The 72089-nt window shown below is 46.3% G+C and overlaps 1 protein-coding gene across 6 annotated transcripts; it reads right to left on the bottom strand.

Annotated features, from left to right (window-relative positions):
- Positions 1-18854: 18854 nt before the first annotated feature.
- cstf1 (cleavage stimulation factor, 3' pre-RNA, subunit 1) lies at positions 18855-69832 on the bottom strand. 6 transcript variants are annotated; one of them, XM_072514597.1, is made up of 6 exons: positions 69283-69832; positions 63953-64152; positions 42807-43084; positions 40548-40745; positions 38813-39203; positions 18855-21126 (listed from the first exon to the last, which is right to left on the bottom strand). In XM_072514597.1, the coding sequence occupies exons 2-6, from the start codon at positions 64119-64121 to the stop codon at positions 20867-20869; spliced, it is 1296 nt and encodes a 431-aa protein (XP_072370698.1). In that variant the 5' UTR covers positions 64122-64152; positions 69283-69832; the 3' UTR covers positions 18855-20866. The 6 variants fall into 6 exon arrangements, with proteins under 6 accessions (XP_072370698.1, XP_072370695.1, XP_072370699.1 ...); XM_072514594.1 differs by having other exon boundaries at positions 69372-69832; XM_072514598.1 differs by having other exon boundaries at positions 69400-69832.
- Between the last annotated feature and the right edge of the window lie 2257 nt (positions 69833-72089).

Raw genomic sequence — 72089 nt, 5'->3', positions numbered from 1 at the left:
CTAATAGGGATTCAACTACGTAGTAAAGGGAGTACCATGTTATGAGCTTATCACACCATGATGGTGTGGTGTTGCCTGTTACTGGGCTCTGGGTGCTATGGGGAAGTGAATCATTAACGGCCGGGGGGGATTGGGGTCAGGGGGTTCGCGTTCGCGCGCAACCGAATACACATTATAATGGTGGTGATCAACACGGAAGATGTCCTCATTGTTCTTCTTCTTTCTCTTCTCTTCTTTTCTTTCCTTGGGGCTTCTGGAGTTCTGTGGGATCAAGCATAGTTTCTGTTACTATCTTTGTTAATATCTCGTCTGTTAGTATGTCTGTCCTTTAGTGCCAATTTCCCTTTACAATTTGTCACCATGTGGGACTCCATTATTTTTTTTTAAAAACCGAATATTCAGGACAAGACACACTTAAAAATACTGAACCAGTGCGAGCCGTCTTGCAGGCTGTGCGATTTACCATCCAAATGTTTGAGGATGTAATTAGCATAGGGATGGCAACCTAAGGGTTGCCCGAAAACAAAACAAAACTTTTTGAACCAAGAGTGCCGTAATGAGGTGCGTATGGGCCGCGACGGGTAAGATTTGGATGGAATCCCCGGGTAGGATAGTGACCGATGCAGCGTGTGCTCTACCCGAGAGTAGCTGACCGGGGGGGCGGGGGTCCTCAGGCAGGGCAGAAACCAATGCCGTTTCTCCACTGCCTGAGCAACCAACAAGAACGGGCAAGAAATGTAGTCATCGTGAAAGGGTTGCCGTATAGGTTCCACCTTCGAACCGTGCATAAGAGCAGTTATGAACGGGGGCTGGCAAGCTCTCAGCGATTTCTGCCGATAAGCGGCTGGCAAGTTTTCATAGGTTTCTGCAGACAAATATGGCGTGGGGCCGTGGAAGAAAAAGAAATTCCGATCTTACATACAACACATAACAATAACAGTAACAAACAAACATTGAACAACATGCTGCAGGTTCCATCAGAAAGGACACCGTTTCTCCCAAGCAGTTCCTTTTTAAAACATCATCTGGACACCTCAGTTATCAGTTGCGAACAGGGTCGCAAAGGGGTTCTCGTTTTGGGAGTCAGACTCAAAGTCGTCCTCTTCTCCCGGATGCCATACTCTCGAATGTATAAGGGCTGATAGGGCTGCATGGTGCGATTTGGGGTCCATCTCGTCATTCTGGACGAGCCTGTATGAATTATCGCGGTGCCAAAAGGTGGTGTCTAGTTCTGTGGGGACGGAATCATCATCGTAGGGTGGTGGTCTTTGGTGGGGTTTGTTGAGGAATGTGATGAGGAAGGGATCACTCGAATAGTGGTCAGATTCGCTGGGTGTGGGTCCTGTTGCCTGGGGATAGTAGGGAGGCGTGCTGTGGCTATCATCTGTGTCACAGTCACTGTCGACGCTGCTGTCTGTGGGCTTTCCGGGGTGGAGTCTAGAGGTCGGGGTGGAGTCGAGGGCGAGTCCGTGGATGTGGTGGCCGTGTTGGGGGAGGGTAGGGATACGTTGGCTGTGGGCGGGGTGTGGCCTGCTGCGTCGAGCATGACGTGGTGTGCCGGGTTGGACTGTGGGCCATATGCCTTAAGCTGGTTAATATGGAACCACGCAGTCTTTCCGTTGGGGTACTTAATTTTATAGACTGAGGGGCTTACTTTGTCCGCAATGGAGTACAGACCCGAATACTTCGGTGACAGGAATGTGCTGGGGTTGTAAATTGAGAGCATGACCTGCTGTCCTACCGCAAACTCAGTCGCATGCACTGTCTTGTCGAAACAGGCCTTGCTCTGTTTCTTCCTTGTGCCTAATCTTACTGCGGCTGCTAGCTGAGCCGTTTTCACATTTTCAACTAACTGTTTGACTGTATTCTCGTGTGTGAGGGCCGTCACTTCGGGGCTGGTCAAGTCCAATCCTAATAAAAATTCTGTGCCTTTCATGGGGCGTCCGGTCATGAGAGTGTGTGGGGTGCAACCTGTGGAAGTTGAGACTGTATTTCTCAAAAACATCAGTGCAAAAGGGAGGACTGAATCCCAAGTGGTGTTTTGTTGGACCATTTTTCTGAGGGTGGCTTTTAGGGTCAGATTCATGCGCTCCACGATACCACTTGACTGGGGGTGGTATGCGATTTGGCATTTTTGGGTAATGCCAAATATCGTGAGGACGTTCTTCATGACACGTCCCGTAAAATGGAACCTTGGTCGGATTCAATGCTGCGGGGGAGTCCCCATCTCGTAAAGATGTGGTGGGTTAAGATCTTGGCTGTGGTCTTTGCCGTGTTCGTTCTGGATGGGAATGCCTCTACCCATTTTGTAAAAGTGTCTATAACGACTAATACGTACTTGTAACCATTCCTGCAGGGGGGCAATTGTCCTATAAAATCGATCTGGAGGTTAGTCCAGGGGCCATTAACGGGGCAGGTGTGACTAAGCTGAGCCTTCTTTGCGTACCTGTCCGGATTGTTCTGGACACAGATAAGGCAATTCTCAACGTAGTGCGTTACGTCTTCTTTTAAACTTGGCCACCAACAGAGCTGCCTGAGGTGGGCTGTAGTGGGAACAATTCCCTGATGTCCATGCCGGTCATGGAACAAACAAATAAGTTGATTCCTGTCCTGTTCAGGAACCACATAAAGGGTGTCTTTTAACACCACACCGTCATGTGTTGTCAGTGCATTTTTAAATCTAACGTAAGGTGCTGGAAATTGTCCTTTCAAAATCTCCCTGAGATTGCTATCCTGCTTCTGGGCCTGCACTAAATCCTCGATATTAGTCTGCGAGACCTGAACTGCATTCACTGGTGCTTTCAGGGGTGTCCAAAAATATCCATGCCTGGAACCTGCCTTTGCCAGTGCGTCGGGCTTTACATTTCCAGGGGGGGAGGAACGGTGGTGACTGCGAACATTAACAACACCAAAGGTCCTGTCCTGTGCTTTCTCTAAAATGTGGCGGGAGCAATGGGGCTGAAGGGAGGGGTTTTCCGTCTGCGGAAACAAATCCTCTTGCTTTCCACAGGGTAGGAATTCTGTAAGGCTGTTGCAGACATAGAGGCTGTCCGAGTATATGTCTGCTGGGCTGGGGAAGGAATCTGGGTGATCCACAATGTACGCAACGGCTGCTAGTTCTGCAGCCTACGCGCCTAAGTGGCCTGGTAGCTTTAAGGAGATCTCTTCTAGGGTGGGTCCCTGTGCGTCCTCGACATATATGCCGCATCCTGTAATGCGCTTCCCTTCTAATACTGTGGAAGAACCATCCACATATATCCTTAAAGGTGCGCACGTGTCTGTGTGCTGGGGGCTCTGGGGTGAACTAACTATCTTTCTGGGGGGTGTTTTCGCGATAAAGAGGCCTGTGTTGTGGTGCGGTGAGATGATTTCACATTCGTGGGGGGTGCCTGGGTACTGAAGGTTATCAGCTAAGAAAGTGTGGGTCTTGGTCCGCTTAACAGTGATGTCCCATCCCTGCAAAAGAAGGGTCCATCTAGCTGCTCTAATTTGGCTAACTGTACCGTCCTTAAGTCGTCCGTCAAGTAAAAGTTGGGGGGGGGGGGGGGGTGTTCTGTGAGGATTGTGATGGGGTTTAGTCCGGTTATGTAGGAAAAATACTGAACTGCCCAGAAAACTGCGAGCAGGTGCCTTTCAAAGGCCGCAAATCCCTGCTCCACAGGATCTAAGGGCATGGATGCGTAAGCCACGGTTCTTAACTGTTCGTGCCGTTCCTGGAGGAGCACGGCCAAAAGGGTGTGGTCGGTGCTCGCTATCTCTATAGCGTAGGAGGAAAGCGGGTCTGGAACTTGTAGTGCAGGGGCTGCAATGAGGGCTCTTTTCAAAGCATCCACAGTATCCATATGCTGTGGAAGCCATTCCCAAGGGGCTCCTTTCTTTAGGAGTTCCGAGAGGGGTGCTGCCTTGCTGGCGAAACCGTCAATATGGTTTCGGCAGTAGCCAACCAGCCCAACCAGCTGTTCCTCGGGTTTCCTAACTGCGGGTTTGATTTGGACAGATTGCTCCCAGGCGCGGGACAATCTCTTTAAAACACATTTCTCATTATGCGCTTCTTCTGAGGGGTCATAGTTGGTACAGGCTTTTTGTCCTGCTTCTGTGGCATGGGAGATAAGGGTGTGGCTCCATTTGGCCATACCTTCTTGGGACAAATGGGCGCGGTCTAAATTACTGAAAACGGCTGTAAAATGAATCCACAGGAGTCCAGCAAACGCTGTGGGGTGTTCTGTCTTTTTCTGCCTGCACATATTCAGGCATTCTACTGGGTCACCTCTGTTGTAGCCGATCGCATCTAGGACTGCTACGTGCATCTCTGCAAGGGTGTCCCCTCCTACATTCTGTGGGTCGGGAAGGGCTGCTACGACTGAAGGGTCTACACTCAAAACTGTGAGCTTCACGTGCTCACGCTCATCCAGGCCGTACATGGTCGCCTGCTGCTTTACTCTAGCAAAGAAGTGGTGGGGGTCTGAGGTGGGAGGAACGGTGTGATTTTCTTGCACGCGTCCCGTAATTGGGTCACGGTTAAGGGGGTGGTGTAAAGGAATTCCGTGTCTCCTTCCGATGTGACTGTGCGGTGGGTGGTTACTGGATTAATTGGTGCCGGAACTATCTGCGATGTGGGGGGTTGGGGCGCTTTTCTCTTCTGGGGCTTTCCTTGCGCACATGTTCCCTGAACATATCTATGCGCGGTCTCATTTAATTCTTCCCAATCCGGGCTGTCTTCTGTATCTAACTGGAATCCAAAGGTGCTGTGGAATCCATTCTGAACTGAAAGCAAAGACTGCAGTTCTGCAATCTGCTTCCGGCACTTTGCATGATCTAGTGAGCTTTGTCTGTGCTCCATGTGGTAGCATGGAGTGCTCGTAATGCTGCTTTCAGGTCGCTACACTGCCTTTGCAATGCCTCTACCTGTTTCTGTTTCCTCTCTTACCAGGACTGCACGTTGCGTGTCCTGATAGGCCTTTTCGTACTGTGTCTGGAAGCTGCTTAGGTGCGCCAGACAAGACTGGTGTGCCCACTTGGCATCGTCCACCTCTCCGTCCTTTGCTACTAACTTCCTTCTCAACTCTATGTTCTCTTTCTCAACCTCACTTACATCGACCTTGCTCATTCGATGTACTCCTTCTATCTCTTTACGGAGCGTCCGAACGACCTCCTCTGTGCCTCGCAATTGTGCCAGACAGGACACGATTGCCATCAGCTTGCGAGATTTTCCCAAGCTTTTCTTATGAATCTCTGACAGGTTCTCCCACCAAGTATGTCCTATACTCCCGGGTCCTGTTTCCTCATTGTCACAGAATTCACTCCAAAGGGGCCATCCTTTCCCTTTGAGATATTCCCTGGTCTCTTCTTCCCAAACGGGACACTGACCTACTCTACTGCTGGTCACTGCGACCTCAAATTCTTCAGGGTTCATGAGGCGTTGCATTGCCTGCATTGCCATCTTTCCTCTCTAAATACGCTCTTAAAATTTGGAACGAGGGGTACTAAGGCGGTGCTGTAATTACGGGTACGGCTTTCGCTATTTTCCGGAATATAAACTCCCGACAGTTTTTCGCAACAAAAATCTATCAGTTTTACCTTATCGCCCTGTTAGTTACGCATGCATTAACACACTTCCGAATTATGAGGATTGATCAGAACTGCTTGAACACTTGTAGTTTTTCTGTTCCTAATTGGATTTCTAATTCAAATTTTTGGGTTCGCCCGGAGTGGTTAAGCCACTTCTAGATCGGGTCCCGTCAGGATGTCGCCAGTAATATGTTGCTAACTTTTGGTTGGCTCAATTGGCTCTGTTTTGTAACCTTTGCTCTAGAGTCACCAGGTATCTTTATGATACCACCACGAGGTTCAATTTCAAGTATTGATCAATAACTCAACACACCAATTAGTAAGGTTCACATCAAAACACATTTATTATATACAGTAAGTCACTACTTATGCATAAACTCTACTTTCTAGGCTATTCCTATCACTAAAAGGCCTATACTTAGCTTCGGAATTGGCCCACCAGGTCAGGGGAACAAATGGCCTTTCGTTCAGGTCCTGAGTCTTCAGGATTCAAAAGCTGGTATGGACTTGTAGCTAGGAGCGCCTATCTCGTAGCGAGCATTGACTGGAGACTTACTTGATTGGTGCGGCAGCTGGGCAGTTCACTCTCAGGGGTTGATTCGCGTTGTTGAGTGACCCTGCCAAGAAGACAGATTTGAACTTGGGGGCTTTACTTTATAGTCCCCAGGGGCTTCCCGTCCTTCGGGGCGGACCCCATACCTGGTTCCAAACTATTGGACTGCGTTCCGATCACTTGGAATGATTTCTCCAATACTGGAGTTGTTCCCCGATCGCTGGGCGGTCCCTAAATGTCCGTTGGCCTTCCTTTGTCTTGGCTCCTGCTGGCGCCGAGGAATCTGGCTTGGCCTTATTCACCTTAAGTGTTTCAATTGTGCCCAGGGATCGCTCATTAATATGCAGATGGCTGCTGGTTTCAGTGCTGTCTGGTTTTTGCAAGTTCCAATACACAGGATTTCTGCACTTGCTCGTTTTGTGCCTGTGTTGGCTCAATTTCCCTTTAGTCTTTGCGGTTCTCCATTTTAAGTTGGGAAGTGGCCAACCCAGGTGGCTACACAAGGATCCAGAACACCCTACACATCATGATACCAGGAGTTGAGGGACATTAGAACTTCTTAGACCTACCTGCAAGTGATCTGCCTTCCACCAGCATATCGTCATCCTGCAAAATGGACAGCGTCCGCCCGCCGCCGCCGCTCCGCATCACCAGTAACCTGGGGGCCAACTGGAAGATATTCAAACAACGCTTCCAGCTCTACCTGGAAGCTACAGACCGGGAAGATGCCTCGGAGACCAAGAAGATCGGTCTCTTCCTATCCACGATCGGGGAACATGCCATCAACATTTTCAATTCTCTCACCTTTGCTGATGATGAAGATAAATCAAAATTCAAGACGGTCCTCCTCAAGTTTGACAGTCACTGCAACATAGAGGTGAATGAAAGTTTCGAGCGCTATGTATTCCAACAGCGTTTACAGGATAAGGATGAACCTTTCCAGTCCTTTCTCACCCACCTCCGCATCCTTGCGCAGTCCTGCAATTACGGGCCCACCTCCGACTCCATGATACGCGACCAGATCGTTTTCGGTGTTCAGTCGGACCCCCTACGCCAGCAGTTCCTCAAGGTACAACAGCTCACCCTCGCGACTTCCTTCGAGACCTGCGTGCTACACGAACACGCCACTAGTCGGTATCCCCACATCCAAGCGGCTGAAACGGCGCGGCAAGGTCCCACGAGGCAGAACGGGTCCAAGCAATCAAGCAAATCCAGGGCCTCAACCTGGATGAGGGCGGCCATTTTGCACGCTTTTCGCGGACTCCCGCGTTTGTGCACACCGAACGAGGGGACGGCGACGTTGACGAACGTACTGCGCAGGCGCGCAACACGTACGGCCACACCGCGCATGCGTGGTGGCGCAGCGAACGTACTGACGCTACAATGTGCGGCAACTGTGGCTCCGCCCACTTAAAGCGGTAATGCCCTGCCAAATCCCGACAATGCCTGAGATGTGGCAAACTTGGACACTATGCTGCTTTATGCAGATCAGCTCGGCCTGCCAATTCGTATCGCTCCAGCCAGACTCGCAGGAATGTCCGGGCCATTCAACCCACGGTCACCGAGTCCGATGCGGACCTACTACCCGATATTGACACCGAGGACCCGAAGACACCTTTTCGAATCGGTATCGTTACAAAAAACAGGGTGTCCCCGAAGCCAAGAATCCAGCCTCTATCGGTATACAACATCGATCCAGACGATGAGTGGTGTGCCACCCTTACGGTCAACCAGTCCCAAATACGATTCCGCCTGGAAACTGGTGCCTCCGCCAATCTCATTGCGCGGCATGACCTCCAAAGCCTTTGTGTCAAACCAGCCATCCTCCCATCAGCCTGCCAGCTATTAGATTAGAGTGGCAATGCCATTGCTGCCAGCGGCTCGTGTCAGCTCGAAGTGACGCACAAGTCACGCAAAGCCATCCTTCCCTTTGAAATTGTGGGCTCCTCGAAAGCCTCCCTGCTTGGCGTGCAGGCATGCAAGCTGTTGAACCTAGTTCAGAGAGTTCACTCTCTCTCTCCTGCTGACGCGTCAGGACACCGACTTCAGGGCACAGCTTGACGCCATTATCAACCAGTACCACAAAGTCTTCGAGGGCATGGGCACGCTCCCATACACCTACAAGATTTTATTAAAACCGAATGCCACGCCTGTGGTGTACGCACCTCGCAGGGTCCCAGCACCCCTTAAGGACCACCTCAAGCAGCAGCTGCAGGACCTCCAGAACCAAGGAGTGATTTCCAATATCACGGAACCAACCGACTGGGTCAGTTCCATGGTATGTGTGAAAAAGCCTTCCAGCGAATTGAGAATTTGCATTGATCCCAAGGATCTAAATCGCAATATCATGAGGGAGCATTATCCAATTCCCAAGCGCGAAGAGCTCACATGTGAGATGGCTCGCGCCAAGCTCGTCGCCAAACTCGACGCCTCAAAAGGTTTCTGGCAAATCCAGCTCGATAAATCCAGCAAACTTTTCACATTTAATACCCCCTTTGGCATATATTGTGACAACAGGATGCCATTCGGGATCATATCTGCATCAGAAGTGTTCCATAGGATTATGGAACAAATGATAGAAGGCATTGAAGGTGTTCGTGTCTATGTCAATGACATAATCATTTGGTCCACCAAATGTTAGTCACCTCCAGCGCGTATTCAGATGTATACATGAGCATGGCCTCCGCCTCAACAGGGCCAAATGCTCTTTTGGTCAGACGGAACTCAAGTTCCCCGGGCACCACATCTCCCAATTGGGTGTGCAGTCGTGTGCGGACAAGGTAGCTGCCATCACAGCTATGAAAACACCAGAGGACAAGAAGGCGGTCTTCCAATTTCTGGGCATGGTCAATTTTTTAGGGAAATTTATCCCTAACCTTGCCTCTCATACCACGGCTTTCAGGAACCTGATCAGGAAGACGACAGACTTCCAATAGCTCCCTGCCCACGAGCGCGAATGGAGAGAACTCAACGTAAAACTGACCACGGCCCCGGTCTTAGCTTTCATTGATCCAGCAAAGGAGACCAAAATTTCGACCGATGCCAGTCAATCCGGCATTGGGGCAGTGCTCCTTCAACGTGATGAGGCCTCATCATGGAGCCCTGTTGCATATGCGTCACGTGCGATGATCCCCACGGAGTAGCGCTACGCGCAGATAGAAAAGGAGTGCCTGGGCCTTCTGACCGGTGTGGTTAAGTTTCACGATTATGTCTACGGACTTCCTCAATTCACCGTCGAGACCGACCGTCACCCGCTGGTCAATATAATACAGAAAGACTTGAACGACATGATGCCTCGCCTCCAGCGTATTCTTCTCAAGCTCCGACGATATGACTTCCAGCTGGTATATACCACAGGCAAAGACCTCATCATTGCTGACGCTCTCTCCAGGGCAGTCAACACTCCACGTGACCCAGCGGGATTTGTCTGCCAGGTTGACGCCCATGTGGCATTCGCGGCCTCCAATCTACCTGCCACGGATGAATGCCTCGTCTAAATTTGCTGCGAGACGGCGGCTGACCCCTTGCTACAGCGTGTCCTGCGCCACCTAACGGACGGGTGGCTCAAGCAGCAATGCCCTCATTTCTATAATATCAGAGATGATCTGGCGGTAGTAGACGGGGTTCTTATAAAACTGGACCGCATTGTCATCCCGCATAGCATGCGCCAAATTGTCCTGGAACAACTACACGAGGGCCACCTTGGCGTGGAAAAGTGCCACTGACGTGCCCGAGAGGCAGTGTACTGGCCCGGCCTTAATGAGGACATAGCCAACAGTGCTCAACTGCCCCACTTGTCAGTGCTTCCAGCCGGCCCAACCAACTGAGACCCTGCAGCCCCATGAGTTGGTCACGTCAACTCATGGACCAAGATGGGCATCGACCTGTTCCACGCGCTGGGTAGAGACTATGTCCTGATCGTGGACTACTCTTCGTCTCGTTCCACGCTCGCCACGTGATCCTCCACTGTCCCCTCGCCCTCCTGCTGACCCTGCCACGGACTATGCAGAGCTCCCTGTCACTCTGCCTCCTCCTGACTCTGACGCAGTCCAGCCCGCTCCTGAACCGGCAGCTCTCGACCCACCCTTGAGGCGGTCAACCAGAATTCGTCACCCACCTCAGAGACTTAATTTATGAAATTTGCGGACTTATAGACTCTCTAAATTATTTTGTTGCTTTGTTTGATTGTTTCCCTGGTTTGTACATAGCGTTGATCTCGTTATTCTTGTTGCATACATCTTCTCTGCACCAGGCACCTTCCCATGTAAATAGCTTAGTTCTCATGTACGTAGTCCTGCAAATATGTCTTCGCACCCCACATGTAGTTAGGAACATTCTCACCATACACTATTTATTGCCGCACATATACATTCTTTTATAAAAGGGGAGATGTCATGATATACATCAGTATATCATGGTGCAGATACACACACACTGATGGGCACACAGCAAGACCAATCAACACACACAACACCGCAGCCGATCACCAGTTAGAGCACACTCACTATAAAGACAGGGGGCATCAGAGTTCCCGCTCATTCGGGATGCAGCCTCCTACAAGGACAGAGCTTACAGCACAGGCCCTCACCATGTGTTGAGTGCATAGACTGGTTCGGACAGGCATAGGTCTTTAGTTTAATCTAACATCGTGTTAACCCACAGTGAAAGTATGTTCAACAGTTTCTAACTTAATAAAATAGTGTTGCACTATTTTAAGTGTTGGTGGCCTGTCTGTGTTCCACAGATCCAGAACACCCAACACATCATGGTTTAACACAGTGGGCTTGTAAAGCAGGCCAAGGCCAGCAGCGCGGGTTCAATTCCCGTACCAGCCTCCCCGAACAGGTGCCGGAATGTGACGACTAGGGGCTTGTCACAGTAACTTCATTTGAAGCCTACTTGTGACAATAAGCGATTTTCATTTCATTTCTATCACTAAGCTAGTTCCACTTGCCCACATTTGGCCCATATCCCTCTTTACCCACCCTGCCCATGTAACTATTGAACAGTTTTTTTTAAAGGAAAAAATTGTACCCGCCTCTACCACTACCTCTGGATGCTCACCACCCTCTGTGTGAAGAACCTTCCCCTCTGGTCTCTTTTGTATCTCTCCTCTCTCATCTTAAACCTATGCCCTCTAGTTCTAGACTCCTCTATCTTTGGGAAAAGATGTTGACTATCTACCTTATCTATGCCCTTCATTATTTTATAAACCTCTATAAGATCATCACTAAGCCTCCTACGCTCCAGGGAAAAAAGTTCCAGCCTATCCAGCCTCTCCTTATAGCTCAGACCATCAAGTCCTGGTAGCATCCTCGTAAATCTCTTCTGCACTCTTTCTATTTCACAATATCCTTCCTATAATAGGGTGACCAGAACTGAACACAGTATTCCATGTGCGGTCTGACTAATGTCTTGTACAACTTCAACAAGATATCCCAACTCCTGTATTCAATATTCTGACCAATAAAACCTAGCATGCTGAATGCCTTCTTCACCACCCTGTCCACCTGTGACTCCACCTTCAAGGAGCTATGAACCTGCACCCCTCGATCTCTTTGATCTGTAACTCTCTCCTACCATTAACTGAGTAGGTCCTGTCCTGATTTGATCTACCAAAATGCATCACCTCACATTTATCCAAATTAAACTCCATGTCCCATTCATCAGCCCACTGGCCCAATTGGTCAAGATCCTGTTGCAATCTTCTATAACCTTCTTCGCTATCCACTATGCCACCAATCTTGGTGTCATCTGCAAACTTACTAATCATGCCTCCTACATTCTGATCCAAATCGTTAATATATATATAACAAACAACAGTGGACCCAGCACCGATCCCGGAGGCACACCGCTGGTCTAAGGCCTCCAGTTTGAAAAACAACCCTCCACAGCCACCCATTGGCTTCAGTCACCAAGCCAATTTTGTATCCAATTGGCTACCTCACCCTGGATTCCGTGAGATTTAACCTTTTGCAACAAACTACCATGGGGTACCTTGTCAAAGACCTTGCTGAAGTCCATGTAGGCAACGTCGACTGCACAGCCTTCATCTACCTTCTTGGTTACCCCTTCATAAAACTCAATCAAATTGATGAGATATGACTTTCCCCTTACAAAGCCATGCTGACTTTCCCTAATTAGCCCTCGCCTGTCGAAATGCCTGTAGATCCTGTCCCTCAGAATACCTTCTAAAAATATACCCACTACAGAAGCAAGGCTAACCGGTCTGCAGTTCCCAGGCTTATCCCTACAGCTCTTCTTATACAAGGGCACAACATTTGCTACCCTCCAATCCTCAGGCACCTCTCCTGTCAGATTCAAATATCTCAGCTAAGGGGCCAGCAATGTCCTCCCTAGCCTCCCACAACGTCCTGGGATACATTTAATCAGTTCCCGGAGATTTATCTATCTTGATGCGCTTTAATACCTCCAGCACCTCCTTCGCTGCAATATGCACACTCCTCAAGACATCACTTTCCCTAACATTCGTGCCTTTCTCAACAGTAAATACGGATGAGAAATATTCATTTAGGACCTCTCTCATCCCTGTGAATCTGCACATAACTGACCTTGTTTATCCTTAAGAGGCCCTATCCTCTCCCCTAGTCACCCTTTTACCCTTTATGCATCTGTAAAAGCTCTTTGGCCTTATCTGCCAAGACAATCTCAAGTCCTTTTTGCCCTCCTGATTTCTCTTTTAACTCTATTCCGACAAGCCCTATACTCAAGGGATCCATTTGATCCCACCTGCCGATGCATGTCACATGCCTCCTTCTTCCATTTGACCATGGCCTCAATATCCCGAATCATCCAGGGTTCCCTCCTTCTACGAGCCTTCCCTTCACTCTTAAGAGGAATGCACTCACCTCGAATCCTAGTTAACACCTTTTTGAAAGATTCCCATTTACCAGCTGTCCCCTTGCCTGCAAATAGGCACCCCCAATTAACTTTTGTAAGTTCCTGCCTAATACCCTCGAAATTGGCCTTGCCCCAATTTAAAATTTTAACTCTTGGGCCAGAACTATCATTCTCCATAGCTTTCTTAAAACTAGTGGAATTATGGTCACTGGTTCCAAAGTGAACCATCGTTAACACTTCCATCGCCTGCCCTTCCTTATTCCCCCAGAGGAGGTCAAGTTTCGCCCCCTCCCTGGTCGGGCCATCCACATATTGAATGAGGAATTCTTCCTGAATACAGTCGACAAATTTCTCTCCATCCAAACCCCTTGTGCTCTGGCTGTCCCAGTTAATGTTGGGGAAGTTAAAACCCCAACTATTATCACACTATTTTTCCGGCAGCTATTTGTAATCTCTTCACATATTTGCTCCTCAATATCCCGCTGACAATTTGGGGGCCTATAGTACAGTCCTATGAAAGTGATCTCACCCTTATTTTTCAGTTCTACCCATATAGACTCAGTGGGCAAACCCGCGGATATATCCTGTCTGTACCGACGTGATACTGGCCCTAATCAAAAACGCAACTCCCCCTCCTCCCTTACCTCCTGTTCGATCTTTCCGATAACATCTATACCCTGGAACATTGAGCTGCCAGTCCTGCCCCTCCTTTAGCCAAGTTTCAGTAATAGCTATAATATTCCAGTCCCATGTACCTATCCATGCCCTGAGTGCAGCTGCCTTGCCCGTTAGGCCTCTTGCATTGAAATAAATGCAGTTCAATCAGTTTCACTGCCTTCCACTTTTCTCCTTACTGACTTTTGTTTCTATCCTATCTTTACTACCCCCCAACTTCCCACATTGGTTCCCATCCCCCTGCCACATTAGTTTAAACCCTCCCCCACAGCGCGAGCAAACAACCCCCTTAGGACATTGGTTGTCCTGCCCAGCTTTAGACCGTCCGATTTGTAATGGTCCCACCTCCCCCAGAACCGGTTCCAATGTCCCCAAAATCTGAATTTCTCTCTCCTGCACCATCTTTCACGCCACGCATTCATCTTGTCTATCCTATCATTCCTACTCCGACTAGCACGTGGCATGGATGCAATTCCAAGATTACTACCTTTGAGGTCCTACTTTTTAGTTTATCTCCTAACTCTCTTAACTTCAGCATGTAGGATCACATCCCGTTTTTTACCTATATCGTTGGTGCCTATGTTCACCACGACAGCTGGCTGTTCACCCTCCCCATTTAGAATGTCCTGCAGCCGCTCCGAGACATCCAGGACCCTTGCACCTGGGAGGCAATATACCTTCCTGGAGTCTCGTTTGCATCCGCAGAAACGCATTCCCCTTACAATTGAATTCCCTATCACTATAGCTCACCACTCTTTTCCCTGCCCTCCTGTGCAGCAGAGCCAGTCACGGTGCCATGAACCTGGCTACTGCTGGCTTCCCCTGGTGAGCCATCTCCCTCAACAGTATACATGTTTTGCAGGTGGCCTCAGGGACCCCTGCACTGCCTTCCTACTCTTCCTATCTGATGGTCACCCATTCCCTGTCTCCCTCAGTATTTTCTCTGAGGTGTGACCAACTCGCTACTAAACGTGCTATCCTCAGCATCATGGATGCTCCAAAGTGAGTCCATCCACAGCTCCAGAGCCGTCAAACGGTCTAACAGGAGCTGCAGCTGGGCACACGTCTTGCACATGAAGGAGCCAGGGTCAGTGGACGTGTCCCTGAACTCCCACATTGCACTCAAGCAGGATACGGATCTGGGATCTCCTGCCATGTCTTAAACCTTAGATTAACTTGTACAACTACAATGCCAAAAAATAAAATAAACCCAAAAGAGACAAATGAAAAGAAAAAGGACTTACCAGTCACCACTATTTACCATAGATACAAATTTAGCTGCTCTCCTCTTGGCCAATCTAATCACAGCCCTCCTGTGACATCATTCTTCAGTTTCCCCCCCAGTCTAAACCACAGATTCACCATTTAAAAAAAAATATATATTTTATTTTTAAAAAATAAATTTAGAGTGCCCCAATTCATTTTTTCCAATTATGGGGCAATTTAGCGTGGCCAATTCACCTTCCCTGCACATATTTTAGGGTGTGGGGGCAAAACCCACAGAAACATAGGGAGAATGTGCAATCTCCACACGGACAGTGACCCAGAGTCGGGATCCAACCTGGGACTTCGGCGGCGTGAGGCAGCAGTGCTAACCACTGTGCCACCATGCTGCCCAGATTCACCATTTAGCCGCTTACCTTCCCAAGATGCTGTTGGTCCAACTACTCATCTCTGGAAAAGGAAGGCAGCACCCCAGAGCTAGGTTTTTAAACTCTCCGCTTACCTTCCCAAGATGCCGTTGGTCCAACCACTCGTCTCCGCTCAGCTCCTGAAAAGGAAGGCCACGTCCCCGAGCTAGGTTTTTAAATTCCCCGCTTACCTTCCCAAGATGCCGTTGGTCCATGATGTGGTCAACTAAACCCCAGCCGTGTCATGTAAACCCTTTTAACTTCATTGTGTGAATGTCACCAAATGGAATTTGAGGGTGCTAATTTTCTCCTCCCCCTCATCTCAAACTAGGATATTAAAAGTTTTAATGGCTAGCATATTTCCTGGCAGATCTCAAAATCCCTATAATTGTTCCTACAGCAATAAATTCTTTCTTCTGGCTTAAAAAAAAAGATGCTGAACCTTTGGGAATCAATCCTTAGAATCTGACTTAATATCAAAAAAAAATTTTAAAACTCCCTTCCAGAACAGATGTCAAAAGTCCCAAATTGTAAAAATGAGCAAAATAATTGCGGGAGACATTTTGACCACAGAAACTTTTTTGTTTTAAAACAGAGATTATTTATGTCTTGAACAAGCAGCCAACATAAAGGGAATCCCAAAGTGTCCTATAGGCAAATAGAAACATAGAAAATAGCAGGAGGAGACCAATCGGTCCTTCGAGCCTGCTCCACCAATCATTATGATCATGGGTGATCAAGTTCAATACCCTAATCCCGCCTTTCCCTCCATATCCCTAGAGTGCCAAGACCTATATCTAATTCCTTCTTGAATTACACAATGTTTTGGCCTCAACTGGCTGGTAATAGGAGCAGGGCCGATTAGGGAATTAAAAGTGAATTTACACATGGAGGAAGGGGGCATAGCTGAGGTATGAAATGAATACTTTGCATCAGTCTTTACCAAGGAAATAAATAGTAGTGACAAGATGAGGAAATTCAGTCCACAGAAGGGTCCAAAATTGACAATGTTAAGTGTTGAATGGACTGTCGGTACTGAAAGTTGACACAACATTGGGACCGGGGAAGGGGTGACATAGTGGTATTGTCACTGGACTAGTAATCCAGACACCCAGAGTAATGCTCTGGCGACCCGGCTTTGAATCCCACCATGGCAGATGGTGAAATCTGAATTCAATCAAAATCTGGAATTAAAGTCTAACAATGACCAGGAAACGAAACCATTGTCAATTGTCGTAAAACCCATCTGGTTCACTAATGTCCTTCAGGGAAGGAAATCTACCATCCTTACCTGGTCTGGTCTACATTAGACTCCAGACCCACATCAATGTGGTTGACTCTTAGTTCAAGGGCAATTAGGGATGGGCCTTGCCTGCAATGCCCTCATCCCATGGAAGAATTAAAAAAAAGATGCATCCAAGGATATTGAGGGGAGTGAGAATGAAAATGGCAGGGGCACTGGCCATAATCTTTCGTCTTCTCGACTCAGGGGAAGTGCCAGAGGACTGAAAAATTGCAAATGTTATGCCCTTGTTCAAAAAAGGTTGCAAGAATAGCCCTAACAATTGCAGGCCAGTCAATTTATATTAGTAGTGGGCAATCATTCAGGATAGAATTAGTGGACACATGGAGAATGTGGGCTGATTTGGAACAGCCAGCATGGATTTTTAAAGTAAAATTCATGTTTAACTAACTTGTTTTTTGAAGAGGTAACAAAGAGAGTCAATAGGGTAATGGGTTTAATGTGGTGTACATGGACTTTCAGAAGGCATTCGATACTGTGTCACATAACAGGCTTGAGAAAAGTTACTGCTCGTGGAATAAAAGGGACAGTAGTAAAGAGGATATAAAATTGACTGAATAATAGGAAGCAGAGTGCAATGGTCGATGAATATTTTTCAAGTTGGAGTAAGGTTTGTAATGGTGCTCCCCAGGGGTTGGTATTAGGGCCCTTGCTTTTTTGATATATATCAATGAGCTAAATCTTGGTGTGCAGGGGATAATTTCAAAGTTTGCTGATGACACAAAGCTTGGAAGCATTGTAAACTGTAAAGAGGACAAAGTCTAGAACTTCAAAAGGGCATAGACAAACTGATGGGAGTGGGCAGATGGGTGACAGGTGAAGTTCAATGTGGAGAAGTGTGAGTTGATGCATTTTGGTAGGAAGAACATGGGAGAGACGATACAAAATAAGGGACAAAATTGTTAAAGGGACGCAGGAGCAGAGGGACCGAGGTGCATGTGTACAGGTCATTGGAAGGTGGCAGGATAGGTGGAGAGAGCAGTTAATAAAGTATTTAGTATTGTGGGCTTTATTAATGGGGCATCGAGTATAAAAGGTTATGCTGAACTTATACAAAACACTAGTTAGACCTCAGCTGGAATAGCGTACACAGTTCTGGGCACCACACAATAGGAAGGACGTGAATGCATTGGAGAGAGTGAAGAAGTGGTTTACAAGAATAGTTCCAAAGGTGAGAAACTTCACTTAGGAGGACAGATTGGAGAAGTTGGGACTGTTCTTGGAGAGAAGGCAGCTAAAAGGAGATTTGATAAAGAGATATTGAAAATCATGAGGAAACTGGATAGGGAGAAATTGTTCCGGTTTGTAAAAGGATCAAAAACAAGAGGGCACAAATTTGAAGTGATTTGTAAAAGAAGCAAATGTGTTGTGAGGAAAAACCTTTTACACACAGAGTGGTTGGGGTCTGCAATGCACTGCATGGAAGTGTAGTTGAGGCAAATTCAATCGAGGCACTCAAGATGGTTGAATCGAAACAATGTGAGGAGCATCGGGAAATGGCAGTAAGCCATGATGCGCATTTGGAGAGCTGGTGCAGTTACAATGGGCCAAATGGCCTCCTTGGGCACTGTAACAATTCTGTGATTATGTGATTAACCTGACAAATGCACCAAAAATGCAGCACTCTGTTAGTACCAGATTTAAGTGTCAGCCTCGATTAAGTGCCCAGATCATGGAATGGCATAAGTGAAAATGCCAACAAGAAAGATAAGACGACCCAGTAGGATGGTATAATTTACTACAGTATTTCTCAGTAAGGGAGTAGGGTAGGGCTGCGGAGAAGAAATGGAAACATTAGCTGGATATCCTACCTCATGCATCTGTACTGAGCAACCCTTGCTCACAGGTTTGCTATATTCCACTGTCTGACTAGTCTCTTAACACACGTTACCTGGCCCTACTCACCAGAAACAGCAACATGTAAAAGGTAAGAGGGCTATGGGTAACCTGTACAATCACAATTCAGAGGTCAGTTAAAAGCAGGAAGGGCGGCACGGTGGTGCAGTGGTTAGCACTGCTGCCTCACGGCACTGAGGATCCAGGTTCGATCCCGGCCCCAGGACACTGTCCACGTGGAGTTTGCACATTCTCCCAGTGTCTGATTGGGTCTCACCCCCACAACCCAAAGATGTGCAGAGTACGTAGATTGGCCACGCTAAATTGTCCCTTAATTGGGAAAAAAAAGAATTGGTTACTTCGAATTAAAAAAGTTAAAAGCAGGAAAGAAAACGGGAGGAGGAAAAGAGACAACGGTGCACAGGAGTCAGTTTCAAGTTTTATTTATTACTATTGAACTAGCAACAAAATAACTATTAATAATTTCTTTTTACATCTGATTGGTTACCATTAAAATAAAAATGGATACTTTTCATAGTGATCTTGCATGTACTAATCTAAGATTTTATGAAAACTATTTAAATTTTCAGACTGCCAAATATTACTGGATTTAAAACATATTTTGTAGCTGTAGACAAGAACAATTAAGTTAATACTGAATGAACAAACAACACTGGTTATCAGCCAGAAGTGTAGTCAACATTCACCATAAAATTACTCGTTGTTCAAGTTAACAGTCCAATGCAATAATGGACAAATGCATTTTCCTTCACCATTTCTTTCTTCTCTGCTTCGATGAATGCAATATTGCAAAGTGAAGTTCCATATACTCTGTTTGGTCTCCAATACCTTGTCATTAAACTTGAGCAAGATCTCACAACTGTCAAAAGTTAGGATAAAATAAGTGTATTGGAAGGGATGTATATCACACCAGGTCCTGTCCTCAATGTGGAACTTGCCGGTGGCGGTCACGGAATAGAAATCAGGAGAAATTTGGCCGATTATCTCCTTTCGTGTGGCGTGCTATGGCTCAGTGCTCCTATCATAAATGAATAAACTCAACTCAGATCAGAAAATCAATAACGTCATCTCGTATACCCCAGTGATACTTTTCAAATTGTCACAATAGCCAACTTGTATTCACTTGGACTGAAACTGTCAACATTGCACTGAATGGTAGGCATTTTTGTATCCTGGGCCCACACCAATTAGGACCTGCACTGAGACTCCCAAAATCATTTAATGTGGGACCCTGACAGCCAGCAAACACTTACACCCCATCAGGTTGGAAGTACAGAAACAAGTTCAGAGCTCCATGTTCTCAGGTAACTATTATGCAAGTTTTAGATATGTAACATGCCCCGTTCCATGTTTCATGCTACAATACTAATATTTTGACACGGGTAAAATGTAATTGTGGAATCAATCGCTCTGCAAAACATACTGGAAGAAATTATAGGTCAGCTACTATATAGCTAAGATTTCAGTAATATGCAATTGTGGTGATGTGAAATTTTATATGTCCACTAAAATCGTAACATATACTTCGTTTGTCCAACTATCAATTTTGCACTCCCACACAAGTTATGTTGAGAGAGCCAATTTGTGCTTAACAGAAATGTAATGAAGTGCTACAGATAGTATGAAAGCAGAACATGAAGGTTTCAGATTTGATTACTACTTTCTAATTACATGATCCCAATCAGGATGGCAGGACAAAATTTATTTCCGCTGTGATACCTCCTGAGTGAATGTTCTGCCACATTCATCCTATGGCTTACACTTCAGGGCAGACACGCTGCTAAGATGTTGACTGATTAATCCTTTTGGAGTAAGAATCCATCAACTTTTAATTACTCGGTTATCTTAATGAAATCCGAAAGCAGAAGTACAAAACTTAGAAGTGGTTTAGTTTCAGTCAAAAATCTGAAATGAAAGGATGCTGGGAGTTCTAATCGGTGACTTTTTTTTTTTAAAAACACCAACAGCCATTTTAATGCTCCTTCTGAATGATAAAGACAAAGAGTTTGACGTCTGAGGCTAAAATGGCTTTAGTGAACCTATGACTACACAAGGCAGAGATAATACTTTTAAACTTTAAATTGTGGGACGTTGTTTGAAAACTCACAAACCGATGTTGAAGTTTCTCATGTTAGATAATGTCTATATTTACAGAATCCAAGAATAAAAGGTGAACAAAGGCAACTTGAGCTACAAACAATCTACAGGTGTGTAGAGGCCAGCAGAGTATTATTTTAGTAAATGGCACATTGTACTTTGGAATGAATTTCATTATCTCAGGACAAAGTTTGGAGCATGACAAACAGAGTGTACAGAGTAAGTTGAAAGAACTTCAATTCTTACAATACTTTCCATCTCCTTCTCAGTGTATTGTGACCAAGATTCATTCCCCACCTCATCATGCTTCAGCCACATTTTTCAATCAGTGCTGGATCTTCTATACCAAAACCTGGCTCTGAAGTCATCGCTGCAGGTCATGAAACCAGGATTGGTAGGAGAGTGGACAATGCAGCGAACAATATTGTTGTGACCAAGAGATAGGAGATTCTTGCGCTCAGCTGTACGCGAGTCCCAGCAGCAAAGGCTTATTGTCCTTTCATCAGGGAGAAGCACATAATCTTCAGTATGGTTGAAGACAGCCTGCGTGCGGTGCGTCTGTCTGCCACTCAATCCTGCTCCTAAATGGGAGGAAAAATACAAATAATAAGACTTGCCGAGACTTGTTGCTCCTTTGCTTTCATAAGTTATAAACACGAACTACAATAAAATATAAATATTCACCACCCCCACAACAGAATCCTTCGGTGTTTGGGTTGTCTAGTGGTGGGAAGCAACATAAGATCACGTTATACACAGACGATGTATTGCTATTGTGTTTAAACCAGACGTCTCTGTTCCTGTTATTATTGTGGGTAGGTTTGGCTTCTTCTCGGGTTATGAAACAAACTTTGTAAAGTCTGAGGCTATGCCTCTGCGGAGGCCTTCCCGTCTTGCTCCCTTCTCCTTTAGATGGTCCCCCTCAGGGTTTGTTTATTTGGGTACTGTTATTACCCCTTTATTTTGGCAGCTATGTACAGCAAACTCCTCCCACCATTCCCCCTTACCCGCGACTATAAAATGGGACTTACTTAGTTGGTCCTCCTTACCTGTCTTGTGGCTGGGTAGAATAGCACTGATTAAGATGAATGTGTTGCCTAGGTAGTTATATCCTTTACAGATGCTACCAATTTTCATAGAATAGAATCACTACAGTGCAGGAGGCCATTCAGCCCGTCAGGTCTCACCAACCCTCTCAAAGGCCCACAACCCACCCTATCCCTGTAACCCAATAACCCCACCTAACCTTTTGAACACTAAGGTACAATTTAGAATGACCAATCCACCTAACCTGCACATCTTTGCACTGGAGCACCCGGAGGAAACCCACGTAATCACGGGGAGAACATACAAACTTCACACAGAGTGTGACCCAATTGAACCCTGGTCCCTGGCGCTGTGATGCAGCAGTGCTAACCACTGTGCCACCATGCCACCCTAGCTCTCTGCTAAGGTCTTAAAGGAAATTAATGAGGTATTTAGCTCCTTGATATTGAATAAAAAGAGACCTCAACTTAAAATTGGCCAATTTAGTTTCCTAGCTCAAAGGGACGACTGGGGGGAACCCGAATATTATATATTTATATATTATGTATAATTTAGCCTTGCATCTCCGAATCATACGAGAATGGAAAACAGGGGCCAACACCTCTATTTGGCTTGATATTGAAGCTAGCCAGTCTGAATCCTCCTTACAAGCCCGGTTATCTCTTAGGCATTTTAGGACTGTGCCAAGCAAATGTGAGAATCCAATAATCATCAACACTCAAGAGCGCAGCGCAGTGAATTGTACGGTGGATTTAATTTGATGTCTGCTCTCTCTCCCATTCAGGGTTACGCAGATCTCCCACCAGGTCCTATAGACCATGGTTTTGATATTTGGAAGGATTGGGGCCTTATTAGGCTTGGAGACATGTTCGGGGTGCTTCCTTGTTAACATTTGAGCAACTGTGTCAACAATATGACATCCTGAGATACTCTTTTTTCAGGTATCTACAAAAAAAAATTTATTCTCAATAAGACATCTCTTCAACATGATGCTAGTGTCTCCCTGGGGAAAAAAATCTTATCTACAGAACCCAAGCCATTAACTAGGTTTTATGACACATTATAATGTTCTAGATCCTGTACCAATGTGCTACAGGCTATGCGGTCATGGGAAAAAGATCTTGCAGTGAATGTTGACAAGACACCTGGGGCACTATCTGGGAAAATGCCAATAGAATCTCAGTTTGTAATAGAACAAAGGAGACCTAACCTGCTACAGCAAGCTTAAGATACAGGACAGTCCCGCTATATCCTCACTGCTTCAAAAATGCAAACTGGTGAGAGGAGACTATACACATTGCTTTTGGTCCTGTGTCAACAATAAATCCTACTGGTAGGGCATTAAATTTAATAAATTTAGAGTACCCAATTTTTTTTTCCAATTAAGGGGCAATTTATTGTGGCCAATCCACCTAACCTGCACATCTTTGCGTTGTGGGGGGTGAAACCCACGCAGACACGGGGAAAACGTGCAAACTCCACACAGACAGTGACCCAGGGCCGGGATTCAAACCCAGTCCTCAGCGCCACTTCTAACCACTGCGCCATGTGCCACCCTTTGCCGTCAAGTCTTGGTATATTAGTATACCAACTCTGTACCACCTTGCCTCTCGCCTTTGCTTCGCCTGACTCAGGACCTTCTCCTTCACATGGAACTTCTGGAAGCAGATTATGACCACCCATGGTGGGTCATTTGCTTTCGGTTTGGTGTGGTCTGCTCTGCAAAGTAGAGTGACGGACAACTCGGGGAGGGTGGGGGGGGGGGGGGGGGTTTGTTTCGAAATAGGAGGCGGCAGAGGTGTTCGCGAAGGACGACAGACTGGGACTGAAATGAAAGATGAGACTGGGACTTAGGTTGAGGGGATGGGGACTGTGCTTTGCCTTTATCTCTTTTTTTCTCGGTTTCTTGTTTTGTATTTAATGGAGGGGTTGCATGATTTTTGTGTTTTTTGAATGGGGGAAGTGTAGTTTGTTTACAGATGTTTAAAAGTGTATTGGACTTTGGGTTTATGTCTTTCTTCTGGGGGCACGGCTTTGCACGGTTTTCAATATAAAAGAGAGGTGGGGGATTATTGGGGTATGGTGGGCCGGGTTACAGAGGTGGTGAATGGGAGGGAGGGCTCGGGCAGGAGCCGCCACACTCGCAAGCGAAGATTGGCTTGTGAACAGGTGTGTGATGGGGGGGGCGGCGGCCACGGTCATTGGAACCTGGTCGAACAGGTTTCAATGAGCCTGGGAGGTGTGAAAGGTGGGGGGGTTGGGATCGATACTGGGAGAGGTGTTTGCAAGAGGAAATGATGGGGAGATTCTGGGAGGGGGGAATCAACGGTAACAAAGGATGCGGCGAGTCAGGCCAGAGGGGCAAGGCCTAGGGTTATGACGATGGCGGATTGGAGGGGCAGGAGGGGTGAGACCCCCCAGTCAGAATAGTGACATGGAATGTAAGGGGGTAGGGAGACCAGTGAAGAGAGCGAGGGTTTTCGTATATCTGAAGAATTTAAAAGCCGATTGGTGATGCTGCAGGAGACCCATTTGAGGATGAAGGATCAGGTGATGCTTAGGAAGGGCTGGGCGAGTCAGGTGTTTCAATTGGGGTTTGACAGTAGGGCTCAGGAGGTAGTGGTATTGGTGAGCAAAAGGGTGACGTTTTAGATGGGGGAAGGTGGTGGCTGATCAGAATCATAGAATTTACAGTGCAGGAGGCGGTCATTCGGCCCATCGAGTCTGCACCAGCCCTTGGAAAGGGCACCCCAATTACACCCACACGTCCACCCTATCCCCATAACCCCACCTAACCTTTTCTTTGGACACTAAGAGCAATTTAGCATGGCCAATCCACCTAACCTGCAAATCTTTGGACTGTGGGAGGAAATCGGAACACCCGGAGGAAATCCATAGACACAGGGTGAATGTGCAGACTCCGCACAGACAGTGACCCAAGCTGGGAATCAAACCTGGGACCCTGGAGCTGTGAAGCAACTGTGCTACCGTTCTGCCCAGGGGGGGCAGATATGTGATGGTGACGGGTATGCTAGAGGGGAATTTGGTGGGGCCCTGGGTGCCAGCCCGGGTTTGGATACCCAAGGGTTGATTTTAGGGGCGGGGGCGGGGGGGGGGGGGGGGGGGGGGGGTGTACTGGGATGTAGTGCTGGAGCCGAATAGGGAATAGGTCCCAGCAATGCTCACTAACCCAGTCGAGGGGGGGGGGGGGGGGGAAGGAAAGGAGGAGAGAGGGAGAGAGAAAAAGATTATGGGGACAAAGAAGGACGTATGCTAGCCGGTCAGCTCCAGAGGGAGGCCGTGACAAGGAAGATAGTTCAGGTATGGGATAAGGCGGGGAAGTTGGTGGTGGCTCCGGAGCAGATTAATAATGTATTTGAGGAATCTTATAGGGACCTGTATATGTCAGAACCACTGGAGGAGGAGGGGGAGATGAGGGAATTTCTAGATGGGCTGGAGTGTTCGAGGCTGTGGGGAGCAAGGTCAGGGTTGGAGGAGCCGGTGGGGGAGCAGGAGGTGAAGGAGGCGAAGCCGGCTGGGTTTCCGGTCAAATTTTATAAGAAATTTAAGAATAGGTTGGCGCCGTTGATGGTGGGAATGTTTGAGGATACGATGGGTAGGGGTGTCATGCCGCAAACAATGGGCCAGGCTTCCATTTCATTGTTGTTAAAGAATGATAAGTAACTGGGGAAATGTAGGTCATATCGGCCCATATCTCTGCTGAATGTGGATGCCAAGATACTGGCAAAGGGTGTTAAGGGTGGAAGGAAATATGTCTCCCAAAGGTGATTGGGGAGGACCAAACGGGGTTCTTGAAAGGAAGACAGTTGTTCTTTCTCTGGCGGAGGGAAGGGAAACGGAGGTGTGGTGGCGTTGGATGCAGAGAAGACATTTGAAATGATAGAGTGGAGTTATTTGATGGTGGTACTGGTGTGATTTGGGATTGGGCCAAAGTTTGCGGCCTATAAGGAGCCAATGGCGTGTGCTGCGCACTAACAGCACAAATTCAGGATATTTTGCACTACACGGGGTACAAGGCAGGGATGTCTTATGTCCCCCTTTCTGTTTGCTTTGGCTATGAGCTTGGGGTTGTGAAAGGGGATTGGCGGGAGGGGGGGGGGGGGGGGGGGGGGGGGGGTGAAACATAGGGTGTCCCTATATGTCGATAATCTGCTGAATCAGAAACGAGCACAATGGTGGGGAGCATAATGGGGTTGCGCCAGAGATTGGGGTATAAGCTAAATTTAGGGAAAAGCGAGGATATTGTGGTCTCCTGCCTGGAGTGGAAGCGGTGGTGGGGGGCTGCCAGTCTGCTTGGCAGCAACTCAGTTTAGAATTTTGGGGGTGCAGGTGGCCTGGGATTGGGCAGGGTTTTGGAAGTTTAATTTCACTAGTTTTATGGTTAGGATGAAGGCCGATTTGCTGAGGTGGGCCAATCGCCCTCGGTCGTTGGCAGGCCAGGTGCAGGCAGTTAAAATGAATGTTTTGCGAATCCAGTTTTTGTTCCAATGAATTCTGGTCTTTTTTGTCCAATTCTTTCTTTATGCAGGTGCAAGAGGTTTTCCCGACCTTCCTACGCCCGAAGCTGGAAAGGTTTTGGAGGATGGTGTTTAGTACAATCTCAGGGGTTTTACATGTGGATGTGGAGTCCGATTCCCCTGGAAGCCATATTTGGGGTGTCGGACCGGCCCCAATCTGCTCGGGTGCAGGTGTCTTAGCCTTCGTCTCGCTGATCGCTCGTAGGCAGGTCTTGTTGGGGAGGAGGTCAGCTTCTCTACCCTGCATAGCGGCATGGCGGGGGGAATCTGCTGGAGTTTTTGTTTTTGATCAAAACCATTTTGACTTTGATCATACTATGATTTTCCAAGTGTAAGGCTTTCTTAACAGTCTTGAGAGTGCAAAAGAGATTTACCAGAATGGTTCCGGGGATGGGGAATTTTAGTTCGAGAAGCTTTGCTGGCTTTCCTTGGAGCAAAAGAGTTTGGGGGAGATTTGATAGAGGTGTATAATATTATGACAGGATTGGATATGGCATGCAAGGAAAATCTATTCCCATTAACTAAGAGTACAAGAACTAGAGGGACACAGATTTTGGGTTTTGGACAGTGGGGATGTGAAGAAGAACTGTGCTGTAAATGACTATGATATTCATAATATCTTATTAAAACATATATGACTCTGAAGGTGTTCTTCAGAGGGAATCTGGAACTAAAGGGCAGAGTTTCAAAATAAGGGGACTACCATTTATGACTGAGTTCAGGGGGATTTCTTCTGTCAGAGGGTTGTTAGTGTTTGGAACTCTCTCTCCTAGAGAACAATGGCGTCTGGGTCATAGAATATATTCAAGGCTGAGTTAGATTTTTAATCAACGAGAGAGTAAAGGGCATAAGTGACAGGGAGGAAAGTAGAGTATGGCCACATCAGATCAACCGTGATTTTATTGACTGGTGGAGCAGATTCAAGGGACCAAACTGCCAACTCCTGCTCCGATTTCTTATGTTCTGTTCTTAAGCTGTTCCAGCCTCAAATAAATCCCAATCAAAAATTCAGCATGTTGTGTTATGTACTTTGGGATAACACAGGCTGCAACTGGATGCAGCTTTAACCAAAAGATACTCCAGACCTTGAAGTTAGTTCAATCTGATTTATTGAGCCAGTAGCACAGTTCTCTAGGAGTTTGATTCTCTGCTAACCGAAGTGTGGTTACGCTGTCTCACTGAACCAGACTAGCTCTTAGCCACCTGCTGGAGGTGTGATACTGTACATACACCCTGACTTACTCTGTAGATGTTCATCAGTGGAAAAAGGCAGAATGTGAGTGCCTCGTGCCTTTTAGAGTGAGATACACCCCCCCCCCCCCAAACCCCCGAGTGCCCAGCCTGCTCATTGGTCATGTCCTGTTCTCGGTGTTCATTAGCTGCCTGTCTGTATATCATTATCTGCATGTCGGCATATCTTGACATCTCCCCCTTTTTAAAAAATGTTTTGTTGGTACATGGGAACGTACTTGCATGTGGTGGCATATATTACCATATTTACAAGCAGTGGCATTTGTGAAGACAGCTGTCTAATGTGAGAAAACAGAACATAGCAAACAAAACAAATGTTCATAAGTCCAGTCTCTGGGGCTTGCGTCTGATCCTTGTCGACTGCCGGAGAGGTGGTGGTGGGGACGACGGCGCCTTGACAGGTGGGATGGAAGCCTGACTGGTGGGCTCGTAGTTCGAGGTATCAGGAGGTGGCAAAACAACGGACGGAAACGGAGTAGAATGCGGTTGCAGGCAGGCAACTTTGCGCAGTGCCCGTCTGTTTCGTCGCACAACAGAACCATCAGCCATACGTACAACATACGAGCGGGGCGCAGCCTGTCGAACAACAACAGCTGGAGCAGACCAGCCACCATCTGGTATCTTGATCCTGACAGTGTCTGTCGTGGATAACACTGGCAAATCGGTGGCATGAGCATCATAGCCCTGCTTTTACTGGTTTCGGAACTGCTGCACCTTCTGCAGCACTGGGAGGTGATCCAGGTTGGGTAAGTGTATTGCTGGAAGTGTCGTCCGCAGGTCCCTGTTCAGGAGTTGAGCCGGCGACATGCCAGTGGACAGTGGGGTCGCCCTGTACGTAAGCAGCGCAAGGTCGATGTCAGAAGCAGAATCCGCGGCCTTGCAGATGAGCTGTTTCACAATGTGCACCCCTTTTTCAACCTTCCCATTGGACTGCGGATAGTGTGGGCTGGAAGTGACATGTTTGAAATGGTATGACTTGACAAACATTGACCACTCGTGCCTGTTGAAGCACGGGCCATTGTCACTCATGACAGCAAGTGAGATGCTATGCATGGCGAACGTCTCCCTACAGGCCTCAATGACAGTCCGAGATGTGAGGTCTGAGAGCTTCACGACTTCAGGGTAATTGGAGAAATGAAACACGTAGTCACGACCATTCGCACAAAGAGGTCAATGCCAACCTTGGACCACGGGGAGGTCTCGATTTCATGCTGCTGGAGTGTCTCCTTGCTCTGCGCTGGCTGGAAGCGTTGACAGGTTGCACAGTTGTGGACCATGTTCGAGATGTCCTGGCTGGTTTAGCACAGGGCTAAAGAGCTGGCTTTTATAGCAGACCAAGGCAGGCCAGCAGCATGGTTCAATTCCCGTACCAGCCTCCACGAATAGGTACCGGAATGTGGCGACTAGGGGCTTTTCACAGTAACTTCATTTGAAGCCTACTTGTGACAATAAGCGATTTTCATTTCATTTCATTTCTAATACAGGGCCAGTAGACAGCCTGCCTCGCTCTGCGTCTGCACTTCTCAACGCCCAGGTGTCCCTCATGGGTTTGGCGGAGCACCAAGCTCTGGAGACTAAGTGAAATGACAATCCGGTCCAGCTTGAGGAGGATACCATCAATCACCGTCTGGTCGTCCTTTACATTGTAAAATTTAGGGCACTGCCCTTTCTGCCAGCCATTGGCGAGGTGGTGCATGACACGCTGCAAGAGGGGGTCTTTGGCTGTCTCCTCGCGGATATGAACCATCTTCTCATCAGATGCCGGGAGGGTGCTAGCACACAGCTGCACCTGTGATTCAATCTGCTGGATGATTTCCAGCAGTTCACTAGGCAATGTGATGGAGCGGGACAATGCATCAGCGATGATGAGCTCCTTGCCAGGCGTGTACACCAAGTCAAAGTCGTACCTTCTGAGTTTGAGGAGGATGCGCTGCAACCGAGGCGTCATGTCGTTCAGGTCCTTGTGGATGATGTGGACCAGAGGCCTATGATCCGTCTCGACAGTGAATGTCGGCAGGCCGTAGACATAGTTGTGAAACCTGAGAATGCCAGTGAGAAGACCCGGGCATTCCTTCTTTATTTGCGCATACTTTGTTTCGGTGGGCGTCATGGCCTTCGATGCGTAGGCTACCGGTGCCCAGGATGAAGTGTCATCGCGTTGAAGCAGCACCGCACCGATGTCATCCTGGCTCGCATCTGTCGAGATCTTCGTCTTCCTGTCTGGGTCGAAAAATGCCAAGACGGGTGCAGTGGTGAGCTTGGATTTCAGCTCCAACCACTCTGCCTGATGTGCTGCCTTCCACTCAAAGGCAGTGAACTTTTTCACCAGGTTTCGTAGGGCCGAAGTGTGTGAGGCCAGGTTTGGGATGAACTTGCCCAGAAAATTGACCATGCCCAGGAAGCGCAACACCGCCTTCTTGTCTTCAGGGACTTCATGGCTTTGATGGCCTTGACCTTGTCTGTGTCCGGACGCACACCCTGCTGAGAGATCTGGTCACCTAGGAACTTGTGTCGACATGCCAAAGCAACATTTGGACCTGTTCAGCTTCAGGCCATTGGCATGGACACGGCGGAATGGAGACAGGAAACATGTTCTTCAGGGGTCATGGACCATATGACGATGTCGTCCACATACACACGAACCCCTTCAATGCCCTCCATCATCTGCTCCATGATGTCATGGAAGATCTCCGATGCAGAGACAATGCCAAACGACATGCGATTATAGCAGTATCTGGCAAACGGTGTGTCGAAGGTGCAGAGCCTTCTGCTGGACTCATCCAGCTGGATTTGCCAAAATCCATGTGACCGTAAGTCCATGTGACGCATCTAACTTGGTGAAAAAACGTGCATGTGCCATCTCACTGGTGAGTTCCTCCTGCTTCGGGATGGGGTAGTGTTCACGTATTATATTCTTATTGAGATCCTTGGGATCAATGCAGATGTGCAGGTCTCCTGAAGGCTTTCTAACACATACCATCAAGCTGACCCAGTCAGTCGGTTCGGTTACCTTGGAAATGATGCCTTGTTGCTGAAGATCCTTGGGCTGTGCCTTCAGGCACTCCCTCAGCGGAGCCGGGACCCAACGTGGTGCATGGACCACTGACTTGGCATCAGGTCGTAGCAGAATCTTGTATCGATATGGCAACGTGCCCATCCCGTCGAACACATCCGGATACTGAGCGAGGATGTCGTCAATGCCGGCCTGAAGATCCACATTGGAAGATGTTGTTGTGTAAACGCACTGCACGAGGATCAGCTGCTTGCAGGCATGCGCGCCAAGTAGGGATGCCCTGTCTGGCTTGACAATTTCAAAACGTAACCGTGCATGGGTGCTCCGGTTGGAGACAAGTAGATGGCAGGATCCCAGTGCCGTGATGGCATGTCCGTTGGGAGTGCAGGAGCCTGCAGGAAAGACCTTGGAGGGCTTCTTGATGCGTTTGAAATCTGCCTGTGAGGAGGTTGGCAGAAGCACCTGTGTCCAACTTAAACTGGATGGAGCAGTGGTTGACCTGCATCACCGCACGCCATTAGCCTGCAGAATCCACAGCGAGGATGGATTGAGTTTATGATGAGTTGGATGTGGCATATTCACATTTGGTAATGATGCCCACACAGTAGGCAGAGTCCAGGCATTCTTCCTCTGGATCCGCTGTGCTGCCAGGATCAGAATCCTGTAATCGTTGTTGCACACTCTGAACGCGCCGTCGTCGGAATTGGGATCTGACTGGTGATGCAGACCTGCACAAGGCTGCATAGCGTCCAGGCTTCCCAGTTTAAACATCGCCTGCCTCTTGCAGGGCAGTGTTTCTTTAAGTGGGCATTGCCGCAGTTTGAGCACGTCATGACATCAGCGTCCTGACGCTCCGCGCGTCGTCGCACATGCGCAGTGCGGGTGTCGGCTGCTTCGTTAACCCGTTCGCATCGCGCATGCGTGGGGCCCCGGGAAAAGCGCGCAAAATGGCTGCTTTCATCAATGCTGAGGCGCTGCATCCGCGAGATGGTCTGCGCACACTCTGCCTCGTGGGAGGCAAGTTTCTCATTTTCAGCCGATTTGTACTGGGCATCGTGATTTTTGGCGTGCTCATGCACTGCATGTTTCAATCGCGACTGGCAGGGTCATATGCTTGATTTTCAGTAGCTGCTCCCTCAGAGGATCAGAGTGGACTCCAAAAACGATTTGGTCTCTGATCATGGAGTCAGCAATATCACCAAAGTTGCAGGACAGCGCTAGCAGGCGGAGGTTAGTTAAGAAGGAGTTGAAAGATTCATCTTTACCTTGTAGACGTTGTTTGAATATGTAGCGCTCGAAGATTTCATTGGTGTCCACTTCATAGTGACTGTCAAACTTTTCCAGGATGGTCTGAAACGGTGTCTTGTCCTGGCCTTCGGAGAAGTGAAAAGAACTGACGAGTTTGATGGCTTGATCACCCGCTGTTGAGAGGAGAAGCACGATCTTCCTTGCATCAGACGCACCCACAAGGTCTGAAGCTTCGATGTACAGCAGAAACTTTTGCTTGAATGTCCGCCAGGTGGCACTGAGATTGCAGGAGGTCCTGAGCTGGTGAGGAGCCTGAATCTTCTCCATGGCGCCGGGATACATTCGCTGGTCGTCACGGAACGGACTGAGATAAGCCACCCTGATTTAGCAGTCTCCTGGTAGCATGTTGTGTTCTGTACTCTGGGATAACACAGGCTGCAACTGGATGCAGCTTTAACCAAAAGATACTCCAGACCTTAGTTAGTTCAATCTGATTTATTGAACCAGTAGCAGTTAGCACAGCTCTCTAGGAGTTTGACTCTCTGCTAACCTAAATGTGGTTACTCCGTCTGACTGAACCAGACTAGCTCTTAGCCATGTGCTGGAGGTGTGATACTGTACATACACCCTGACTCACTCTGTAGATGTTCATCAGTGGAAAGAGGTGGCGTGTGAGTGCCTCGTGTCTTTTACAGTGAGATACCACCCAGAGTGTCCTGTCCGATCATTGGTCATGTCCTGTTCTCTGTGTTCATTAGCTGCCTGTCTATCATTATCTGCATATCATGACACAGCACACGGAAAACGTGAATTATTTGGGCATAATGATGAAGTGTTACATATAACTTCCTTTCTTTTCTTGTCCACCAAAACTTTTCTACCTTTGGTTTCTCCAGTTCTTCAATGTGGAACTGAGAACAGGAAAGATCCAAGTTAAATTCCTGTTCTGTGATGAATTATCTAATCTGAGCAAAGATAAATGGAGGTTTTATTATGAAAGGAAAATTGGGCAGGGTTTCCATTCCTGACAGCTACCCAGGGACTGCTGTTGATCTATTACTCTCAATGTCGGTTGAGAGCAGGGTCAGCTTTAATTGCAATTTCTTTTGGCCCTTTCTAAAATCTCTATGGGCTTTCAGCACTCTTATCAAAATTTGTCTATGAAGCAGTGTCTGATGTGGCAGTTCCAGAGCCACATACAACCCCTCGGATCCTACCAATCCATTGCTTGAAGCCCAGAAAAGTCAATATTTGAGCTTGTACTTATTCACTCGATTGCTTGGTTTGAATTTCACAGGCCTGAAGATTTTGAGATGGCTGTTTTTAGGAATTATCCATCAATGGAGCAAAAGTCTTAAGTCACACCACCAGAATTAGCAACATCTTAAAGTGAGTAAATGGATTTAAAATAATATATGCTCCCCAAGACTCTCCATGGTGCAAAGATGTGTGGCGTACCAAAATAAAAGCTCAGACATTCCTGGACTAAGTAACATATTGGAGGAACTTCAGTGTCCATGGAACAAACACTTAGTATGAATGAGCACATTTGAGAGAGGACAGGGGCAAACTGGACACAAAAATTTACTTTTTTAATCATTTGGCGAATTCTGAAAAATCATATTTTATAACATTATCAAAAATTCACAAAGGATATGAAAAAAAGGTTTACTGGGTTACTGGGTGGGACTATAGAAAAGAATTTGAAAACATTTCTAATCCAATGTTAACAATTCTAATTCAATGCTTCCTGATTCACAATGTAGGTTTGGCTCAGTACATTTCTCCACTATGTATTAAGCCGTATGGAACAGACTCTGTTTCAGTCTGCACTGATTGAGTTCATCACAATTAGTGCCAGCAGCTACAATTAAGGAGCTTCAATTAACCTCAGTGACCTTGACTAGGAATGACAAAATCAGCTAATGAACCCGACTTCTGATCCAGTGACCCCGCCGCAAAGCGAGTATGTCTGAGCATTGGCTGAGAACAGGCTTAGTTCTGATGCTCATATTTAAATTGTCTACCAGAGCTCTATGCTAAGGCTTTTAGGTGAAAAATTATAATCTAGGCAAGGTATCAGGGTGTGCTTGGTGCCTGGGAATATAGCCCAGCAAACTATAAACACTTTCAGAAAAGAGAAAGCAGAGGATGGATATAAAGACAAGGGGGAAGGTAAATGCTCAATTGAAATCTTTTTGAGGCTCAGTTTATGATGATAATAACAATTATGTTTATTTAGGTTCAATTTGGATTTCAAATATCTTGCACTTTTACCATACAAATGGAGCACAAACATTGCCTATTATGAACTTCATTACCACATTACACTTGTTTGCTCATATTCTGTTCCATTCCATTGTTGTATCACATTGTATAGTTTTGAGGTAAGTCCACTAGAAACTAGGTGTTAGGTTCTGCATCACTGGTGGGCAGGTTGGTTTACAGAGTATCAAAAGTCACATTAATTTGAGTTTAAACTCAGGAATTCAAAACTGCCTAGAATTAGATTTCATAGAATTCTTACCGTGCAGAAGAAGGCCTTCAGCCCATCAAGTCTGCACCCAAACTCCCACCTAACCTGCACATCTTTGAACACTTAAGGGACAATTTAGCACGGTCAATCCACCTAACATGCACATCTTTGGACTGTGGGAGGAAACTGGGTCACCCTGAGAAAACCCACAGACACAGGGGAAATGTGCAAAATCCAGTCACCCAGGGCCAGAATTGAATACGGGTCCCCGGGGCTAACCACTGTGCCGCCTATAAAGATGCAAGACATGTTCTGTGCAACTGTGGGCACATCACAGTCTGCAAAAGTATGACTTCATTTTGAAATAATTTATAAATTTCACTTATAATTTCAGAAATGTACAATCTATCAGCAATTCAAAAAGAGTTTTCTCATTATTGGAAAGCTCAATGTCAGCTTTAAGCATGGAATTGTATAAGCATAAGGCTACTTACTGGCTTTCAGTGTTGACGGAAAAGTAGATGGAACTGGATAGCATTTAGCTGAAAAAACCCTTGAATTCCAATCACGCTCCCTTTTATATAGTATAGCTGATGAAAGGCTTTTTTGTTTTCAAAAAAAGTAATGGATGGAATTTCAAAGTGCATTTCTTAAAATGTTGGTAAAATTGGTTTCCCACATAACAAAACCTGCATCTGAAGATTAGCCATGGTAAATCAAAGCAAGGACTTGTATTTGCATAGTACCTTTCTTAAATTAAGTCATTTTTAAGTGTAGTCACTATCGTAATGTAGTGAAATGCAGAAACCAAGTTTACATACAAACTCCCACAAACTTCAATGGAATGCATGACTCGATAAATAACAGTGATGGAAACAGGTGAAGGGATAATTGATTAGCTAACTGGAAGCTCTTTCCAAATAGTGCAATGAGATCTTCTACGTCCACCGAGAGGGCAGACTTCGTGTTGGTTTAAGTGGAAGGCAATTCCTCGAACGGTGCAGCAATTGAGTGTCAGCCTGGATTATGTTTCTCCAGAGTGGGACATGAACCTGTGATTCAATAACTGAGACAAATACTTGCAATTTGCTTATTAAACAATGCCAGTATACAGCTTTGAAGCTTCAGACACCTTCAAAGGACACAAATGTCTTGCATTAAAATCAAAACAATGTTTCATATAACCATAATGTTCCTGCACATCAGCTCATCGAAAACCGTAATATCTATATCCTATTCCACACCACACCAATTAACATAATGCTCACCCGGTCACTTCTGCCTCTCTGACCTATAGTAGTTCAGTTCCCCCAAAATTTATTTTTGTTAAATTCACCCTTTTTCATTCATGACCATTTTCACCTTTGCAAACCATGAGCCCTACAGCTTGCTGAATTCCTTACTCCTCGAACACCAATCCTTGTGCATCCTTCCATTCTTTTGCTCCAATGGTAGCTGAGCATACAGCTGTTCCTCCTGAAACCTTTCTGCCTCGACGCTCCCCTCACCTTCCTTCTTTAATACTTATCTTTTTTAAACCAGCTGTTACAAATATTTAATGATGTGGAGATGCCGGCGTTGGACTGGGGTGAGCACAGTACGAAGTCTTACAACACCAGGTTAAAGTCCAACAGGTTTGTTTCGATGTCACTAGCTTTCGGAGCGCTGCTCCTTCCTCACCTGAGGAAGGAGCAGCGCTCCGAAAGCTAGTGACATCGAAACAAACCTGTTGGACTTTAACCTGGTGTTGTAAGACTTCGTACAAATATTTAACACACACCCTTCTTTGGTTCAATGCCAATTTTCCTTATTCTTCTTTTTTAACTACATTAAAGGCATTATAAAAATGCAAGTTGTTATAGTAACAACTGCATATAGTCAGACTATATAAACTAAAAATACATAGTATTTTCTCAGATTGTTGTTTATTCCCCTACATCAACCTGAAATTTCCCCAAAGATGGAAGGGGATCACCTACAGCTCACTCATGCTATTGTGTACTCTCTTTACACTTATACCACTGAACTAATTTCCCTTTTTGTTAAATTGTACTTTTTTAAAACTCATTTCCTTCCCCTTTTTCCCTTCCCCATTTGTCATCATTTCCTTCCTTTTTATTATTGCCAATTTTTTGATCATTTTATTCCTTCCCACATGCATCACTTGGACTGCCACTTTCCATTATAATCTTGGCAGATTCTTGACCACCTAGAACATTTCAGGGTTCCTTGGAAAGGTATAAACTAAATATTGACCCAAGTTGCAGTTGTGCACAAGCAGGCTTCCTCAAATTCCTAGCACCTGCCGGTTTCCAGTGAGGGGAAACTGAAACATTTACAGAAGCTACCTATACAGCTTCCCCATCAGCAATTGCCAAAAGAAAACTTTAGTTTATTGTCGTCAACCAAGATCTGCACAGTAGTATTGATCAGTTAACCAAAGTAAATACTGAGTAAAACAAAGCTAAGGTACTCCTATAGACACTTCATTGACAAAAAGGTTTATGCTTATTTGTCACTAAAGTTAAACCTTGAATTGGCCGATTTTCTGCCTTCCTCAAAGGCAATGATTATTTTGTGATAAGATTTATAGGGGATTGGTATGCCTCTAATACTTCTGAATTCTTTGTGACATTTTAATTGTATCAGTTGTGTTAAATCCTGTCTCTATGTGACAATAATATGGAGAACTTTCAACAGTGGAGGCTGTATAATGACTGGGCATTAGAAACAGTGGTTGGCTTTTCTCCTTCTTAATTCTGGAGGTGCAGAGGATAGTTCTAATGCCCTTGATACTCACTCTGGCTGAGATCAGAAAAATTAGTATCTTCCTGCGCTATCTTGCTCGGCACCGCATTGGAAATTGCATTTATGCAATAAACCATCAGGTAGCCTACCACCAAATTCCATTTTTAACTGTTACATGAACTCTTCGTATATCCTTTGCTGTTGGTGAGGGCAGCTTTATTCCATTTTAGATTTAGTTTGCATCTGGCAGTTTTTATATTATAGACATCGGAAGCTGGGCATTTTGGCAATCATCATAATGAATAACAAATTGTATTTTGGCAATGCTCTTAATGAATAACAAATTGTCATCAATTCAAGTAAAAATGACAACTGTTATGGTGCAATCAATTCAAGTAAAAGTGACAACCCAAAAATGAGTAGGAAATAACATGGCTCTGCTATGAAATGAGTTGAGCTCAAACTGACACTATGCTAATCATTTAGTGTTTGAATTAATTTCCTATTTCTGAAAGATATTTGTGCTATTCTTTAGAGTTTATTTACAAATAAGGAAAAAGCACCCAAGAGCAGTCATTTCCAAATCTCCATGCTTATTGACTTCAAACAGGGTAAAACAGCAACAGTGCAAGGTTAAACTGAAATGCAATAGATAGGCTTCATGAGCTAGATTGCCTGGGATAACTGGCTGCACATGCTCAAGAGACTGTAATATGCCTTTTCCGGATATATAAAAATGATTGTAAACTAGACATGTATTAACATAAAAGATAATCACGGGTTTGACTTTTGAAAATACACAATGAAAATTATCTATGTGGTGCTCAAATACTGTTGTGCAAATGATCCAACACATATGAAAACAATGCTAGTTCACTCAAACAATGAAAGTGAAAATAGAAGAACAGAATCTAATATTTTCCTTTCTTCTCTTTTGTTTAATTTGTCAGAATTAAATAAAAGCCATATCACATTGCCTTATGGTCCTGGAGAAAATTGAGGCATGTACTGTGTAGAGTTACAGCTACTAAAGTTCAAAACCACACACGTGAATTCAACAAATCATGAAAGCACCAAGTGCTTACATTCAGGATTTGGGGGAAAGGTCCCTAGAACTCAAACATTCTCCTCAAACTCTGTTCTGAAAGAAACTAAAAGAAAGGAATTCTTGATTAAACAAATAGCTCTTAACTTTTCAGGAAGCTACATATGCAGTGTGTGGACTTTTTGAAAAGGAATCATTGACTAACTTAGCAGCACAGCAGAGATTTAAATGATTCAGGTTACTTTGGTAACAAGCAATCCACAGGATAAACCTCATAACCGTGATGCAATGCAGTTAATGAGGCAATATTCAGTGTGTGCATAGACCACTACTAGAAATTAAGTCCTACAATGATGTTCCAAGACTCATAGCTATTTATTAGACCATTCTTACAATCAATTAATTATTGTACCATTCTAATAATATCTTCCTGCCACAAGTTCATTTTCTGGAAGCCAAACTTAGTATTAGCTATCCCCAATTTACTGTGTCTTTTACCCTTTTCAATCTTGGATTTCTTTGGGGCTGGTTTAGCACAGGGCTAAAGAGCTGGCTTTTAAAGCAGACCAAGGCAGGCCAGCAGCATGGTTCAATTCCCGTACCACCCTCCCCGAACAGGCGCCGGAATGTGGCGACTAGGGGCTTTTCACAGTAACTTCATTTGAAGCCTACTTGTGACAATAAGCGACTTTCATTTCATTTTTCATTTTCAATGAGCATACAAAAAAAAAGCAACATACACAAATTACATCCATTGGCATGTTGGCAAAGAAAATGATGGAAAGAAAGTAACCTCTTATCCTCAATGGCATAATGAGTTCAGGGTGAATGATGGGGATACATCATTTACCTTGTAACAAAAATTTCAGTTCACAAATCAAATGTTGCTTGCTTTTCTTACCTGTGTATTTAACCATTGTGCGCCCAGTTGATATTTCCCATAGCTTCACGATAGAATCCTTTCCACTTGACAAAACATACTTTGAATTTCTTGAGAATATAATAGAGCACACCTCTGCACCATCATGTGCTTTTTCATAGGTGGTGATGCAGCGATTCGATACACCATCCCACAGCTTGATGCTGCCATCTTTACTGCATGTCACATACATGTTGGCACTGGGGTTATAGCTCACAGCACAGACAGCATCTGTGTGTTGATCACGAGGATTGCTTGATACAAAACACTGGAATGTATTGACATCATACAATCGCAAAGTCGGGTGCTGCGTTCCCACTAGAATGTAATCTCCAGAGGGGTGAAAGGAGATGGAGCGCAGCATTTCTGCTTCCTAAAAAACATATAAAGTAAGCTGCAGAGATTAATCATAACTAATTCTCTATTTTAACCCCAGCAGATGCCACAAGAGAAAATTAGCTGGGCTGCTTTCTGCTAATCAGTGACTCCTTCTGGAAAGTGTATATACATGGAAAGCAAGGATAGGATAGGATAGTACTTGGTTATGATGTTTACAGTTGACCAGGCGACAGAGGCTTAAACAAGGAGATTGGCTATTTGGGCAAGACATGGGAATGCTGCCGGCAACTATGAAACTGAACTTCAAAAATGCAAATGTCTGGGGAAAGGAAAGAGATAACGAGGGAACAAAACGACACCGGAAGGGCATGGAAATATCAACGGGACGTTAACAAAAAGCCCGCACTGATATGGTCTCAGGACATTCCAAAGAAATTTCAACGTATGGATTATATTTGAAGTGCACTGACTGGTGTCAGATAGACAAATATAGCAGTCATTCTGGGTACAATAATGCCTCATAAACAGAAAATGAACAAATGGCCAATATGTTTTGGTAGTGTAGGCTAAGGTAGAAAAATTGGTCAGAAATATGGGCAACTCCCCTTGCTGTGGGACATTTAACATCCGTCTAAATAAGCAGAGAGGATCTTCATTAAACGAAAGGTAAGATCTCATAAAATGCAGCACTGCACCATTCTGCAGAATAACTCACCTCCTGATTCTTCTAGGCCTGCCTACCATGTACAAGGCACAAGTCAGGAGAATACTCTTCACTTGTCTGGATGAATACAGCTCAAACATCACTTAAGGACTTTGACACCATCCAGACAAAGCAGCCCACTTTATTGGGATGCCAACCACCACTGTCAAAATTCAATCTCCACCACCCAAGCACAGTGGCAGCAGTGAGTACCATCTATAAGATGCACTGAAATAATTGACCAAGGCTGCTTCAACAGCACCTTCCAAACCCACAATTTCTGCCACCAAGGTGGGAAGGGAAGATGACTGGGGATGCCGCTACCTGCAGATTTCCCTACAAATCACTCACTTCCTTCCTAATTGCAATGTGGGTGCACCCACACCACATGGACTGCAGAGGTTCAAGAAGACAGCTCACCACCACCTTCTTGAGGGCAACAGGAATGGGCAATAATGCTGGCCTAACCAGCGACGCCCACATCCCATTAATGCATTTTTAAAAATTAGGGATGAATAATAAATGCCGCCACACCCGTATCCTATGATCAAATTTTTTAAAGTATAGTAATCAAGTTACAATCTAGAATTAGATTCACAGTTGTGTTGAACTCACAATCTTCCAAATACAAGCCTATAATGTTATCAAATGAGCCCATAAATTCTGATCTCAAACCTGAAGGTACTTGAATGCCCTTTTTGCTGAGGGTTTAGAATAGTCAAAGAGTTTCAATGTGTAGTCCTTTGACCCCGATGCTAGAATCTGTTCTGTGGGGTGGAAAGCAAGACATGTAACCTCATCTACATGATCGTAGAGCGTGCGAATTACGGGATGGTTTTCCATGTTCTGCTGTGCTGTCTCATTCATCATCACCTGTGTCAGACAACAATTAAAATACTGTATCACAAACAATCTGAATTTTTTTACTGATATTTAGGAACATATGCTAGCACTGTGATTTTACTTGCTGTCGTCCATGTCTATTTAGTATGGGCGCAGTTATTCGCTATGGACAGCTGTGAGATCCAGCACCAGTGTATCAAACTAGAAGGGTGCCCCTTATTACGAAGATTGAGTCTGTCATTTTTAACAACTCATCCAGCCTCACACCAAATTGGTACAAGTACTATACTGAGCCAAAGAAATTGTAAGTATACATTAAAAGTATTATTCAGCATCATCCCAGGGACAACTACGAAGTGGGAGAACCTCGAACAATGAATAAATCAGACTTTGTGCAAATGAATTTACAAGACAAACCTCTTCTGTGCACACTTCCTTTGGTTAGAGTGCCCCCCTGCTGCTGTTAAAGTGCAATGCACAGTTTCACAAAATAATCTAATTTCCAGAGGTAAAATAACTGCTTTTAATGATCTTTTAGCTTGAAAAATGCAATCAGTTCCTCAATACAACATCTGCAAAATTGCTTGGCGTTTCTAGTTTAAACAAATTAGACTGTTCCAGACCAAAGTCAAAATGTATATTAAACTACAATTAGGGATAACATTAACATAAAAAATCCCGTTGCAAGGAAAATCAATCCTAATCTAAAAATTCAATATTCAACCATCACACATTCAATTCAACTAAAATCTGAAAACAGCTGTCACATGGACGAAACTATCATCCCTGGCAGTAAAGCATTTCTACCTGGTGGGAAGAATTTATCCTCCTTATCTTCCTTCTGTCTTCCTTTCCTTTTCCATTAAACGTGCTGACTCATGCTATTAATGGTTCCAATTAATAATCATCCTTTTACTATTGAATCAGATGATTTTGATCTGGTTTTCATTTGAACTTAACTTCCCAACCATGTTCAGTATTACTAATCAGCAGGAATGGATGTTGGCTGACTTTTCCTCTCTTTACAGAGGGCAACGAGATGAACTGTGGTTTTCCCTTCTGCTGCCCTGGATGAAGATTAACTAAGCCAGCACCAACCCCCTTGAACTTGGACACATGCCTTGGGGACCATGGGCTAAATTATTCAGCTATTAACCTTTACCAACCAAGTTATTGTGGTGCCTAATTGGGATAGTTAAGAACAATTAGAAATTGGAAACAATGATTCTTTATGCCTAGACGAAACTGAAATGGAGATCCTAGAGCAAACTGCTCTAGGATCCTACTGTAATAGTTTAAATAGCATATAATAATCATACAATAGCAAATACGTGGTTCTAAATTCAGATAATAAAAGGTCTCGTCACCCAATGGCGTATAAAAGTATTGGCTAGTTCAGCAATTAATATTAGAGAAGGTCCCACACCTGAACCAAACTTCTCATCAAGTTTGTTGGAATCAACCAGAGCAGTAGATGAGGCCTTATAGGTAGGAGATAAAATGTTCCCACTCTTAATGTATACTCAATGAGCACTTGTGGAAAGGCCACTTTTTAAAAATTACATGTTTTCTTTTGTATGGGTGATGCTGGAAAGGCAGCATTTATTTTCCCACAGGCATTAATATAAGCCAGCCCAGGTTGGGTGGTAGGTTCCCTTTCTTGGGAGGACATTTGTCACCCAGTTGAGATTTTAAATAATCCAACAGCTTTCATGCTTAATTTTTTCTGCAGCCAGCTCACAAATTACCAAATTCATTGAACTGAATTTCACAACTTGCCTGTGGCATTTGAACTCTCAATCTTTAAATGACTATTCCTGCATCATAAAGGACACACCACTGTACCTCCTCATATGTATGGATATGTGGAAAGAACAGGATCAGGCTCCGCTGCAATACCCTGATAAGCTAAAGAAACTACTAGCAGGCGAGGCTGATGCATGAAGAATGACTACTTGAGTGAGCTTTTAATGTCTAGGAATGCCATGGAGCTACACCCTAGTAAGAGACAACATCTTCAGGAGAAAAAGTTCATACTTCATAAGTGGATTTGAACACTTGCAAAATAATGTATTCACTTTATTCCTGTACCTCAATGGGCATAGCACTCTTTGCTAGCATCCTCTCAGTATCCAGAATCTTGATGGATGCATCAGCAGAGCCTGTAGCAATCAACTGTCCATCTCGGCTATAGGTGGCAATACGGCATGGCCCTTTGTGCGATGTCACGTAGCATGTCTCATACTCAGCGGCCTCTGGGGACATAGTCTGTACATCAGCATCAAATTCCATGTCAATGCCCGTACCAGGAGCCACAGTGTCTGACCGCCCAATAGCATACTGGACAGTGTTGTCGTCATTTTCCATTCCTGTGAGTAACAGTCATATCGAATACAAGAATCAATGCAAGATTTTTAACCAAACCAGTCTTATTCTGGACTAATGCAAAATAAAATCTATAGCCCGAGATCAGAATGTCAGTAAATATTTCAGTCCCACAACTTCAAACTTTCTGAACTCTCATAAAAGATTAATTCTTTCACCCTCTCCTCCCCCATCTCCAGCATTTCTGGAGAGACTGGCTACATATCAGTCATTTGCACTGGTGTAAGTATAATTTGGAGTTTCGAAACTACTGGGGATCCAAATAGCCCATGACTGGACACAGATGCACAAGTAGAACCTGACTAGTCTGGCGGAGGAAGTAAAAAAGAACCTACTGAGATGGGACGCACTCCCGCTTTCCCTGGCGGGGAGGGTGCAGACGATCAAGACGAATATGCTGCCCAGGTTCCTCTTCCTGTTCAGATCCATACCAATCTACATCCTCAAGGCCTTTTTCCGAGCAATAGACAAAATGATTATGGCTTTTGTGTGGGGAGGGAAAAATCCAAGAATCCCCAAAACAGTACTACAAAGGAGGAGTATGGGAGACCTGGCGCTCCCGAACTTTCAATATTACCACTGGGCAGCTCGACCGGGAGAGTGAGGGGATGGGTGAAGGAACCAAATACGGAATGGGTAAGGATGGAGGAGTCCTCCTGACAGGAATCACCCTCCGGCCCTTTGCCACAGCAGCACTCCCATCCCCACCAGCAAAACATTCAACTTGCCCACTGGTGGTTGCAACCCTGAGAACCTGGAACCAGATGAGGCAGCACTTTGGCCTGACCAAAGTGTCCACCATGGTCCCCACCTATGGTAACCACAGGTTTCCACCAGCCATGCTTGATGCAGAGACTGGAACTACTGAATAGACAGGAACTCCGACATCTGCAATTCTTTTCCGCAAGGAGATAGCAATGTACCCAAAGGTCCTGAGACACACAATGTTGGAGGAGTTATTGGCTGCGGACAGTCTGGGAAAGAGGAACTGTGGGTACATATACAGGACACGCACCCCACTGGACGAAACAAGATCAAAATGGGAGGAGGAGCGAGGCATGGATTAGAGTGGGGACTCTGGAGTGAAGCACTGAACAGGGCCAACTCCATCTCCTTCTGTGCAAGGCTCAGCCTCATGCAGCTAAAAGTGGTGCACAGAGCACACCTGACAAAAATCCGAATGAGCAGATTCTTCCCGTAGGTTGAGGATAAATGTGAACTGTGCCAGGGAGGCCTGGCCAACCACACCCACATGTTCTGGGCCTGCCCCAGACTGGTCGGGTTTGGACAGTCTTCTTCGAGACAATGTGGGACAAAGGTTGTGGGAGTGAGGGTGGAGCCGTGCCCGAGAGTGGCAGTCTTCGGGGTATCAGACCAGCCAGAACTACAGATGAGGGAGAGGACTGATGCCCCTGCCTTTGCTCCCCTAATTGCCCACCGGAAAATCCTGCACGGCTGGCGATCAACACCACCACCCACAGACTGGCTGGCAGACGTATCGGAATTTCTCCACCTGGAGAAGATTAAGTACACCATTCGAAGGTCTTATGCTCCTGTTCCAAGACCGGTTCGAAGCCAACAATTGATATGAGTGGGTGAGGGGTGGGTGTCGCGCACGGGAGCCACTGGGACCACAGAGAACAGGAGTTTAACTCCGAACAACCACCCACGAAGGGCCTAGGATAAGATCCTGAAACAGCAAAGAGGGGGGGTGGGGGAAGAGAGAGAGAGCGAAGACACCAAAAAGGAACATGTAAACTGTAACCGTCTCATCTATCTTTAACAAATGTAGTGTAAAAATGTAAAACTTTAATAAAGCTATTTTTTTAAAAAAAGACATACCACAACAGGTGACAAAAAACTTAGTCAGAGGTAAATGTCAAGAAGCATCCTATAGGTAGAGACTCATGGAGGAAATTATAGAGCTTAAGAGCCCAGGTAGGTGAAGGTATTCCAGTGGGAAGCAATTAAAATGAGGAATGAGCAAGAGGTTAAAATCGGAGGAGCTCAAACACTTCGGAGGGTTGGAGAACAGAAAGAAGTTATAAGGGTAGCAGGGAAATAACCAGAGGGATTTACAATCAAGCAAAAAGGACTGCTTGTCATTATGGATAGCTCAATAAGTAGCTGAACCATACAAACCAGTATTTAATTTTATTCACAGGCTTTGCTGTAGTAGGGTGCAGGATGGTAAATGCTAGTTCACCTCAGTATGCCAGAGTACAGAAATTGGGTGTTGGAGGGGCATGCTAAGGAAATTGGCCCCAGCAACTCTTGTTGGAAATGCAAATGAGCAAATGGCACCTGGGACAGACTGGGCCGTCATGCCATGGAGTTCAATGAGCTATCAACATTAACCATCCAGTTTCATACAGCAACGTTTATTTATGAAGTGCTTTTACTGCATCATAGTGGAGTTTGAACTTCCTTGGCTATAAAGCATTTTGAGTGGTCATGAAAAGTACAAGATATGCAAGTCAATCTTTTTTCAAATCTGAGCAAAAGTGGAAGGATGCATTAACAGAAGATGTTCAAAGGCAATTATTACAATCCCAGACCAGACCCAAACTTTGCTAGGATACTGGATAGAAACTCTAATATTTTTTAAATTTGTAAAGCTGAGGAAAGGATACTACGCTCCACGAGTGACTCCATGCACAAAAAGGGATATGGTAGACTTCCGGTGACGGCCATGGAGGAGTCGGTCGCACATTTGATAGCTCCCGCCTGTGACGGACTTTTGGACGTTTCCCCCCCTGATTTTATTGGATGAATTGGTGGAGAGTGAGGCGGTGAGGAGAAGTCCACCTCCAGTGCATGGAGAATTGGACCAGAAGTGGCCGTGTGAGAAGACACAGTTTTACAAGAAAGACACGAGCAGAGCTGGCAACTCGGGAAGACATGGTGGAGAAGCAGGGCTGTGGGGAGATGCCACAGTGGTCGACGGAGCAGCTGGTGACGTTTTTTGAAGAATGCTTCGCCAATCTTAAGAAGGACACACTGGACCCGATCAAGGCTTCGATTGATCAGGTGGTGCAGAATCAAGAAATCCACGGACGTGTGATCCAGGAGGTGAAGAAAAAGGTGTCCGAGCACGAGGAATACATAACCTTGTTGGAGACCAAGGTGGAGATGATGAATGACCGCCAGAAAAGAATGCAGGAGAAGCTGGAGGACTTGGAGAACAGGCCCAGGAGGCAGAACCTGAGAATCGTTGGCCTCCCGCAGGGCAGTGAGGGATCGGATGCGAGGGCCTATGTGATGAACATGTTGGGAGAAGATGATGCGGGCTGAGTCGTTCCCTCGGCCCCTGGAAGTGGATAGAGCGCATAGAGCCCTCGCAAAGAAGCCCCGAGCAAACGAGCTGCCGAGGGCGATGGTGGTATGTATGTACCGGTTCCTGGACACGGAACACATTCTGCGGTGGGCCAAGAAAGAGCAGAGCAGCAGGTGGGAGAATTGTGAGCTGCGCATTTATCATGACCTGGGCGCAGAGTTGGCCAAGAGGCGAGCCGGGTTTAATCGGGCAAAATCGCCCGTTTTTAAGAAGGGGATGAAGTTCGGGATGCTGTAGTCAGCGCGTCTGTGGGTCACATATGAAGACCTGGAATTCTACTTTGAAACACAGGACGATGCATTAACTTTCATCAGGGAAAAAAGACTGGATGTGAACTAGACACTGGAGCTTTGGGGAGAGTATTGCAATGGCGATTTGTTGATAATCACTTTTGTGCTGGTTTGAATAAGTAGTGTTATAAGAACATTAGAACTAGGAGCAGGAGTAGGCCATCTGGCCCCTCGAGCCTGCTCCGCCATTCAATGAGATCATGGCTGATCTTTTGTGGACTCAGCTCCACATTCCGGCCCGAACACCATAACCCTTAATCCCTTTATTCTTCAAAAAACTATCTTTATCTTAAAATTATTTAATTATTATTATAGAATATTACAGCGCAGTACAGGCCCTTTGGCCCTCGATGTTGCGCCGACCTGTGAAACCAATCTAAATCCCATCTACATTATTCCATTATCATCCATATGTTTATCCAATGACCATTTAAATGCCCTTAATGTTGGCGAGTCCACTACTGTTGCAGGCAGGGCATTCCACTGAATATTCTGAATAAGGAACCTACCTCTGACATCTGTCCTATATCTATCTCCCCTCAATTTAAAGCTATGTCCCCTCGTGCTAGCCATCACCATCTGAGGAAAAAGGCTCTCACTATCCACCCGATCTAATCCTCTGATCATCTTGTATGCCTCTATTAAGTCACCTCTTAACCTTCTTCTCTCTAACGATAACAGCCTCAAGTCCCTCAGCCTTTCCTCATAAGATCTTCCCTCCATACCACGTAACATCCTGGTAAATCTCCTCTGCACCCTTTCCAATGCTTCCACATCCTTCCCATAATGCGGCGACCAGAACTGCACGCAATACTCCAAATGCTGCCTCACCAGAGATTTGTACAGCTGCAACATGACCTCATGGCTCCGAAAGTCAATCCCTCTACCAATAAAAGCCAACACACCGTATGCCTTCTTAACAACCCTATCAACCTGGGTGGCAACTTTCAGGGATCTATGTACTTGGACACCGAGATCTCTCTGCTCATTCACACTACCAAGAATCTTACCATTAGCCCAGTACTCTGTATTCCTGTTACTCCTTCCAAAATGAATCACCTCACACTTTTCTGCATTAAACTCCATTTGCCACTTCTCAGCCCAGCTCTGCAGCTTATCTATGTCCCTCTGTAACCTGCAACATCCTACCGCACTGTCCACAACTCCACCGACTTTAGTGTCATCCACAAATTTACTCACCCATCCTTCTGCGCCCTCCTCCAGGTAATTTATAAAAATAACGGGAGTGGCCCCAAAACAGATCCTTGTGGTACACCACTAGTTACTGAACTGCAGGCTGAACATTTCCCATCAACCACCACCCTGTCTTCTTACGGCTAGCCAATTTCTGATCCAAACTGCTAAATCACCCTCAATCCCATGCCACCGTATTTTCTGCAACAGCCTACCATGGGGAACCTTATGAAACGCTTTACTGAAATCCATATACACATCAACTGCTTTCCCCTCGCCCACCTGTTTGGTCACCTTCTCAAATAACTCAATAAGGTTTGTGCGGCATGACCTACCCTTCACAAAACCATGTTGATTATCCCTAATCAAATTATTCCTTTCTAGATGATTACAAATCCTATCTCTTATAAACCTTTCCAAGACTTTGCCCACAACAGAAGTAAGGCTCACTGGTCTATAGTTACCGGGGCTGTCTCTACTCCCCTTCTTGAACAAGGGGACACCATTTGCTATCCTCTAATCTTGTCGACTTCCTGTAGACAATGACGACATAAAGATCAAAGCCAAAGGCTCAGCAATCTCCTCCCCAGCTTCCCAGAGACTCAGAGGATAAATCCCATCCGGCCCTGGGGACTTATCTATTTTCACCCTTTCCAGAATTGCTAACACCTCCTCCTTATGAACCTCAATCCCGTCTAGTCTAGCAGCCTGTATCTCAGTATTCTCCTCGACAACATTGTCTTTTTCCTATGTGAATACTGATGAAAAATATTCATTTAACACCTCTCCTATCTCCTCGGACTCGACGCACAACTTCCCACTACTGTCCTCGACTGGCCCAACTCTTACCCTAGTCATTCTTTTATTCCTGACATACCTATAGAAAGCTTCAGGGTTTTCCTTGATCCTACCTGCCAAGGACTTCTCATGTCCTCTCCTGGCTTTTCTTAGCTCTCTCTTTAGGTCCTTCCTGGCTCACTTGTAACTCTCAAGCGCCCTAACTGAACCTTCATGGCTCATCTTTACATAAGCCTCCTTCTTCCTCTTGACAAGTGATTCAACTACTTCAGTAAATCACAGTTCCCTCGCTCGACCACTTCCTCCCTACCTGACAGGTACATACTTATTGAGGTCACGCAGTAGCTGTTCCTTGAACGAGCTCCACATTTCAATTGTGACCATCCCCTGCAGCTTCCTTCCCCATCCTATGCATCCTAAGTCTTGCCTAATCGAATCATAATTGCCTTTCCCCCAGCTATAATTCTTGCCCTGCTGTATATACCTATCCCTTTCTATCGCTAAAGTAAACATAACCGAATTGTGGTCACTATCACTAAAGTGCTCACCTACTTCCAAATCAAACACCTGGCCTGGTTCATTACCCAGTACCAAATTCAATGTGGCCTCGCCTCTTGTTGGCCTATCTACATACTGTGTCAGGAAACCCTCCTGCACACATTGGACAAAAACTGACCCATCTCAAGTACTCGAACTATAGCGTTTCCAGTCAATATTTGGAAAGTTAAAGTCCCCCATAACAACTACTCTGTTACTTTCGCTCCTATCCAGAATCATCTTCTGCAATCCTTTCCTCTACATCTCTGGAACTTTTAGGAGGCCTTTAGAAAACTCCCAACAGGGTGACCTCACCTTTCCGGTTTCTAACCTCAGCCCATACTACCTCAGTAGACGAGTCCTCATCAAACATCCTTTCTGCCACCGTAATACTGTCCTTGACTAACAATGCCACACCTCACCCTCTTTTACCACCCTCTCTGAGCTTACTGAAACATCTAAACCCCGGAACCTGCAACAACCATTTCTGTCCCTGCTCTATCTATGTCTCCGAAATGGCCACAACATTGAAGTCCCCAGGTACCAACCTATGCTGCAAGTTCACCCACCTTATTCCGGATGCTCCTGGCGGTGAAGTAGACACACTTCAAACCACCTTCCTGCCTGCCGGTACACTCCTGCGACCTTGAAACCTTACTCCAACTGCTTCGCTGGGCAAGGAATTCCATAGATTCACAACCCTTTGGGTGAAGAAGTTCCTCCTAAGCTCAGTCCTAAATCTACTTCCCCTTATTTTGAGGCTATGCCCCCTAGTTCTGCTTTCACCCGCCAGTGGAAATAACCTGCCCGCATCTATCCTATCTATTCCCTTCATAATTTTATATGTTTCTATAAGATTCCCCTGCATCCTTCTAAATTCCAACGAGTACAGTCCCAGTCTACTCAACCTCTCCTCGTAATCCAACCCCTTTAGCTCTGGGATTAACCTGTTGCACCTGTAAACCAACGTTTTGCGACTCATGCACTAGCACACCCAGGTCTCTCTGCACAGCAGCATGTTTTAATATTTTATCATTTAAATAATAATCCCTTTTGCTGTTATTCCTACCAAAATGGATAACGTCACATTTGTCAACATTGTATCCCATCTGCCAGACCCTAGCCAATTCACTCAACCTATCCAAATCCCTCTGCAGATTTCCAGTATCCTCTGAACTTTTTGCTTTACCACTCATCTTAGTGTCGTCTGCAAACTTGGACACATTGCACTTGGTCCCCAACTCCAAATCATCTATGTAAATTGTGAACAATTGTGGGCCCAACATTGATCCCCAAGGGACACCACTAGCTACTGATTGCCAACCAGAGAAACACCTATTAATCCCCACCTCTTTGCTTTCTATTAATTAACCAATCACCTATCCATGCTACTACTTTACCCTTAATGCCATGCATCATTATCTCATGCAGCAACGTTTTGTGTGTGTTATGTGCAATTTGGGACTGTTTCGGGGGGGGGGGTGGGGGTGGTCTGTGGTTGTTTTTCCACTGGTTATTCTTCTGTTTGTTTACTGGGGAATGTGATGTTTTGAATATGTATGTCCAAGTGGGGGGGGCGAAAAGAGAGAACAATGGGGCGACATTCAGTTTGGTGCCATGGGCGGGAGCTATCAGGTCAGCTCGGACAGCTGGCTCACGGAAGCACAGTAGGGGGCGAGCAGGTGATGAACTTGAGCTTGATATGGGGGTTGGGTTTCTGGTGCTGTTACCAGGAAGGGGGGGGGGGCTGCTTTGCTGACAGGGGAGGAACTGTTACTAGGGGAAAAATGGGAGGTCGAGGACGGCAGACTCGAGGAGGCCGGGGATGCGAGCTGGAGGCTGGCCTAAAAAGGGTGATGGCTAGTTGGCGGTGGTGGCAGGGAGGGAGGGGGGGGTCCCAGTTCCTCAGCCAGGCTGATTATATGGAACGTTAGAAGGCTAATTGGACCGGTCAAGAGGGTTGCGGCAGGGGGGGGGGGGAAAGAGACGACGACACAGGTACATAATGGTGAGTGGGAAGCTGGGGGGGGGGGGGGGGGGGGGGTTCGGGTGGTACTCATGAACGTATATGCTCCGAACTGGGACGACGTGGAATTTATGAGGCGGGTGTTAGGTAAGATCCTAGACTTGCAGTCACATAACTTGATCATGGGGGGAGATTTTAACATAATCACTGATCCGGAATTGGACCAGTCAAAATCCAGGACAGGGAGGGTGCCAGCCGCGCCAAAGGAATTGAAGGGGTTTATGGAACAGGTGGGGAGAGTAGACCTGTGGAGGTTTGGACGGCCAAGAGCGAGGGAGTTTTCGATTTCCTGCCATCTTCACAAGGTATACTCTCGCATCTACTTTTTTGTTCTGAGCAAATATACTGAGTACTCGGCAATCGCAGTATCAGATCATGCCCCACATTGGGCGGATCTACGGGTTAGTTTGGAGAGACGACAACACCCGCTATGGAGGCTGGATGTGGGGTTGTTAGTAGACAAAGCGGTTTGTGGGCGTGTGAACAAGTCCATCCAGAACTACCTGGAAACAAATGATACGAGGAGGTCTCTGCAGCAACAGTTTGGGAAACTTTAAAGGCAGTGTTCACAGGGGAATTAATCTCGATACGGGCTCACAGAGAAAAGGAGTAACGAGCTGAGAGGGATAGGCTAGTTGGGGAGATGCTGCAGGTGGACAGGAGATACGCGGAAGCCCCGGACGCGGGGTTACTGAAGGAGTGGCGGAGGTTACAGGTGGAATTTGGGCTGTTGACTTCAGGGAAGGCGGTGGAATAGCTAAGGAAGGCAAGCGGGACGATCTAGGAGTATGGGGAAAAGGCAAGCAGAATGTTAGCGCACCAGCTCAGAAAAAGGGAAGCGGCCAGGGAGATAGGGAGAGTAAAGAGTAGAGGTGGGATCACTGCCGAACATTTGTAATTACTACTGGGCGGCAAATATAGCCATGATCAGGAAGTGGGTAGTGGGGGAGGGGTCGGTGTGGGAGCAAATGGAGGTGGCGTCATGTAAAGACACAAGTCTGGGAGCACAGATAATGGCACCACTCCCATTCTCGCCGGCCTGATACTCCACTCGTCCAGTGGTGGTGGCGGCTCGGAGAATTAGGGCAATGAAGGAGAGAGTGGAGGGTGCATTGGTTTGGACCCCAATTTATAATAACCATCGGTTAGTACCGGGTAGGCTGGATGGTGGGTTCCGGAGATGGCAGCGGGCAGGAATTAGGAGGATGGGGGATCTATTTATAGACGGGAACTTCCCCAGCTTGAAAGCCTTGGGAGGATAAATTTGAATTGCCAGCAGGGAATGGGTTTAGGTATCTGCAGGTACGAGACTTTTTTTAGAAGGCATGTTCCGGCCTTCCCGCTGCTGCCGCCACGGGGGGATACAGGATAGTAGTCTCCAGGACATGGGTGGGAGGGGGGGGGGGGGGTATCAGACATCTACCAAGAACTTATGGAATCGGAGGGCCAGACTGTTGTTTTATTGTTGGGTGGTGTGAAGATTGTGATGGGGGTGGAAATGTTTAAGGTGCCATGTTTATGTCGCTGTTATTGTTATTATTATAAAAATTGCAAAAAAGCTTAATAAAATTTTTTTTTTTTTTTTTTTTTTTAAAAGGGATATGGTATATTAAAACAAACTTTATTATTAACACAGTATTAAACTAACATTATCATAAAATAAATAGTTTACATTTACCAGTTAAACAATGCTCAACAGTAAAGTGAAACACTTTAACATCCTAACTGCCACCTTCTTTGAGTGCGAGAGAGAAAGCCAAATCTAAATAGACTGTATGAGTTGGAGCCTCGCCCGAGGAAGGGATGAGACAATTCCTGGTTGGGCTGGAGTACCCTCGGGTGGAGGAGAAAGTGCAGGAATTGGGGGCCCCAATCGGGCTGAGGGAGGTGATGTACAGCGTGGGTGGGATGCAAGCAGGGAAGGGCCCAGGGCCAGTCGTGATCCCAGTGGGAGTTTTACAAGAAATTTGGTGCAGAGCTCAGGCCACTGCTAGTGAGGATGGACAATGATGTGAGGTGTGGAGTGGGGACATTCCTCCCCCCCCATTGTCTCAGGCATCTATTTCCCCGTATTTGAAGAAGGATAAGGACACGGATATCGTTGCTTAATGTTGGCGAGGATCGCCCAATATCGTTGCTTAATGTTGGCGAAGATGTTAGCGTTGCGAATAGAAGATTGCATGCCGGAGGTGATCGGGAGGACCAGGTAGGGTTTGTGAAGGGGCAGTGAATGTATGTAGGCCGCTTAGTGTTATTATGATGCCTTCGGAGGGGCAGGACGTAGAAGTTGTAGTGGCAATAGATGCAGAGAAGGCATTTGATCGGGTGGAGTGGGCTGTTGTTGGAGGTGCTGGGTCGGTTTGGGTTTGGCCAGGTATTCGTGGATTGGGTTCAGCTGCTGCACAGGGCACCAATGGCGAGCATCCAGACAAACAGGACGAGTTTGGGGCACTGTGGGCTACATCAGGGGACGAGACAGGGGTGCCCGCTCTCTCCATTGCTTTCCGCCTTGGCGATAGAGACTCTGGCAATCGCACTTAAGACATAGAGAGGTTGGAAAGGGATTGAGCGAGGGAGGTGCTAAGCATAGAGTCTCGCTGTATGCGGACAATCTGCTGCTATATATTTCGGACCCAGTGGACAGTTTTGAAAGATTCATGGATATCATGAGGGAATTCGGCTGGTTTTCGGGTATACATTGAACATGGGGAAGAGTGAGGTATTCCCGATTAATACTAAGGGGCAGGAGAGGAGGTTAAGGGAGTTGCTGTTTTGGATGGTGGGGGCGAGTTTTCAGTATCCAGGATTCCAGGTAGCGTGGAGTTAGGCGCAGTCACATAAATTGAACTTGACGCAGCTGGTGGATGGGATTTCAAGAGGTGGGATGTGTTGTCGCCGTCACTGGCTAGGCATGTGCCAACATTTAAAATGACGATGCTGCCCAGGTTCCAGAACCTCTTATATTTGTTCCTACGTTTTTTTTTAGGAAGGTGAATGGAATAACTTTGGGGTTTGTGTGGGCAGGGGAAGACCCCGCAAGTGAGGAGGATGTTTTTGGAGGGGGTGGGGTATGGGCTGGCATTGCCAAGTTTGATTAATTATTACTGGGTGGCAAATATCACAATGGTGAGGAAATGGGCGGTGGAGGAGGTGTCGGTGTGGGTTGGGGGTTTGGGTGAATGGAGGCGGCGTCGTGTAGGGAGTTGAGTTTCAGGGCGCTGTTGTTGGTGCCCTTCCATTCTCGCCGGTCCAGTACTTCATGAGCTGAGTGGTGGTTTTGGTGTTGCGGGTGTGGAATCAGTGCAGGAAACATTTTGCATTAGAGGGCATAACGTTGTGGGCAGGCATGGATTTGTAATAATCATAGGTTTGCGTCGGCAGGGCTGGATGCGAGGATCCGGGAGTGGTGGCAGGTGGGGATAGAGCACTTTAGGGACTTGTTTATAGGGGGCAGGTTTGCAGGGTTGGAGGAAGAGGAAACATACGAGTTGCCAAAAGGGAATGGTTTCAGGTACCTGCAGGTGGGAGATTGTGTGAGAAAAATTGCTGTCCTTCACGGGCAGCTGCCTCTGGTATTGCAGGACAAGCTGTTGTCAGAGGACGATATTGGAGAGTGGAGGGTGTCAGATATCTTCAGTGAGTTGATGGAGAGGCGCTCTGGTGGAGAAGATTAAGTGAAATGGGAGGAGGAGTTGTGTGCGAGAGTGTGGGCCGGGACATGGAAGGAGGTCCTGCAGAGGGTGAACGCGTCCTCGTCGTGTTAGGGTATTGCATAGGACCCACATGACGGTTACAAGAATAAGCTGGTTCTTTGCAGGGGTGGTGGAGGATATGTGTGCACAAGGGGCCCCTGAATCACACCCACATGTTCTGGCCGTGTCCAAAGCGGAGGGAATTCTGGCAGGGGTCCTCGGATGTCATGTCTGAGATTCTGGGTGTGGGGGTGGCTCCGAGTCCAGAGGTGGTGATATTTGGTGTGTCGGAAGATCCGGGAGATACCGGCCTCCCCGAACAGGCGCCAGAATGTGGCGACTAGGGGCTTTTCACAGTAACTTCATTGAAGCCTACTTGTGACAATAAGCTATTATTATTATTATTATGGCTTTTGCCTACCCGATGGCCCGGAGACGGAACTTGTGCTGGCGGGACTTGGGGCCATCGAAGGCGGGGGTATTAGGTGAATGACCTGGCAGAATTCCTGCGTTTGGAGAAGGTCAAGTTCAACTTGTGGGGGTCAGATGAGGGGTTCACCCGGAGGTGGAAAGGGAATCAGGCCAGGAGGTGCCCTGCTCATAGGAGATGGGTGCAGGGGGCTCAAAGACGCCCCCCCCCCCCAAAACAGGTGACTTGGGCGTTGGGGCCGCTCGGGGGTGGGGGGGGGTTGTCAAGAGCGGAGCGTCTCAGTGCAGGAAATGGCAGTGTTCCCCGCTGAGGCCTGAAAAAAAGTGCGGTTAGAAAGCGGGGTTGTACCTGCGCTACAAGACCCCTCTAATCCTGCCCAGAATGGGATTGTTTTCTCCCGTAAGATCGTCCCCAATTATCTACTTCCCAGAAATCGTAACAAAAATCCATTAAGCTTGTCCTGTTACGCATAAGCAAGGTTTGAAATAAGGATGATCTTATTTTTACAATGCCTTCTGTACCCAGTGTCTGCCTGTCTATTAAACAAGGATTTCCAAAATGTTACTGCAGCAGATACATACACATAATAAACTCGGCGTTTCACTGTTACTTCACAAGATGCATAAAATATATATATATATATATATATATTTTATGAAATTTCTACAATCATCACACAATGTCAAAGAGATAGGTTGAAGGACAGCGAAAACTGCGCGGGAGCAGAGAGAGCCGGGACAGCGAAAACAGCGCCGGAGGAGAGAGCCGGGAGATTTAAAAAGCGCGTGAGGAGAGTGCCGGGACAGCGAAAACAGCGCGGGAGCAGAGAGAGCCGGGACAGCGAAAACAGCGCGGGAGCAGAGAGAGCCGGGAGATTTAAAAAGCGCGGGAGGAGAGAGCCGGGACAGCGAAAACAGCGCGGGAGCAGAGAGAGCCGGGACAGCGAAAACAGCGCCGGAGGAGAGCCAGGAGATTTAAAAAGCGCGGGAGGAGAGAGCCGGGACAGCGAAAACAGCGCGGGAGCAGAGAGAGCCGGGACAGCGAAAACAGCGCCGGAGGAGAGAGCCGGGAGATTTAAAAAGCGCGGGAGGAGAGAGCCGGGACAGCGAAAACAGCGCCGGAGGAGAGAGCCGGGAGATTTAAAAAGCGCGGGAGGAGAGAGCCGGGACAGCGAAAACAGCGCGGGAGCAGAGAGAGCAGGGACAGCGAAAACAGCGCCGGAGGAGAGAGCCGGGAGTGCTGGGAGAGGTGAGTGCACAAAAGGTGTGGCAGGAGTGCCTTTAGACACGGAGTGCTGGTTAGAACAGAGTGCATCTGAGTTTAGGTGAGTGACTGAGTGCTGATTGGAACAGAGTGCATCTGAGTTTAGGTAAGTGACTGAGTTCGGGTGAGTGGCGAGAGAGGGCTGTGTTTTTGTTGGTGTTCGGGTTTATCCTTGAGGTTCTATAAAGATTTTTTTTTTTTAATATTTAAATTAATTAACTAGTTGAATATGGCTGGACAGGTGATGTGCTGTTGCTGCATGATGATGGAACTGGTGGATCCCATTGAGATCGTCAGTGACCACATCTGCAGCAAGTGTTGGCTGCTCGAGGAACTTCGGCTCAGAATTGATGAGCTGGAGACCGAGCTGCACACACTGCGGCACATCAGGGAGGGGGAACATTACCTGGACGCTTTGTTTCAGGAGGCAGTCACACCCGGTAGAATAGGTTCTGTTAATTCGGACAGTGGTCAGGGACAGAGTGGTGTGACTGCAAGGGAGGCAGGTAGGGGGATCCTGAGTTTAGGAGTTGAGGAGCCTCAGCCCTTGACCTTGTCCAACAGGTATGAGGTACTTGCTCCCTGTGTTGATGAGGAAGAGGGCTGTAGGGAGGATGCGTTGACTGACCACTGCACCGTGGTACAGGAAGCCATTCAAGAGGGGGGAGCAAAAAGACAAGTGGTAGTTGTAGGGGATTCTATAATTAGGGGGATTGATGGCATCCTTTGTAAGCCAGATCGAGAGTCCCGCACGGTATGTTGCCTGCCCGGTGCCAGGGTGAGGGACATCTCTGATCGGCTTGAAAGGATTTTGGAGAGGGAGGGGGAGGATCCAGTTGTTGTGGTCCACGTTGGGACTAACAACATAGGTAAGACTAGGAAAGAGGACCTGTTTGGGGATTATCAAACACTAGGGACTAAATTAAAGAGCAGGTCCTCCAGGGTTATAATCTCTGGATTACTACCCGAGCCACGTGCCAATTGGCATAGGGTTGAGAAAATTAGAGAAGTTAACACGTGGCTAAAGGAGTGGTGCGGGAAAGAGGGATTCCATTTCATGGGGCATTGGCATCAGTACTGGGGCAGGAGGGACCTGTACCGTTGGGACGGTCTTCACCTGAACCATTCTGGGACCAGTGTTCTAGCGAATAGGATAAATAGGTTGGTCACAAGGACTTTAAACTAGCAAGTTGGGGGGGGGAAGGGAAGTGTAAAGCTATGGACAGTATAATGGTTAATGGAGATCAAGGCAGCAGGTTACGTGACAGGTTATGTAGAGACATGGGTTCAAAGACAAGGAAAATTAGGAGAAAGGGTAAGAGGAAAAATAAATTGTGAAAAGTTACTGATCAAGGTGTTAGGATTCATAACAAAGACATAAAAAACAGCATAAGTGTACTTTACCTGAATGCTCGTAGTATACGAAATAAGGTAAATGAGTTGATGGCGCAAATCATCGTGAATGACTATGATTTAGTGGCCATTACTGAAACATGGTTAAAAGATGGTCACGACTGGGAGTTAAATATCCAAGGGTATCAGATTATACGAAAGGATAGAATGGACGGTAAGGGCGGTGGTGTAGCTTTGTTGTTTAAGGATGGCATCCGGGAAATAGTAAGGGATGATATTGGTGCTATGGAGGACAAGGTTGAATCAATTTGGGTGGAAATCAGGAATAGTAAGGCAAAAAGGTCACTGATAGGAGTAATCTATAGGCCACTAAATAGTAACAGGATGGTAGGGCAGGCAATAAGCAAAGAAATAACGGATGCATGTAGAAATGGTACAGCGGTTATCATGGGAGATTTTAATCTGCAAATCGATTGGTTTAACCAGGTTGGTAAAGGCAGCCTTGAGGAGGAGTTTATAGAATGTGCCCGGGATAATTTCCTGGAACAGTATGTAATGGAACCTACAAGGGAACAAGCGGTCCTAGATCTGGTCCTGTGTAATGAGGCAGGATTGATTAATGATCTCATAGTTCGGGATCCTCTTGGAAGGAGCGACCACAATATGGTGGAATTTAAAATACAGTTGGAGGATGACAAGGTAAAATCAAACACTAGTGTTTTGTGCTTAAACAAAGGCGATTACAATGGGATGAGAGAAGAACTAGGTAGACTGGGAGCAAAGACTTCACGGTGAAGCAGTTGAGGAACAGTGGAGAACCTTCCGAGCGAGTGTTCAGAAAAGGTTCATACCGACAAAAAGGAAAGACCGTAGAAAGGGGAAAAATCGACCGTGGATATCTAAGGAGGTGAGGGAGAGTATCAAATTGAAGGAAAAAACATACAAAGTGGCAAAAAGTAGTGGGAGACTAGAGGACTGGGAAGTCTTTAGGGGACAACAGAAAGCTACTAAAAAAGCCATAAAGAAGAGTAAGGTAGACTATGAAAGTAAACTGGCTCAGAACATAAAAGCAGATAGTAAAAGCTTCTACAAATATAGAAGACAAAAAAGAGTGGCTAAGGTAAATACTGGTCCTTTGGAAGATGAGAAGGGAGATTTAATAATAGGAGACGGGGAAATGGCTGAGGAGCTGAACAGGTTTTTTGGGTCAGTCTTCAGTGGAGGACACAAATAACATGCCAGTGACTGATGGAAATAAGGATAGGACAGGTGAGGACCTTGAGATGATTGTAATCACGAAGGAGGCAGTATTGGGCAAGCTAATGGGGCTAAAGGTAGACAAGTCTCCTGGCCCTGATGGGATGCATCCCAGAGTGTTAAAAGAGATGGCTAGGGAAATTGTAAACGCACTAGTGATAATTTATTAAAATTCACTAGACTCTGGGGTGGTCCCAGAGGATTGGAAAGTAGCAAACGTGACACCACTGTTTAAAAAAGGAGGTCGGCAGAAAGCGGGTAATTATAGGCCAGTAAGCTTAACTTCGGTTGTAGGAAAAATGCTGGAATCTATCATTAAGGAGGAAATAGCGGGGCACCTGGAGGGAAATTGTCCCATTGGGCATGGGTTCACAAAGGGTAGGTCGTGTCTGACTAATTTGGTAGAATTTTTTGAGGACTTTACCAGTGCAGTAGATAACGGGGAGCCAATGGATGTGGTATATCTGGATTTCCAGAAAGCTTTTGACAAGGTGCCACACAAAAGGTTGCTGCATAAACTAAAGATGCATGGCATTGAAGGTAAAGTGGTAGCATGGGTAGAGGATTGGTTAACTAACAGAAAGCAGAGAGTGGGGATAAATGGGTGTTTCTCTGGTTGGCAACCTGTAACTAGTGGGGTCCCTCAAGGATCAGTGTTGGGCCCGCAGTTGTTCACAATTTACATAGACGATTTGGAGTTGGGGACCAAGTGCAATGTGTCAAAGTTTGCAGATGACACGAAGATGAGTGGTAAAGCAAAAAGGGCAGAGGATACCGGAAGTCTGCAGAAGGATTTAGATAGGTTAGGTGAATGGGCTAGGGTCTGGCAGATGGAATTCAATGTTGCCAAGTGTGAGGCTATCCATTTTGGGAGGAATAACAGCAGAATGGATTATTATTTAAACGGTAAGATGTTAAAACATGCTGCTGTGCAGAGGTACCTGGGTGTGCTGGTGCACGAGTCGCAAAAGGTTGGTGTGCAGGTGCAACAGGTGATTAAGAAGGCTAATCGAGTTTTGTCTTTCATTGCTAGAGGGATGGAGTTCAAGACTAGTGAGGTTATGCTGCAATTGTATAGGGTGTTGGTGAGGCCACATCTGGAGTATTGTGTTCAGTTTTGGTCTCCTTACCTGAGAAAGGACATATTGGCACTGGAGGGAGTGCAGAGGAGATTCACGAGGTTGATCCCAGAGTTGAGGGGATTAGATTATGACGAGAGGTTGACTAGACTGGGACTGTACTCGTTGCCGGAGTTTAGAAGGATGCGGGGGAATCTTATTGAGACGTATAAAATTATGAAGGGAATAGATAGGATAGATGCGGGCAGGTTGTTTCCACTGGTCGGGGAAAGCAGAACTAGGGGGCATAGCCTCAAAATAAGGGGAGGTAGATTTAGGACGGAGTGTAGGAGGAACTTCTTCACCCAAAGGGTTGTGAATCTCTGGAATTCCTTGCCCAGTGAAGCAGTTGAGGCTCCTTCTTTAAACGTTTTTAAGAAAAAGATAGATGCCTTTCTAAAGAATAAAGGGATTCGGGGATATGGCGTACGGGCCGGAGAGTGGAGCTGGGTCCACAAAGATCAGCCATGATCTCATTAAATGGCGGAGCAGGCTCGAGGGGCCAGATGGCCTACTCCTGTTCCTAGTTCTTATGTTCTAGGACATTTCTGAAAATGCAGTCTCAAGAGGGGTACCTAGGAATGGGCAATAAGTACGATCCTTACCAGAGATGCCCATATCCCAAGAATGATTAAAAAACAATACACTGCAAAGTTGAATATATAGCGAGGGTTTGCTTATTTCAAAATATATCTAATAAAACAAGCTCTGAAACACAACAAGCACATCAAATAACTAAACAAAGAACAAAGAAATGTACAGCACAGGAACAGGCCCTTCGGCCCTCCAAGCCCGTGCCGACCATACTGCCCGACTAAACTACAATCTTCTACACTTCCTGGGTCCGTATCCTTCTATTCCCATCCTATTCATATATTTGTCAAGATGCCCCTTAAATGTCCCTATCGTCCCTGCTTCCACTACCTCCTCCGGTAGCGAGTTCCAGGCACCCACTACCCTCTGCGTAAAAAACTTGCCTCGTACATCTACTCTAAACCTTGCCCCTCTCACCTTAAACCTATGCCCCCTAGTAATTGACCCCTCTACCCTGGGGAAAAGCCTCTGACTATCCACTCTGTCTATGCCCCTCATAATTTTGTATACCTCTATCAGGTCGCCCCTCAACCTCCTTCGTTCCAGTGAGAACAAACCGAGTTTATTCAATCGCTCCTCATAGCTTATGCCCTCCATACCAGGCAACATTCTGGTAAATCTCTTCTGCACCCTCTCTAAAGCCTCCACATCCTTCTGGTAGTGTGGCGACCAGAATTGAACACTATACTACAAGTGTGGCCTAACTAAGGTTCTATACAGCTGCAACATGACTTGCCAATTCTTATACTCAATGCCCCGGCCAATGAAGGCAAGCATGCCGTATGCCTTCTTGACTACCTTCTCCACCTGTGTTGCCCCTTTCAATGACCTGTGGACCTGTACTCCTAGATCTCTTTGACTTTCAATACTCTTGAGGGTTCTACCATTCACTGTATATTCCCTACCTGCATTAGCCCTTCCAAAATGCATTACCTCACATTTGTCCGGATTAAACTCCATCTGCCATCTCTCCGCCCAAGTCTCCAGACAATCTAAATCCTGCTGTATCCTCAGACAGTCCTCATCGCTATCCGCAATTCCACCAACCTTTGTGTCGTCTGCAAACTTACTAATCAGACCAGTTACATTTTCCTCCAAATCATTTATATATACTACAAACAGCAAAGGTCCCAACACTGATCCCTGTGGAACACCACTGGTCACAGCCCTCCAATTAGAAAAGCATCCCTCCATTGCTACCCTCTGCCTTCTATGGCCTAGCCAGTTCTGTATCCACCTTGCCAGTTCACCCCTGATCCCGTGTGACTTCACCTTTTGTACTAGTCTACCATGAGGGACCTTGTCAAAGGCCTTACTGAAGTCCATATAGACAACATCTACTGCCCTACCTGCATCAATCATCTTAGTGACCTCCTCGAAAAACTCTATCAAGTTAGTGAGACACGACCTCCCCTTCACAAAACCGTGCTGCCTCTCACTAATACGTCCATTTGCTTCCAAATGGGAGTAGATCCTGTCTCGAAGAATTCTCTCCAGTAATTTCCCTACCACTGAAGTAAGGCTCACCGGCCTGTAGTTCCCGGGATTATCCTTGCTACCCTTCTTAAACAGAGGAACAACATTGGCTATTCTCCAGTCCTCCGGGACATCCCCTGAAGACAGCGAGGATCCAAAGATTTCTGTCAAGGCCTCAGCAATTTCCTCTCCAGCCTCCTTCAGTATTCTGGGGTAGATCCCATCAGGCCCTGGGGACTTATCTACCTTAATATTTTTTAAGACACCCAACACCTCGTCTTTTTGGATCACAATGTGACCCAGGCTATCTACACCCCCTTCTCCAGACTCAACATCTACCAATTCCTTCTCTTTGGTGAATACTGATGCAAAGTATTCATTTAGTACCTCGCCCATTTCCTCTGGCTCCGCACATAGATTCCCTTGCCTATCCTTCAGTGGGCCAACCCTTTCCCTGGCTACCCTCTTGCTTTTTATGTACGTGTAAAAAGCCTTGGGATTTTCCTTAACCCTATTTGCCAATGACTTTTCATGACCCCTTCTAGCCCTCCTGACTCCTTTCTTAAGTTCCTTCCTACTTTCCTTAAATGCCACACAGGCTTCATCTGTTCCCAGCCTTTTAGCCCTGACAAATGCCTCCTTTTTCTTTTTGACGAGGCCTACAATATCACTCGTCATCCAAGGTTCCCGAAAATTGCCGTATTTATCTTTCTTCCTCACAGGAACATGCCTGTCCTGTATTCCTTTCAACTGACACTTGAAAGCCTCCCACATGTCAGATGTTGATTTGCCCTCAAACATCCGCCCCCAATCTATGTTCTTCAGTTCTCGCCTAATATTGTTATAATTAGCCTTCCCCCAATTTAGCACATTCATCCTCAGACCACTCTTATCCTTGTCCACCAGTACTTTAAAACTTACTGAATTGTGGTCACTGTTACCAAAATGCTCCCCTACTGAAACATCTACCACCTGGCCGGGCTCATTCCCCAATACCAGGTCCAGTACCGCCCCTTCCCTAGTTGGACTGTTTACATATTGTTTTAAGAAGCCCTCCTGGATGTTCCTTACAAACTCCGCCCCGTCTAAGCCCCTGGCACTAAGTGAGTCCCAGTCAATATTGGGGAAGTTGAAGTCTCCCATCACCACAACCCTGTTGTTTTTACTCTTTTCCAAAATCTTTTACTCTTTTCCAAAATCAACAAGCTCATGATCATTGGCATGCAGCTGAAGATAAATGAAACTGTCATCATTCAAATATAAAACTGACCACTTGAAAGTACATGCGCTGATATTAAGCAAAGATAGGATCAGGCTGAACCAAAGTGCCCTCTGTTACTAATGACATTCAGTTTAAAAGTGAAGGCTAGTTATCTGAGCAAGTCATCTAGATGCAATGTGATCATAGTCCAGTGAGCAGCCAACAAGAAAGATGGCAAAATATTTTAAATTCAGTTACAAGAAAGTTATTAATACAAGGTACTTACCAATCTTGGCAAGATGCAATAGTTGCTCAGAGGGAGAGCAAACCGATGGTGGTTTGATCTCATTGATCAGGTTTGATGCAATGTTCATGTATCCATCGTACAGCAGCTGGCCAATAATGAGTCTGTAAAGGTGCTGTCGGTCTTTCAGAGTAACTTTAGGTCGAAACATTTTTCAAGCGATTCTCTTCCTTGTAATTATCCTGAAGGATTACAATATACATCTATTGTTTCACAGCAGACAATATAATCAAACATGCTGTGTTCATCAAAACAAAATGTACTTCCATGTCTTACAATTAATTATATTCTCCTTCTGATCTTAAACATTGGTCACTCTGTAGTCAAACTTGGGAATTCTAACTAAGGTTCCTCATTGCACCCCCCCACTGCTACTTCAGACGAGTTCAGGTGACAGCAAACCTTCAAAAAGATCTAGAATCTGATGTTCTGAAAAATCCCTCAACTCACTGGCAATGAATTTTTGAATTATAATGCAAGCCTATTATTCAATGAAATACAGTTCATAGAATCATAGAAACCCTACTGTGCAGCTCATTCGACCCAATGGGTCTGCACCAGCCCCCGACCTAGGCTCACATACCTGCACTCCCATAACTCCACCTAACCGTTGGACGCTAAGGGGCAATTTATCATAGCTATTTCACCTAACCTGCACATCTTTGGACTGTGGGAGGAAACCGGAGCACCCAAAGGAAATCCACAGACACAGGAAGAACATGCAAACTCCAGTCACCCAAGGTCGGAATCAAACCCAGGTCCCTGGCACTGTCAGGCAGCAAGCAGCTCCCACTACTGTGGCCAGATTTTTGAATACATGTACTTTCTTTGTGCTCAACTTCCAAAAAATGCTTTCTTTTTTGATATTTTAAGTTGCAAATGAACAGGTAGTGGAAAATGATCAAACATTTGAATGAACAGTCGCAGATTCTGGTCTCATTATTATCTTTCCAGTGCCATTCCATTTTATTTAAAGAGATTATTTTCCTACTTTTTTTGATGTGACATTTATTTATTCCTGTGTCCATGGCACCTCGCAATAAATTTCAACTATTTTCCATTTCTTTTTCAAAATTCCAAAAAGTGGCGGATGCAGTCCTGAACAAGCTGGCTGCTTTGGATTCAGTGATGGTTATCATCAGTGAGTTTAGATGGCTAGATTCTCTGTTGTTGGAGACAGTCATTGCTGGCACTTGTGGCACAGATACTACTTGTCACTTATCAGCCCAAGTCTGAATGTTGTCCAAGTCTTGCTGCGTATGGACACAGACAGATTCAACATCTGAGCAGCAGTGAATGGCACTGAACATTGTTCATTGATGATTGCACATTCACACTTCTGTTCTTAAGATGGAAGATCATTGATGACGTATCCGAGGATGTTTGGGCCTAGGACATTGCCTGAAGAACGTCTGCAGTGATGTCTCAGGTTGCAATGACTGGCCTCCAACAACCTCAATTATTTTCTTTGTGCTCGGGAGATTTATTGTCATGTGTACCGAGGTACAGTGAAAAGTATTGCTCTGTATACAGTCCAGGCAAATCGTTCCACATATGAAAAACATTGGATAAATGCACAATGGCATCGGGAAAAGAATACAGAGTGTAGTGCTACACAGTAGAGAAGATGCATGTAGAGATCAGTTCAGTTCATAAGACGGCCATTCAGGAGTCTGGTAATAGCAGGGAAGAAGCTGTTTTTGAATCGGTTAGTGCGTGTTCACAGACTTTTGTATCTTCTGCCCGATGGAAGAGAGAATAACCTGGGTGGGAGGGGGTCTTTGATTATGCTGTCCGCTTTCCCTAGGCAGCAGGAGGTGTAGACCGAGACAATGAATGGGAGGCAGGTTCACATGATGAACTGGGCTGTGTCCACGGCTCTGTAGTTTCTTATGATCTTGACTAAGAGTCGACGTGGACATGCCGAATTTCCTTAGTTTCCTGAGGAAGTTTAGGCGCTGTTGTGCTTTCTTGGTCGTAGTGTCGACATGGGTGGACCAGGGCAGATTGTTGGTGATGTGCAGACCTCGGAATTTTAAGCTGTCAACCATCTCCACTTCAGCACCACTGATGCAGACAGAGATGTGTACAACTCTTGGCATCCTGAAGTCAATGACCAGCTCCTTAGTTTTGCTGACATTGAGGAGAGATTGATGATGTTGCTCCATGCCACCAGGCTCTCTATCTCCCTCCTGTACTCTGACTCATCGTTGTTTGAGATCTGACCCACTACGGTTGTGTTATTAGCAAACTTGTAGATGGAGTTGGAGCCGAATTTTGCCACACAAGTAGCAAGACAAGTTCTTTAAAAATTATTATATGTGTGTTGCTCTTCTGATGAGGGATATTAGTCTTCGAGATTAGAACATTTTCCTCTATGTTATCAAATGACAAACAATCCCAGATCAGACAGAGCTGAAGGATAAAGCTTGATGTTAGAGTGGTGCAACAAGTGTCAATCTCAATATTGCCTGTTACCCTTTTAAAAAATGAATTCTTGGAATGTTGGCTTCATTTATTGCTCATCCCTAGCCGCTCTTGAGAAGGTAGGGGAAGATCTTCTTGAACCACTGCATTCTCCGTGAAGTGCTTGTAGATTGGGAGTTCCAGGATTGTGACTCAGGATTGGCACTATATGCAAATATAAAGTACCCAATATTTGTTGTTGCCAGGGTCCAAACTTTAAGAACACCCAGCAGGAATGATGGATTTCCTCATTTGTAACAATACGAACTATAAATCTTTGGCTTTCATCAGTCTTTGACGGCAACATTCTCAGCTAAAGTAAGTTACAGTAGAACAGGATTCCGCCAGTCCCTCTCGGATTCATTAACAAATATACAAATGTATATAGATCCAGGATAAAGATTTCTCCAACATGCCCAATAACATGCCTCAGCTCCAAACTCAGCATTTGTCCCCATTTCCTGCACTATTTGTAGAATAAACAGCCAATTTGTGTCAAGCCATGGCAGTTTTATGCTGCAGGCCACAATCACGAGGAACATGATGGAAGCAGCCAAAAAATATTCTAAGCGTGGATCATACAGCAAAAGATACATTTTGGTCAGTGCATCGCCCAGTCCTGACTTTTCCACTGTTCTGACCGTGCCAATTTTCTCTGCTCCCTTTCTGAAAAAAATTCCTTGCTGGGATACAGGTGTACAAGACCGTCTCAAATTGCCATTATCCCTCTGCGATCCAAGATGATGTGCAGGCAATTCATCTGCAAAAATTAGTGCAACCAAATCGGTTTTTTAAATTTAGCCCCCATTTTTGCACACTTTCTGCAGAATATCAATGGATGGTGATCAGAGCCTCTCGCTTACAGAGGCACAAAAGCTGACTGCAATCATACGCATCACTGACCTTTCAGAGATTAACTAGCTTGAAATCAGAACGACACAGTGGCGCAGTGGTTAGCACTGCTACCTATGGTGCTGAGGACCCGGGTTCAAACCTGGCTCCGGGTCACGACGTGTGTGGAGTTTGCACATTCTCCCTGTGTCTGCATGGGTTTCACCCCCACAGTCGAAAGATGTGCAGGCTAGGTGGATTGGACACACTAAATTGCCCCTTAATTGGACAAATTTATTTTTTTTAAACTATCTCAAAATCAGATCTTTGATGATTCGTCATCCGCTTGGTTCAATTACTCATGGCAAAATTCCTTGAATCGCCAGACTGGAATCCATTTTGAATGTTTTAAAATGCAAAATCTAGACCTCTGGCTTGTGATGAAGAGAGAGACCAGCAGCATGGGCAAAATCTCCTGTTGCCCTTCAAACCCAATTCCTCAGAAGGCAGCACGGTGGCGCAGTGGTTAACACTGCTGCCTCACAACATTGAGGATCCGGGTGCAATCCTGACCCCAGATCACTGTCCATGTGGAGTTTGCATTCTCTCCATGTTTGCGTGGGTCTCACCCGCACAACCCAAAGATGTGCAGGTTAGGTGAATTGGCCACGCTAAATTGTCCCTTAAATGGGGAAAAAATAATTGGGTACTCTAAATTTATAAAAAGACAACAAATTCCTCAGTTCCTCATCATAGTATTGCTACATGCTTAGAATAGGAAAAAAGCCTTCTAATTAGATGCCTTGTTTGGCTATCCATTTGATGTGCTGAATAGAGAAATAAGGGTAAAGTCGTCATAATCCCAGATGACCATAGCAGTCAAAAACCATTCTAACCTTGGATCATATAGCAAAAGATACATTTTTATCATATGATCATAGGCTGCATTCCCCTTTGAGGGGAAAGCTGACTGGTAGTGATTTAACCTGAAGATCACCACACCTCAGGCGAGAGGCACGGTTGAGAAGGAGGGGCGGGGGGGTTCATGAATATGGGAATTGAATCTATGGTGCTGGTCTCTCCATCACAAACCAGAGGTCTAGCCAACTGAGCACACTGGTTAACATTGTTCACACGGTGCCGGGGACCCGGGTTCAATCCCACCCCAGGTCACTGTCCATGTGGACTTTGCACATTCTCCCTGTGTCTGTGCGGCTCTCGGCCCCAAAAATGTGCAGGATAGGTAGATTGGCCTTTAAATTGGACCTTATTTTTAAAAATGATAGGCAGGAAAACGTCAGCACCAAGGACTGTTCAGTGGGAGTGAACTGGAGTCTTCCTACCACTGTTCTCATGGCAGCCATTGGCTGCACATCTACAATCTGTGTGTGGCAACAGTATGCCGCAACAGAATAAACATCAGTCACTTCCATATGGTGTTCTAGCTCCCTCATGACTTTACATTAACCTTTGCAGACAGAAGAATTAGTGCGCAACATGGGCAGCAGTAAGTCAGGGCAAAACTGGAAACACCGACAGCTGGAAGAAACAACTTTACACTCTTTCCTCCTAAACTCTGCTATTGGGGAATGGTTTTCTCCTCATTTCCCAAACTGCAGTCTCCATTCCTTGTGAGGTTGGTATGTTATTTTCCTGAGATAACCACATTTCATACCACAGATCAACCACCAGTACAGTTGGGTGCAATCAAATCCCATCCATGTATAGGAGTATCCTTCCCAACCTCTTGCATCTGGGAATATTTCAGGGCCAGCTCCCCGAGCCTGGGAATTCCCGGCCCAGACTGCCGATGTCTGCGGCAGAAGCCTGGGCCAACACCTTTTGTCTGGTCGTGGTTTGTCCAGCAAATTGCACTTGACAGAAACGCTAACACAACGCCCCGTCGGGGGGCGGGGGGGTGGTAACATTGTGGTGACCCTGGCCTTCCCGCTTTCAACCCCGCTGTCTCATTCTTCCGTTTGCTATGACCGATAACATCCCACCGCCAATCCGACCTAAATTAGCTCACTGAACGGACGGCTTGGCCAATTATTGGCGGCTCTCACACGCCGAGCCGCTCCCGGTAATGGCGGTTCTCACTAACTCGCTGAGCCGCTCTGGGTAATGGCGGCTCTCACTCGCTGAGCCGCTCTGGGCAATGGCGGCACTCACTCGCTGAGCCGCTCTGGGCAATGGCGGCACTCACTCGCTGAGCCGCTCTGGGCAATGGCGGCACTCACTCGCTGAGCCGCTCTGGGCAATGGCGGCTCTCACTCGCTGAGCCGCTCTGGGCAATGGCGGCTCTCACTCGCTGAGCCGCTCTGGGTAATGGCGGCTCTCACTCGCTGAGCCGCTCTGGGCAATGGCGGCACTCACTCGCTGAGCCGCTCTGGGCAATGGCGGCACTCACTCGCTGAGCCGCTCTGGGCAATGGCGGCACTCACTCGCTGAGCCGCTCTGGGCAATGGCGGCACTCACTCGCTGAGCCGCTCTGGGCAATGGCGGCTCTCACTCGCTGAGCCGCTCTCGGTAATGGCGGCTCTCACTCGCCGAGACAAACGGCAGCAAGAGGGCGAGCAAGCAGCTCAGTGACGTCAGTACGTACTGCCTGTTGCCTGGTAACAAAGGACTGCTCGACTCGTCCTGTTCGGGCTAGATCTCCGCAAGAACCACTCAGCTAGTCCCCCCCGCCAAAATAACTCACCCGCCCTTTCTTCTATCATTTAGGTGCCGATCGCGAATGAATCTCCCTCCACCGCACACTTCAGGGTGTATTCCCAATCCTGATCTCGGCCTAAAAAAAGTTAGAAGTCTTACAACACCAGGTTAAAGTCCAACATGTTTGTTTCAAATCACTAACTTTTGGTGCACAGCTCCTTCCTCAGGGTACTTTGAATGCGAGTCTTTCCAGGTAATTAAGTCTACAGGTCCAGACAGAGCAACTGGGGAGAGGAATAATCCCAGGTTGAAGAGGTGTGAATTGTCTCACGCCAGGACAGTTGGTGGGATTTCGCAAGCCGAGGCCAGATGGTGAATGTAATGCGACATGAATCCAAGGTCCCGGTTGAGGCTGTACTCATGTGTACGGAACTTGGCTACAAGTTTGGACCTGTAGGCTTAGGTACCTGCAAAGACTCGCATTCAAAGTATCGTCTTGCTTCTTTGACTTTGTCTATATAAATGTTTTTGGAACCCACCTCTTCGTTCACCTGAGGAAGATGTGCTCCGAAAGCTACTGATTCGAAACAAACCTGTTGGACTTTAACCTGGTGTTGTAAGACTTCTTACTGTGCTCACCCCAGTCCAACACCGGCATCTCCACATCTTAAGAAACGTAATGTTGCAGCTTTTTGTCATTCACCTTAACTCAGTGTCCTGTGGTTCTCAATTCTGGCAATGGGTGTGATGATATGCATAAGCAATCATTTATATAATGATGTAAATGACCTCCGACCAGCAGGTGGTAGTGTAAATCTACCATGTGACTACCAGGAGTTGGGAGATAAGTCCTATTAGTGGACTCACTGGAACAAAGGAAGTTGAGGGGCGACCTGATAGAGGTCTACAAAATCATATGGGGCATAGACAGAGTGGATAGTCAGAGGCTTTTTCCCATGGTAGAGGGGTCAATTACTAGGGGACATAGGTTTAAGGTGCGAGAGGCAAGGTTTAGAGGAGATATACAAGGTAATTTTTTTTACACAGAGGGTAGTGGGTGCCTTGAACTCGCTGCCGGAGGAGGTGGTGGAAGCAGGGACGATAGTGACGTTTAAGGGGCATCTTGACAAATACATGGATAGGATGGGACTAGAGGGATATGGACCCCAGAAGTGTAGAAGTTTTTAGTTTAGATGGGCAGCATGGTCGGCATAGGCTTGGAGGGCCGAAGGGCCTGTTCGTGTGCTGTACTTTTCTTTGTTCTTTTAGTGGATAGTCATATTTGCAGTAGCTCTAGGATAATTTATCAGTATTAGTAGTTGGTAATTGTAGCGCACAATGACCCGATGGAAGGGTTCACCTTCTCCACGCGAACCCGCAGTACGCCTACGTGGCGTACCCCGACGGCCGACAGGACACGGTCTCCCTGCGGGACCTGGCGCCCACCGGCAACACACACACACCCCCGACACCGATCATCCCCTCCCTGCCACCGGCGCACCCCGCGACCGCCCCCTACAATTTATTAAGCGAGACTTGTCCCCAGCAGTTCAGCAACAGAATGAAACGGCGGGGAGAAGCTCGGGTTCTTATACTCCGCCTTCAGGGCGGAGCCAGGAGTCAGCAGCCAACCAGGACCCGGGATCTGTCAGCCAATAGCATCACGGCTTCACAGTCCCACATGACCCCTAATACATACCAGCACAGTAATATATTTCTTATACTTATCTTTTCCACGCATTTATTTTATGATAAAATACTTTTAACTAGTCAAGAACTAGACGTTCTACTGTGCATCATTCCTACCAGCCAAGCACCAGAACGTAACAATGGGAATTGTTACTCCCAATCTACACTGAACAACCCCCTCATTGTTTTGAACACTTCTAACAAATATCCTCTTCACCTTTTACTCTTTTGTTCCATGGACTTTAATGTTGCTGACAAGCTTATTATGTGGCACTTCATCAAACGCCTTTGGAAGTCATCTACAGCACATCAACAACATTACCCACATGTATCAGATTCATCAAAAACTCAATTAAGTTTGTTAAACATGATTTGCCTTCAACAATTCCATGCAGACATTCCGTAGTTCATTGTTGTGTCCAGGTGACAGGAAGGGAAATACATACGTCAACCTGGTTATTTCTTTAAAATTATA

Source organism: Scyliorhinus torazame, chromosome 8, assembly GCF_047496885.1.
Source record: "Scyliorhinus torazame isolate Kashiwa2021f chromosome 8, sScyTor2.1, whole genome shotgun sequence".
Classification (NCBI taxonomy): domain Eukaryota; kingdom Metazoa; phylum Chordata; class Chondrichthyes; order Carcharhiniformes; family Scyliorhinidae; genus Scyliorhinus; species Scyliorhinus torazame.
Note: the sequence above shows the minus strand (reverse complement) of the source record. Positions and strands in the feature narration are given on the sequence as shown.

What these genes read in the sequence shown, in the direction of transcription:
- cstf1 (XM_072514597.1), bottom strand. Translation starts at nt 64,121, where the DNA reads ATGTTTCGACCTAAAGTTACTCTGAAAGACCGACAGCACCTTTACAGA. An exon ending in ATTGCATCTTGCCAAGATTG is followed by an intron (nt 43,085 to 63,952) that starts GTAAGTACCTTG and finishes TGTTACTCACAG; the next exon opens with GAATGGAAAATGACGACAAC. An exon ending in GGGCATTCAAGTACCTTCAG is followed by an intron (nt 39,204 to 40,547) that starts GTTTGAGATCAG and finishes TATGTTTTTTAG; the next exon opens with GAAGCAGAAATGCTGCGCTC.